At 31.9% G+C, this 72,089-nt stretch overlaps 1 protein-coding gene, 1 long non-coding RNA gene and 2 other non-coding genes across 4 annotated transcripts; all 4 read right to left on the bottom strand.

Moving 5' to 3' along the window:
• Positions 1-11,737: 11,737 nt before the first annotated feature.
• LOC107902915 (uncharacterized) lies at positions 11,738-12,784 on the bottom strand. Its single transcript, XR_001685627.2, has 2 exons — positions 12,448-12,784; positions 11,738-12,214 (listed from the first exon to the last, which is right to left on the bottom strand). It is a non-coding gene; the product is annotated as an uncharacterized lncRNA (long non-coding RNA).
• A 25,448-nt stretch (positions 12,785-38,232) lies between these two features.
• Positions 38,233-38,339, bottom strand: LOC121218030 (small nucleolar RNA R71). The gene has a single exon (XR_005914302.1). It is a non-coding gene; the product is annotated as a small nucleolar RNA R71 (small nucleolar RNA).
• A 6,608-nt stretch (positions 38,340-44,947) lies between these two features.
• Positions 44,948-46,289, bottom strand: LOC107903546 (NAC transcription factor 56-like). Its single transcript, NM_001326926.1, is given in 3 exon segments — positions 44,948-45,578; positions 45,656-45,963; positions 46,048-46,289. Coding segments are annotated over 3 exon segments (1,038 nt in total). The 5' UTR covers positions 46,232-46,289; the 3' UTR covers positions 44,948-45,032.
• Positions 46,290-52,153: 5,864 nt separating this feature from the next.
• Positions 52,154-52,227, bottom strand: TRNAR-ACG (transfer RNA arginine (anticodon ACG)). The gene has a single exon. It is a non-coding gene; the product is annotated as a tRNA-Arg (tRNA).
• Between the last annotated feature and the right edge of the window lie 19,862 nt (positions 52,228-72,089).

The raw sequence follows: 72,089 nt of genomic DNA, 5'->3' as shown, positions 1-72,089 counted from the left end.
TCAGATTTTATAGTTTATCAAATAAGTATAGTAAAATCTTCTAATCTATCCCGATTCTGCTGTTTGACAGCTTCAACCTTTCCTTACAAAAAATTATTTATCTCTTAGTACGGAATTTGGATGATGTTTCTGTTTGTTTCTCTTGGAAATAAACTCGTTAAGGATTTAAACATATAAATTTAAGCCCCTGATTATTTTTTTTTACAATTTTTGATGATTTTTCCAAAGTCAGAATAGGGGAACCTGAACCCATTCTGACATTGTCTCACAAAATTCATTATATCTCATAACTTACAATTTCATTACTTACACTGTTTCTTCCATGATAAACTAGACTCAATAAAATATAGTTTCATATTTTATTCAACCTCTAACTCAATTTCCACTATTTTTGATGATTTTTCAAAGTTAGACTACTTTTGCTGTCCATAACTATTTTAGTGCAGAATGTTGATTTCCAAGTTTATAACACTCTTATTTTCTTTCTCTACAATTTCGCATCATTTTCTATTATTTCTCTTATTTCTCGATAGCAAGGAATTTTAACTTTTTGCCAAATCTCATTTTCTGCGTTTCGGGTACACACCTAGTGTCGTTTCTGATGCGTAAGCACTCCTAAGCCTCTAGAACCTAAAAATCAACCAAAAAATCTCCAGATTAATCACTTAATTCATTTTTAATCAACCAATTTTGGAAGGAACTCGACTAAAAACCTAACAAAACCCTTACCTTGCTTGATTAACCACGACTTCGTATAATCACAACGTCAATTCAAAACCACCTGCCCCTTGATTAACTTTTAAACACTAAAAAGGAATCTCTCTTTCAGAGATTAACCAAGAACGATTAACAATAGACAAAACCGTTACTTACCTAACATACGCAACCAATGATGAGCAACCAAATCAATTGGAAAATAAAGAAAGAAATACAATGAGGAAAAATAATGGAAATTTCGGTAGCAACTAGGGGAAAGAATCGATAGAGGAGGGAAAAAAGAAGAAAAAAATGTCAGAAAAAGTTTGGGTAATTGGAGAGAAAACCGAAACTCTATTTTTTTCTGCAACAAAAAGATAATCAAAATATTTCTTAATAAGCTCTCCCCCATTATCTACTAAAATCACTCCCTATTAACCCACTAAAACACAACTATTCAAAAATTTTCCCCAACACAACTCTTAGCTGAAATTGGAGCAAAAATACTGCCTCCATGCCATCACAAAGAATTGAACACATGACCTCCTTCACACCAACACTCCACTTGTCCACCAAACCAGCTGTCCCATTCTGTTAATTATTTGTCAACTTTTACTTAAAAGCCTACTGACTAAAGATAGTTATTCATAAAAATACCAAAATTTTCCCAAGTCCTAGCTTGAACTTGGGACCTCTCACACACCTAGAACATTTAACCACTGAAACAGATACACAGTTGTGTCACACCTTCGCAAGAACAAAAATAAAAATTCTGGGGCGTTACACATTAGGTTTCTAGAAAACTCATTTGTTTAATAAGTTTCAAGTAATCTTCCACTACAGCAAAATAGGTTTTTAGCGATTTTTTGGGCCTATAGCGGCGCTTATAAAATTAAAGCGCCGCAAAAAGCGCCGCTATAGATAACACCGCTAAATTTTGTAGCATTTATGTGAAAAAATGCCGCTATAGAATATGACATTTAGCGGCATTTCTCACAAAAAAACACTGCTATAGAACATGAACTTTAGCGGCACTTTTCCCATAAATGCCACTAAAGAACATGACCTTTAGCGGCGCTTTCCCCACAAACGCCGCTATAGAATATGACCTTTTTTGGTGCTTTTCCCACAAACGCCTCTAAAGAACATGACCTTTAGCGGTGCTTTACCCATAAACGCTACTAAAGAACATGACCTTTAGTGGCGCTTTTCCCACAAATGCCGCTAAAAGATATGACCTTTAGCGGCGCTTCCCCACAAACGTCGTTAAATGTCATGTTCTTTAGCGGCGTTTTTAGTAAAAGCGCCGCATAAAAAGTCTTATGCGGCGTTTGTGGACAGGGGCACTAACTTTAACAGATTTTTACCAACCCATTTTCATTCATATGGAACCCGAATTGTTAACATAATTTCCTATAACATCAAATCCAACCAAAAACTACAAATCTAAATGATACTTCAAATCCAATGAAAGAAATATGTATATGATCTAAATTAATAAATGAAATAACAAAATATATTATATTCAAAGGTTATATTGTTAAAATATTCTCACAATAAGAAGACAAACGTCTAAGATGGCAGATTTTGCGGTTGCTGAAACATCTTCATCATATTCTGAAGCTGTAGCTGGACTTTGTCATATTTTCTGCTTGCCACCGCTTCCCTTGCTGCTGCCTCTTCTTTAAGTTGTAGCTGGAGTTCTTCATATTTTCTTTGAGCCTCTGCTTCTCTCGATGCTGCCTCCGCTTTAAGTTGCTTAACTGTGCTCACTTGTATCTTAAACATTTGGTCTCTTAACCTTTAAACTTCAGCTTGAACCTAATTCCCCGAAGACATGTATTACTGCGAGCTGGATGCAAAATATTGGGTTGGGTTAATAAAAGATCCTTGAAATGGAACCCGACCATACCTTTCAGGACCTAAAACTTCAGTAATAATTCGGTTATCAATGTCGTCAAGATTAACAGAACTATCACTTGAAGTGATCGCTTCATACTCCACCCTTTTATCCTTTATCTTCTCCTAATAAATCAATCAAAGAGTTAGAAACGAAATATATAATCAAAACAAATGAAACATAACTTAACATTATTTGCATGAAAAATGACAAATTAAACCATTATAATTAAGCATGATAAATATTTAAAATACTTCAAATTTTATTAAGTAAAGATACCATAATTTCTGCAACTTCAGTAGTCATAGGAGATCTATCTTTCTTTCTATGTGTAATGTCAAAATGCTGAAGGCGTCCAACTTTTTGACCAGACAACAGTTCTTACAATATAGTGGGAAAAATATTATTTAGTAGAAAGTAATTAATATTTGAAAAAATTAATAAATTCAAAATACCTTGTCAACAGCTATACAAGCAAAACTTTTCGACCCAGTTGTGTGTGTGAATTTTTGTTTTTGCCTACTTGTAGTTTCAACTCACTCACAATCCTACATTATGAAATTATTATTACATATATAGTAAATACTATAAACTGAAATAATTATAAGAGTTTGAAAGTACGTAATACCTCTCATTCCTTTGAATTCCAAAATTTAACTGCATCTTCCCATTGGTACCTTAGCATTCGTGGTGGGACATTTTGCAATTTCTTTTTGAGGCTTATATTTTTCTTAAAATATTCCTTCTTCAAAGCACTTTTATGGTCTCCCCATTTTTTTCCTAATGCATTCTTCACATAATTATCCGAGACCTCTAAAGCAAATCTCTCTTGCAAATAACACAAGTTTAGAAAGTAAATATAAGTGAAACTTAAACCAAAGTATTATAAAATACATTCACGTTATTACCTTAATATTATCAAGAGCTTGATTTTTGTTACTCTCAGGCATATGATGCCATGACTCGTAGTTGATAGGCAACAGATTGGCATTTCGTGCTATAATGCCCAAGTATCCTACTAAAAGTTGAGCTTCTGATCCAATAGGCTGACCATGACTATTTTTATCTACTTTGACACACTCGACAGAATTTAACTCGTATAAATATTTTAATAGCATACGTCCTTGAGTTTTGCGCCTCTCACCACTTTCAACTAAAAAAATTGTATATTATAATATAAGAATTTGAAGCAAAAATCAATAATAAAAGTCAACATGCATGTAAATTAAAGTTAACATTACTTTGAATTTCTGCAGATTCGTCAGCTGTATTCGGAACATTCGAAGATCCAATAGTAGTATATTGTTCACTATTTGTTTCTTCCAAATTTGGAGGATTTTGAATAATATTTAGATCTCGCAATCTTCTTCTAGGCATTTTATCTACAATACACATAAAATAGTTGAAATATTAGTAACTAATTACAACAATTATAGTACATATAAAGTTGTTGAGTTGAAATAGTTAACAAGATCAAGATTTAAATTATAATATTACATATAATTAAAAAATCGTAAATCTTACTACATCATGATTCGTAAATATCTTCATCCACTTCTTGGCGAACTCATTGAAATTGTGTACTAGTACTAGGGATAGTTTCATTTAAGTTTTGTTCTGGAAAAGGCAAATTTCTGATCTTTTGTGTATGTCATCTCTACTTCCATTGCCCATGTCAAACAAGTCTCTAGGGTTGTTACGGAGTACAACGTACTAACTCTTATCAGTTGGATCTTTTGAGTAAAAAACTTGTTTGACTTGAGAAGAAAATACATATGACTTGTTTATCAATTGTTGTCCAGTGTGAATTAATCGAGAGAAGTTCACCATTGTAAAACCAAATTGATTTTTTTAATTCCGCAAGCAATATTAACATCAGCCCAATCACATCAAAATAAGACAACCTTCCGTTTGCCATAGTAATCCAACTCAATAATGACAATAAGAAGTCTGTAATACTCCACATTTCCCTCAACAAGATTACCGTCCCTAGCAATAGCATAACTTGTAATTGAAGAATTAACAACTATTCCACAATTTTGAGTCCTCCTCAATCTTTCGCGAGATTTTGTATGAAACCTGAATCCATTAAAGAGGAAGGCAATATATTTTTTTACTGCTCTATTCGGACCTTGGGAAAGCCATTTAACTTCGTCATTGACGTCTTTTCCACTCCAAACCTATTGAATCGAAAGTAAATTGATTAATTATAAATGTTATATGAAAACATTATTATTTGTCAATGAAAGCTTGAATTGCATACTGTTTGCCTTAACCATTCATAAAAAGATTCTATGAATAACATATGAATCTCTCAGTGTTGTAATCTTCGGAAGCGTGAATGAGATCTCAAGACTTGTTTGTATTCACACGTTAAAAAGTAAATTACTTGGTTAGAAGATAAACAGATTAAAAAGATGAATATTTATCAAATTCTAAAACTTAATTACGTAATGGTTCAATTGAATCGTGGTGAAAAAGAACATATCAATGTTCTTGTACCCAATATCTATCATCTAAGTGTGCAATTTCAACTTTACCGATTGGTTCTCCATAACTTCAAAATAGTTAAGTTTCGGCTAAGTTATGATTAATGAGCCCAACATTTCTACTTGGTCTATTCAGTCTTGTTTCAACATCTTCTAAATATCTAGAGTAGAAAGTTATAAACTCATCTGCCAAGTAACCTTCAGCAATTGATCCTTCTGGATAACGCTTATTACGACAATAAGAATTTAATTTGCATAGGAACCTAAACACGATATACAACATTATCAAAAGTTATAACTAAAGGTATATTCATAAATGAATGAAAACTTTACAAATTAATTAACACCTCTCTATAGGATACATCCACCGATAGAAAACTGGTCCACCAAGTTTTGCTTCATGAGGGAGACGGATTAGCAAGTGCACCATAATAGTGAAGAACGAAGGTGGAAAGATCTTCTCCAAATTGCATAATGTCAAGGTGATTGATCTTGTACTTTCTTAAGTTCTTCAACAATCAAAAATTTTCCATAAATAGCTTTTATTATATTGGATAGTTCAATTATACAAGATGTCACCTTTTTTGACATACAACACCGTAAAGTAACTGGCAGTAAATCTTGCATCAAGATGTGATAATCATGTGATTTTAGGGAATATAGCCTTCGATCTTTAAGACTTACACATCGAGATATATTTGATGCATACACATCTGGGACCTTTATATCCTTCAACACCGTACAGAACACTTCTTTTTCTTTCTTCGACATTGCAAAAATAGAAGGCGACAACTGAGATTTTCTATTTGGAAGTAATTGGGGATGAAGATCACGTCGAATTCCCATGTCAACTAGATCAAGTTGACTTTGAATATTATCTTTCAATTTTCTATCGACATTCAGAATTGTCCCGGTGATATTCTCGCAAACATTCTTTTCAGTATGCATGACATCACGATTGTGTTGCAAAATGTGATGCTCCCACTAAGGCAACTAAAAAAATACTTCTTTTTTTTCCACAAGTCCGCCTTATTAGGATCATCCTCATCATCAGATTCATTATCAATCTGCCGTTCAACATCGCCAACATATGCCTCCCTCGGTCTTCTTTTTGTTTGCGTGTTGGGTGGTTGATTCATCTTTCCATAACTGAAATTGAAATCTTTTAACATGAACAAGATTTTAGATCCAATGGTCTGCTCAGGAGCTTTTCTGAACTCTTTAGTACCATCAAATAGAGTCCTTTGAAATCTAAATCTATGATTTCTATCTAACCACCGACGATGCCCCATATAAGAGAACTTTTTCCCATTACATAACCACTTCAAACATGTTTGCGTCGCACAACAAGGACAAGCATAACGTCCTTTGGTACTCTAACTAGATAAATTAGCATAAGCCAGGAAATCATTAATAGTGCACAACAAAGCTGTACGTAAATAAAAGTTCTCCTTTCTCAAGACATCATATGTTTCAACACTCGACCATAAATGTTTCAACTCTTTAATAAGCAATTGCATATAAATGTCAATATCATTCCCGAGATCTTTCTCTCTAAGGATAATCATAGATAAGATAAAAGAAGATTGCTTCATGCAAATCCACGGAGGCAAATTATAAGAAACAAACACTACAGACCAAGTACTGTACGAAGTACTCATGATTTAAAAAGAATTAAATCCATCAAATGCTAGCCCAAGCCTCACATTCCGAGGATTGCTTGCAAGGCTTGGAATTTTATTGTCAAATGATCTCCAAGCTAAAGAATCTGCAGGATGCCTTAATAATTCATTATAGGTTCGTTGAGCATGATGCCACCTCATAGACTCGGCTGTCTTTGACGACATGAAAAGCCTTTGAAGCCTTGGTATTGGTGTAAAATATCGTAAAATCTTTATTGGCTTCTTTCTTGACTGTGCCTCACCTTCATCCTCATTCACATATTTTATATTCCTATTCATCCAATGAGATTTATCGAAAACATCACAAGACTGTTGGTTTTTCCGATCGCCCAATACAACATGCAGTCATTGGGGCAACTATTAATTTTGTCATACCCAAGGCCTAAATCTTTTATCAGTTTCTTCATATCTTTGCATGAATGAGGGATTTTTGCGAACGGAAACATATCTCTCAAAAAATTTAACAGTAGTGTCAGAGTTTTCGGTCCACCCTCCCAAACATTTTAAGTGAAAAAGACAAATGCAGAAGGATAGTTTTGAAAATTTCAATCCCTCATAAAGTTCTTCATTCATTTCATTAAGTAACTTGTAGAACTTTGTCGCTTCTCCATTTAGCTGTTAATTAGGTACACTTCTTCCCGTTTCGGTAAAAGCATTTCCATCAATATCACAATCATCGAATGCAATAATTTCAGGTGGAAACGATTGCAAACCATGACTGCGCATATTAAATCCATCCCGCAACATACCTTCCATGTCATCTTCCCTAACAGACTGATGGTGAGCATTATAAGGATAAGTTGGATTAATCATTGAAGGTTTTCTACGAGGTGTACACTCTCCATGGAAAATCCATTTTTATACCCCTGAGTAAAGCCATCAACAATTAGATGTTTGTAGACAACTTCACGAATATGCCAATTGATGTTGCCACACTTCTTACACGGGTAAAGAATCATATTCTCTTGGCTTGCATTTTGAAATGCAAAATTTAGAAAAGTTTGTACTCCATTTTGATAGTCGTTGCTTACCCTTGACAAATACATCCAACTCTTATCCATTTCGTAGTTCTTGAAGTCTAAAGTTGACAATAAATTACGATTACTTAAGTGTTCTAGATTGATTTAAATCATGTCATTGTACTAAAATAGATAATACACATCAAGTATCAAGTATCTACTGGGTGTAAACTAATTCAGGTAAATTGTTTATTTATAAGTATAATTAAGAGTATGGAAAAACAATAGTGTTGCCCAAATTTCTGTGATTTTTATATATTTTGATCCAAAGTTTTATATAAGTTATGATATGATATATATTTATGTAAGTTATGTAAGTTATGGTATGATATATATATTTATGTATTATGTAAATTATGATCCAAAGTTTTTTTTATTCTTTAAATGTTTATGAAAGTTATGATAATCATAAACTTTAAATGTTTATGTAAGTTATGGTTATCATCTTTAAATTTTAACCCTTTAATTATATTTTTTTAATTAATAATTATATGTTAATAAAGTTAATAATTGTTAATATTTAATCTATTTTGAGTTAATATTTAAATTAAATTTCCATGAACTTTTTAACTTTATACTACACATTAAAATCGATCAACTTATTTTTATGATAATATTTATGAAAAATATTAAAATAATTTTAACATTAAGATAAATATTATTTTCCTTGTAAAAAATTTTTTAATTAAATAATATTTATTTCTATGATAAATATTATATTTTATTTTTGAAATTTGAACTTTAAACTATATACTTTTAAGGATAAATAAAAAATATTATTTCAATTAAATTTTCTATGAAAATTTTAACTTTAAAACTAAATATAAAAATTAATGAATTTAAATTTAGAATTTAAAATAATAAATTAATAACACAATTAAAATCCAAAAGTTAGAACTCAAGTTATCTTAAATTTTAAAAGAAAATAAAAAATTTAGAATCAAAACTAAAATAAATAATAAAAATTGGAATAAATATAAAGATATCAATAAAATAAGATATTATAATGAAGTTATTTAAATGAAATAAGTACTTAAATCATAACCATGTAAAATATAAGATTTGAATATCAATTCTCATGTGAAATATCAACATTGATTATTTAAATTGATTATTCTGTTTTTTTATTAAAGATATTAAAGATTTGTCATTTCTTTTGTTTACTTCTTTTCATTTTGTTTATTTTGCGAATACTAAAATTAACCATATTTAAATGATACGTGATAAGTGCAAAATAAATTATAATGTTTCTGAAATACATATATAATAAAAAATTAAAGAAATAAAAAGACATAATTAAGCAAGCGGTTTTACTTTGTATAACAGAATAAATGGTTCCACTTAATATTAAAACTCAATAAGTTGATCCAAATTAACATTTTTAAAAATTCATAATTGAACAAACATTTTTACTTGATATCAAATTTCAATAAATCAAACTAAATTAAGCTTCTGAAAATGTATAACTAAATAAACAGTTTCACTTAATATCAAAACTTAATAAATTGAACTAAATTAACCTTTTTAAAAACACATAATTAAATAAACAGTTTTACTTGATAATTAATCGAACTAAACTAACCAAATTTATTCAATTACAATCAAGTTTTAGTGCAACTAATGCTAAACCCTAATTATTGAGTTAAATTAATCATTAAAATATAAGAATTAATTTGAATATCACAAAATATGTACAGTAATAAACTTGAAAATTTATAGACTGAAATGGAAACAAAAAAAAAACCCTTTCAAATTGATTGCAAAAAAGGAATGAATATTCAACCAAACTTTCCTAATAATCAACACCATGGAACGTTATGAAACCAAAACCGATTTAATACCTAAGGAGCAAAAGAGATGACATAATACTCCACGAGCATACAGGTTAAACATTCAGGCAAACAGTTTGCAAACAACATATGAGAATGAAGGCTTTAAATATAGGACAATGAAGGCTTTAATAGTTTGCAAGTAGCATATCTAGAGAAAGACAATAGCATGCTCCATTCTCAACTCCATTTAAAACTAAACAACCTATTGAAATTCAACTCCCTTCTCAAAGTATCTACAATATAAAATGTGGGGTATTTAGCATATCGTAATATTTCCAAGCATCAAATATCAAGCAAAGAGAAAGCAATAATTTTAAATATAAGGGTGAAATTCACTGCCATTACTTTTACAAACTTTGGCCTGCTTAATTCGGTCTGACCAAAAAAGAGAAGAAATAGATAATTTGGAGCTTAGTAACTGCCCTGCAAAACTGTGCTCTATATTAAGAACTTGCTGATGTAAAAACTCAATTATACTAGCCTTAATCAACAAGGGAAAATGATTGTCTACACTGATATGGACTAAACATAATTGTAAAGCACATATTTATACATGGGAATCCCCTAATAACTTAAAAGCATATCCAAGTTTCGGTACGTAAAAATGAAAGTGTAAAATGAAAGACTTGGTCAATAGTAGCACTTATAATTAAGGCCACAACTCAATAAAAATAGATTCAACATAACAATGTAATAAATTATAGAGATAGTATTGCATAAAACAATTACATCACATTAGCATAGGCCTTTTTCAATCAAATCATGCCACCTCATTGTATTTCTAAAAAAAAGCTAATTATTTATTAATTTAATCATTAATGAATAGTTGAATTAATTTGTTATCATTTAATTGTCACATGTAATGTATAATATGATATTTTTTTTTAGTTTTTCAATATATTTATTGAAGCGAGCCAATAAAATGATAGATTAATTTATTTCACAACATCTTACATTTTCTATATGCATAAGAAAGACTTTAAGATTTTGATCTATTAAAAGGAAACTACTACAATTTTCTTTTAACGTAAATTTGAGATAACTTTTATTTTAATTTTGGAATGCATAATTTTAATAGAAAAAAGAAAAGATAAGAAAGATGAAATTATACCTGTGAACTTATTATTGGTAAGAGAAAATGTTTGGAGAGAAAATTTTTCAATAATGGATGGAATTTAACTTGAAACATATAATTAAATTAATCAAAATTTACAAATAAATAATCCAAAAATTGTAAACAACAGCACAAACTTAAAAAAGGTGAGGAAGCTAGTTTTTTTTCCATAAAGTTGGGTTAATATTTTGATTGTAAGGAAAGGGTATAAGACAAATCATGTTTAAGCCATAAAGTTGGGATAATACATCCATTGGCAAGATAATGATCTATGGTTGTTTAAGTCAAAAGCATTATATTAAGAAATTAAAAAAATTGTACACTAATTAAAAATGCATAGCAATTGAAAGAAGAAAATCATATTTATATGTTAAGTTGTTATTAAAAAAATCAATGAATTTAAGAGAAGTTATGTTTGTAATATTTATTGGAATTTCACATGAAATATATAATTAAATTCATAGCTTACTGGTACAATTCATGTACTGTGTTTATCTCTTATTCAATAATAGGAACTATGGCTGAGCAAAAATTAATTAAACAAATAAATAATAAGGCAAAGATTCATAGTTTCAGATTTTTTTCTCTCAAATCTTAGATTTGTGATCTTTTGACTTATCTTTAGTTTGTTTATTGTTCAACACCTTCTTCACTAATACTAATCATCATCTTTCTTGTTAACTCAATTCTAAGTTTTGAAATATATAAAACAAACAAGATATATGGATACTATTAGTGCTACAATTTTGTATATATAGACATATCTTCATTTTAAATTAGTTCCTAAACTTTAAATCATTCTAGTTACATCTTCAAACTATCGATGTTATATCAATTAGGTCATTTTGTTACTAAATTTGTTTATTTAACTATTAAATGACACATTAGATTTTATATAGCATAGTTTAACTGTATAAAATTTGAGAGAAAGACTTATCCTCTATTAATTACTTAGAAGTAAAACAAATTGACACAAAATTAAAAGAAAAAAAGGAGGGCTTAAAGTAACAAATGCAAGAAGGCTAGTATAAATTAAATTTACTGTAAAAAAAGAACTTGTATGAATGTAATTTGCACTACAGTCAATCACAGTAAACCCCTGAAACCTGTAATTTTACATGGCTGATGATGAAGATACACAGTGAACAAAAAAAAAAAAAAGACAACCGTGAAAATAACCTACCAATTGTTTTGCACATTGAGCAGCCGGCGATAAGCTAGCCGAAGTAAGAGAGTCATGGTTCTTCGGATTACCGCAGATCGGTGAGAAAATACGTAATGGAAGCAAAGAGTGTGAAGTCCGGAATCCTTACAGGATATGCTACAAGAACAGTAGACCGGTAAGCATGATTATAGGTAGAAGTAAAGCTAGCATGCCCCGTATTTGATCCCGCGATGAACCATCATTGCTCATCTGCCCCGCGTTGACAAATTCAGTTCTTCCTGTGTTGATATTTGTTGAGACATTGACCGACATTGAACCTGATCTCAATACACAATGGAGCAGATTCAGAGTTGACATAAACTCGATGAGATAAAAATGGAAACGAGCATTGGTATACCGAATTTTAACATCTTCCGCACCTATTGAATATGTCCTTTTAACAACGTGACGGTGGAAAAGTCGTTTTACAGGATTTAGGAGGTTGTTGAACCGGAGATTATTGGATATATCTATTCTAATGTATAATACGAAAGTTCATTTTGACACTTACAGTCATAGTTGGTCCATCCGATCCGTTGATTCAACAAATCATATACAAAGATTTTGTCTTTTAGAACAAGATCTGCAAAAGAAAAGGAGGAATATTTATGGCTTACTACATCATGCAGGCAAAAAGCATCCAGCTAAGTGACATATAAAGCATTAAAATTTCAAGCACAAAGCTAAGCTTAGGCCTACAAGTAACAAATTGTCTCCATCGTAACTTTCGGAAAATTAAACACGTTATAGAAAGCCCAGAATTCATGAAGTCTCGAAACAAGTATAACGTAATCGATCCGAACATTCTGTGTAGTGAAAATACCTCCTAAAATTGTTATCCTTTGACCCTGAATTTTTTGAAAGCCTAATATACAAAATCATCAAACACAGAAAATTATTACTTCAATAAAATAACTACTTGACCATTTTTTTAAAGGTATGATTATGTAACATAATATATCCGAGTTCCGGTAGGGACAACATTTTGTTAAATGAAATAATAAAAATAATTGTTAAATGAAATAATAAAAATTGAGCTAATAGAGACAAAATCAGAAAATTAAGGACTTCTAAATGCAAGAACAAACGAGATGAGAAATGAAATAAAACCTGCTTATCATTCCTTTTTCCCATCAAAATAAGAAATGAAATAAAACGCTCGACTTTTTTTTTTAATTTTAATTTCTCGAGAAACAAACGGAAAAAACTTACCGATTGGTTGTGGCAGAGGAGTGTTGACGGTGATGCAGTAGAAGGGACAACCGATGGTGATGTAGTAGATGGTCGGGGAAAGATTTGGGGATTTTGATTTGGGGAAAATTTTTAGGGGAAAAAAATAAGGGATTTCAGGGATATGAGTTGGGATAAAACTGAGCAGAGCAAAACGGAGTCGTTTTCGTTTCGCTTAAAATAAAATGATACTTTGCGGCGCTTTTCTCATAGCGTCGCTAATGCTTGACCTTTTGTGGTGTTTTTCTCATAGCGCCACTAATGCTTGACCTTTTGCGGCATTTTTCTCATAAACGTCGTTAATGCTAGACCTTTTGCAGCGTTTTTCTCATAAACGCCGCTACCGCTTTACCTATTATGGCGTTTTTCTGTTAGCGCCACTAATGTATAATATTTGCGGCGTTTTCCGTCCAAATGCCAGTAAAAACTTAAATTCTTGTAGTGTTCAGGCTTAGGATTGGACGACATGCGGGAGCTCGAATTGGTTTCTCGGCTAATTAAATATGGTGATTTACATTAGTACTTTTTTTCTGGACTTTTGGGGACTATAATCCATTTTTGGGCTTTGATTTGATTTTTGTTTTGTTTTGATCGTTAGTATTTGATATTTTCAAACGTAAAAATTGAAAAAAATATTGCATGGGTTAACAAAATAAAATCTGAATTTCAAAACTGAAACTTTGGAAGTTTTCCACTGTATAATTAAGTAATCACCTAAGTGTTTTTCTGTAAATAAATAGTTTTTAACAAATGTAAGCATTAACTAAAAATTTTTTTGCCAAAATTTAAACCTTCAAAGCGAACGATTTTGAAATTAAATTCTGGGTTTGAAACAAGTGTTTCTGGACTTAAGTTTTTGAGAGTTCTGCCAAATTTTATATTTTCAAAATGCACAACTAAGTTGGACTAAATAAGAAGTTTTTAAACGAGTTAATGTAATTTCTTAAGATCTGGTTATAACGTCTAGGCTGAGTTTGGGTATTACAATTTAATAAAATTGAACAAGCAAATTCAAATGTTTAGAAATTGAGATGCTTTGATAATTTGACTCGATATTCAACTAAGTCGTTTTCCAAACTTCATGATAGGCTTGTGGATATCCCAATGGGCCGATTTCAAGAACTTGGTCTTGTGATCTGTTCGCTCCCAAAATTGACTTGTTTAAGATTTACATGTAATCCATCACGCACCAACTTCAAGATTCGATTTCTTGACCAAGAATTTCAATATTTGAAGTCTTGATTTTCTTGAGTCTTGAAATCACTCGAAATAGCAAAATTGAACCAAGATTTGGTTTGTTAATTTTCTTAAAAACAAGAAAGTGAATCTTGATTCTTTTATCTCCTCGTATGCGCTTCTAAGAATTTTGTAATAAAGTCTTAAATGGTCCTATTCAATCTTTCCTTGACTTGCTTTGCTTTTGATCTTGTTATTGGACCTTGAATTAAAGAAAACCCATCACATTTATGGGATTGAGATTGGATCCTGAAACTCCCATAATGTGTTAATTACTTATTAGAAAATATATTGCATGATAATCAAAAAAATATTGCATTCATTTATAAAATTAATATGTAAATGTAATAATAAATCATAAAATTCACATAAAACAGATACACGAAACCACCTTGCATATTAAAAAATCGAAATAAATGAAATAAAATAATAATATCAAGAATACCAAACTAATATAGTAATAAGAACTTTTTTGAAAGGTTCAATTTTTCGTTTTTCTTTTTTTTTCACTCAGCCCATTCCTATCTTATCTCTAAATCTAATACATCCATTAAAAAAACAACCAATCATCTATGCTTCTCGAACAAATGTCACAAAACTGATCTATAATTTGCAGGAAAAAAACTATATAGGAGTTTTTATGAGTATAAGGTGGTAAATTGTGAAGAGCTCATCCATCCTTATTGACGCACTTGCTTCTGACCTTGAAATCGAGTAAGGTGAGGGCAACATAGGTCGGAAATGATCAATTTGTGGTGCTTTCTTCCTTCTTTCCCTTCTCACTTGGTCCGCCTTGTGAACACCATTCCTTGGTCCATCCCTTAACAATGCATAATTTGTAAAATAGACTGGACACTTTCTTCTCATCATGTCCAGTTGTATTGGGTGGACAGGTAGCAGATGTTAAAGTAAAAAATAGATGAACTAAGAATCTGTAAAATAGAAATAACAGTTTTAAATATTTAATGCTTCTGACTTTATGAGTAATAAAACATAAGTGTTTCAAAGTTGATTGGGTTTGATGCAAACGGGAGAAACTATGTGAGGAAATCTGTAATTTTTAATTATAAATTATTGACTCTACTTTTCTTTTTATTATCTAAATTTCATTTCCTTCACTTGTTTTTAGCACGGTTGATACAATGATACAGAAGAAAAAAATATGGAGAAGAGAGTGGTGGTTCCTGTACAAGTCGGTTCATCCAATCGGAGTAGAGAATTGAAGGTTATATAGAGTGAAGATGAGGAGAGTATAAAGTTGAAGTTGAAGGTCAATTAGCCGAGTGTAGGCTTGGTATCTTGGAGAGTCGGTCCCTTCTTCCTCGTTCTTGGAGGTTTTTATAGGTGAGGGTTCTGTGTAAGGTCATGTTAATGTGTTGGATTTGCCATTAAATTATCATTATGGAACATGTGGGCTAAATGTCTTCGATGGGGCGAGAATATTTGTTATAGGACATATCCTATAATTTATTCTATTTGGATGGTATGGAGTAGTTGAGCCCACATGGTATTTGGTGACCAACAACTTCATGTTCCCGAGAAGACTTTGAGACCCGAACAACGGATGGTCTATACTTATCCGAATGATCATTCCGGAAGGAAAAATTCGTTAGTGTAAGCTTACTATTTGAGTGCCTTTCTAACTTATCACGTATCTTGACGCGAATAGGGTATAACAACGGCCTGTCACCAGCGAACATCTCTTTCTATTGCAGTAACAAACATCTTTTATAGGTGTGAAATCTTAATTTATGCTATAAAATTTAACATCAAGACAAATTTATGTTGATTATTTTAACATCTGAGTAAACGTATACGTATAATACACGCATTTGTATATACATTGCATGTAGATGTATGTATTTACGTGTCTATACACGAACCCGAAAATCAAGTTCCATTTAGCATGTGAAAAGAGATGTTAATGGTAGAAATAAAAATTATATTTATGGAGATTTCTAGGGTTTGAATTGTTTGATAGCATTGTCCACAAATTAAGATGATGGCTCATTTCATCGGTTTTCAATATCTATTCCAAAATTAATCACTAATGGATATGAAATTTAATAAAGTTGTTTTGTTTACTTACCTTAGAAAGGAATGTAATTAAAGGGCTTTTAATTTGTGTGGTTTTAAGATAATGATTCCTTTTGATGATAGTGAAATGGTCCCATATTCTCGAAGAGCCAAAAGTCATTTAATTGTGAGGTAGCCTCTTGTTGTCAAATTTTGTGACCTATAACTATGACATGGAATATACTTAGTTATGCCTTATCAATCCAATGAAAGGAAAATGACATCCACATTCAAATATCTTTGACCATTTTATAAGAGATAAACAATTAAAATAAATATCAATTAATAGAGAATAAGAAAGAATGATAACATCGATATTTGATAATAAATTAAACTCTAATTCATTAAAAGTTGGTTTATTCATATGAAAATTTCACCCGAGATTTGATCTTGTTTAAATAATAAAAAGGAAAATCTAACTTTTAATTATTGAGTTTAAAATATTGGAGTAACCATTAAAATATGTGTATTTAAATTATTCTTAATCTAATTAAACATCTGGAAATTAGGTAAAAAATTGTTCAAGCATCTAGTCATGGGAGAGAGATCTTTTAGCAATTGGTTAATGCATTCAAATTCGTTTTCATGTTACTCCCAAGTCTTACCTCTCTCAAAACTTTAACGCTAAGTTATTATATCTTAATTAAACCCTATTTCACCTTGTTTGAAAAAGGAAAGTAATAAAATAAATAATTTCTTTCTTAGTGAAAGCATTATTAAAATTGTTAGCTTTCGATGTCTAAAAGATCAGCCATCTTTGTCAAGTGAAAAGGGAAACAAAAATTAAGGATTGATATAATTTGGCTAAAATATTAGAAGAGTCCTTGAACTATACTCTTTAGTTTAGATAAACCCTTGTACTTTTATATACTTAAATAAACCTTTATCTTTTGATTTCTACCTTATAAGCCCTCTTTTTCAAATGAGGGTTAATTTATAGTTTTAGTTAATGGAGTAAATTGATAAAATAATTTAAAATTTTATGGAATTTGTGTAATTTTTGAATAATTATGGACTGCCCAAGCATAAGAATAAATTTGGCTAACTTGGGAAATTCTAAAATTTTGTTAAATTTGGAATATCGGGTTTAGGGACAAATTTGTGAGAAATTTAAAAGTTTAGGGAAAATGTGTAAATAATGAAAATTTAAGGGTCTCATGCATTTAATTGAGTTTGAAATGTTTGTGAATTTAATAAATTGAATTCAATTACTATATAGATCAAGAAACGAGTCAAAAAGACAATAACCGAGGAAAATAGAAAATTACGGAGTAGTCACTGTGTTTTAACTAGAAGTGTTCGTAGGTAAGTTCATAGTGTTTCGATATGTAAATGTAAATTTCTTGTTATTATGTCATTGTTATCTAGTTAGTTATATATATATGCATGTGAAATTTTATTTGTTACCTAAATGATAATGATTATTGCTATTGAGTACATATGAAAATGAATAGTTGATGGTAGCAAATCTTGTGATCGCACATTATTGACATTAATACATTGAATTTATTGTATGTGTACGGGAATGATGAAGTGCCTCTAAATGATGAATATGTATAAAGGTAACGAATTTACGTATAATGCCCAGTTGAATGTAGTAATCGCTTAGGATACGATTGGCATGCCATTAGGGTTAGTATGAGCACTTGTATGGGATCGCACTTCGGTGCCTCTGTTTACAATAAGGTGCCTTTGATTGCACATTTGTGCCTTTGTCTACACTTCAGTGCCTTTATTACGCATCTATGATGCCTCTGGTATGGTGTAGTTACCCGAATATCCGAGTCGAGTTACTTAGTTCATCGAGCTAGGTGTTAATTGAATTACAATTTATTTATGTGCTTAAATATTAATGCATATTCATGGTATTAGTGAAAAATGTTACAACGCACCACTTGCTTTCATGTTTGGATAATTACATTGATGAAATGTGGTTTATGGTAATGGCAAGTTATTTGAGAAAGGGCTATTATGATATATTTAGATATGTGAGCAGAAACTAACGTGGTTTGTGAACTTGTACTTGGTTATCAGGAATTTGTAAATTGTCTCTTTGAATATTTATTTCAATTAAGGTAAGTTAATTTGATGTTTAAACTATGAGCTTACTAAGCTTCTTTAGCTTACTTGTTTCATTTATGTTCTTTTGTGGTTGCCAAATTTGCGGACTAGAAGCTCACACTATCCAACTATTTTGGTAGATGTTGTTTTCTATTTTTGGGATGTGGCATGTATATGTTATGTTATGTTATGATGATATGCCTAGTTAAATGGTTGATTTTGGATGTGTATTTGTTTTTGGTTAGGTTAATCCTTAAGGTTAAGAAATTGGTGATAATACTTTGGAATGGTAAACTTTTGAGCATGTTTATATTTTGACCAATTTGGTTGATGGTTTGAACATGAATAGATATGATCAATTCTATGTGCTTTCTTAGCTAGGGTATTTGAATGGATGATCTTTAATTGTGGTGCCTTTGAATGACATATTGGTTAGACATAGGGTGGATGAAATTTGGCATGAAATTGGTGTATGAAATGTGCTTTTGAACTATGGAAATTGGATGAAAAATTGGCTTGGATTAGGGGTTAAAAATAGAGCACATAACCTGGGACACGGGCTTTCATACGGTTGTGTGCCACAAACGTTCAACTCACATGGCCATGTGCATTTATTGTTTTTAGGTGCAGTATCCACATGGCCGAGCACACGACCTGTGACACGGTTATGTGACCCAAAATAGTTTGTTACACGGTCTAGCACATGGCATGCGACACAATCGTGTGACCCAACTTCGAATACACACATAGTCAGGCACACAGCCTGCGACACAGTTGTGTGGCCCTATTTCAAATACTCAAATAGATTAGATTTTGAATGTTGACATAGTCTGGGCTTTATCACACAACCATGTGACCCCTGTTATCCAAATTTTCAAGTTTTTTTTGAAATTTTCTGATTTGTTCCAATTTGATCCTAGATTGTTCATCAGCTTAACGAGTTTTGGTGCACTAATGACTAAGTTTTTCTATTTTTGTGACTTTTTCTTTTTAGATCACTTTGTCTTTTTCATTCTTTTCTCACTCATAATGCTTTTCCTTGAATTGATACTTTTTCATCTCATTTTGACTTTTTCTGAATTTTTCTTTATTTGCACACGTTTGCTTAACCTATAACTAGTATATCAGACTGTATATTCCTATTTCACTCTAATTTTTCAAGACCACCATTATGTCTCTACCTATCCCTCAAGAAGGATAGATACTAAATGATAAGCACAATTTATAGTTTGGCTTTAGGTTTTGTATGAAGATTCATCAAGAATTGATTTCTGGCTAAGTATAGGTACTAAAGGTCAAGGAATAGGGTTAGCTTTTTGGCTATATGTTTCCACTAAACAATGTCTTAGGTCATCAATAGGTATTTCAATATTCATGAATTTAATCGACTAAACAATCACAACTCTAGTGACCTATTATCCATACTAACATGCTTGTTTCCCTATATTTTCTCTATCACTTGCTACACTCAATTACTTAATGCCTATTCATAGTGTAATAAATATAACTAATTAGTCTAATAATTGATAATTTAAAATCTTTCAATATCATGCCAAATTTACAACAAATACTATCAACCTATATACATGCTCCTAACCAATAACTTGTATTTCTACAAGCTCAAGCACATATTAGACAAAAAAAATTACGAAAAATAAAAACAAAAACATAACTTTACTAAAAATAAAGACATAAATTTCCTATGTTACGCCCTACACATTAGATAAAACATTCTCCCTAATGTGCAACCCTTTAATATATAAGAAAGAAGTTACATAATTGATTGTGTAGTGGTCATAACCTTATGTTAGGTTTCTCCTTTCTTGTTCGTTAAAGCTTTTAATTGTAGTGCTTTCTTCGTGTAAGGTTCCTGCATAGAAAAATTATGAAAAAAAATAAAAAATATATATAGTAATGTTAACCTATTCCTAATCTAAAAAAAAATAAAAATCATCCAAATTAATTGTTTACAGTCTCCCAAAATAAAAATAAAGTTTAGTCATTAAACTAGGGTAGTTGCCACCCCTCCATCGAATCTTTCTCATGGCCCAAAACATGGGCTCCTGACGAGCCTCCGCCTGATGAGTAGGCTTGTCGTGTTGGGCTTCAGATTACTGGCTCTTTGTGCAAAGGTATTTGTGGTTGGAATGTTGCCTCATAATCTTCATCCTCTAGGAAATCTTGCTCTAAATCCTACTCTCCTTCCTCCACTTCATTTTCATTCTTGTCATCTTCCTTGGACCATCGGTGGAACTGCATCGGGCCGTATTTGTTAGGGGGCAAATATGGTATTGTCATATCATTTTTCCATGCGAATTCTTGTCCAACCAGCCCCATTTCCTGTATCCATCGTATTACTCACTCTAGGTCTGGGATATCACTTCCCTCGGGTCCTTCCTTAGGTGTTGATTCCATTTTTCTCTTCAGAGATGCTGGGACATCCACCTTTTGTTTCCTACACTAGTTCCAATCTTTTATTTGCATCTGATGGAGCTCAATGTATTGAGTATAAATTGAATCTTCGATTAAGCTCTTTTTCAACCTCATGAACTATTCGATTAAGCTTTTTGCATAACGTCGTCACTAGGTGGGGAAAGAAAACCCTGACCTTTTGGTCGTTTATGCATCACTGCATACTGTGGTAGATCCACATTTCAGTGCATACCTGTTTCTTCTGCAAAATAGCATATAAAAAAAATAGCTCCAAAGGTATTAACTATGATACATTTAAAGTAGGTGTAATCCGAGTGCATAAAAATTGCATCAACACTTTTTCAATTGGGAACATAATTGCTTGGTTAAAGGAGGTTGGGACATTATTGCCTGGTCGATGCTTCTATACACCTCTACCTTCGGTTAAGTAGTTCACAATTTTGTTCATATATATGTCTTTGAAATACGTTAAATCAGTATTCTTAATAAAATTAGACTGATAGTATGGCATATTATAATATTCACATATTTTCCAAGGGTGACGCGCATCTCTTGACCCCTAACTATTACTTCTTCCCATATATCCCCGTATAGTCTCCTAGCTTCTTAGTCTTTAAACGAAGCATAAAATTCTTGTACTATAGGTATAACGACAGGTTCTTTTGGGTTACGCAAAAGTTCTCCCACCAATGGTACTAGGCCAATGCCCAAATTTCCTTACAAAAGTGCATCGATGGTTCGAAATCCTTCTTTTATATGAACGTCTTCCCTTGTAATTCTAGAAAATAATTTTTAACATTCGGGTTCAAAAATTAGAGGGATTTATATTCACTGTTTCTTCTTTCCCTTTAGTTCTTCTATATTTCCTAAGAGGCATGGTTTTTATTGTTTTCAACTATGAACTATGTAACACCCTATACCTGGCCTGGTCGCCAGGCCCAAATACAGGATGCAACACCACCATCTCATATTATTTATATTAAACAGGAAGCTAGATTTAAGTAAATCAATCATCTTTTGTTAACCGAGTAAGTTTTTAAGTCGTCCAAATGGTTAATTATCATTATTACATGCAAATCATTCGTTAAAAAATCATACATTCAGTTAGAATTAAGCTCTGGGGCTAACTAGAAAAATTCCATAAAAATGTCCGTAGGTATCGATACTAATATCCAGGTATCGATATTTCCCTTGAGTGGTATGGATACCACTTGGAAAAACAATACCAAATGAGCATTCTATTCCTCGAATAAAAACCCATCTATCAGAAAATATCGGTACCACAGGATAAAATATCGATATTTATCCCTTGAGTATTGATACTCGAGCAATGGTATCGATAACAAATCTCTGCTACTGGAGCTAAAAATACAGAGGTATTGATTTTTAAAGCCCAATATCGATACATTTGCTATTGGAGCTAAAAATACAATAAGGAGAAACAAATAATTCATCTCAAATAGTTCCTAAACAACATGTATCAAGTACTAAGTTAAATAATCGTTCAAACGACTCAATCTTTAGCACGAAATACTAGAATCGAGTTCGAACAATCATCATCATGCCAATATCAATAACTAAGTATTCCAACACAAAAATAACATGAAAATCATATAAGTTGATTTAAATATCCGAAGGCCAACAACTCAAAAGGTTCTATCACATTACCTAACTCCCCAAAACAAATAAGAATAAATAAGCACCTATGAAGAATAGCTAGACCTCCTAGGATCACTCCCTTAGAAACCACACCGCCCACGTCGTGGCGACACTAATCTGTAAATGTTGAAATAAGTGGATGAGCTTTTGCAAGCTAAGTGAATACAAGAATGTCCACAACATAAACACATCATCATGCAACACAACCAAACATTTATTCACAAGTAGTACATTCTTAAGTCTTGCATCATATAGTACTAAATCATACATAGTTTAAAGGTAATTCTTATAGCAAATATACATAATCATTTAGTGAGCTTTATCATCACACATCGGATACACGAATCTCCTTAAGCCACATAGACTCATAGAGTCAAACATGTCCCAAAAGTGAAGCTTATAGCTAACACTCTCCTTATTTCCCCTCATATGTCTCGTTGAATGGAGCTTAGCTCACATTCTCTTATCCCTCCAACATGTCCTAGAGCCTCAACGCTTAAAACCTCTATACATATAAGTGAGTGCTCACAATCCTATGGCATGCCAACTATATCCAATGGTTCCAAGATCACGAGGCCAAAATATATGAAAAGCATCACATATTACTTACCGATTAATCTTGCATTACCACTACATATTAGCATCTTTTGAAAAACATATATATTGCATATTTTTTGCATGTATATATATTTGCACCTAACAAAATAAGCACCATATCCACATATTATTCATATTATATAACCACATAACCATAAGACAAGTATAGTTCAAGACAACATACACTCAGAATTTAGAGTCGGGGTTTAGGCTACATCTAAATTCCCAATAACACATGACTCATGTTTACGAGTAACAATTCCATACACTCACCACTTTATGCTTTTAACAAAAATTAAAAGCTCAACTAACATTTCTCTAACTCGTAGCAAGTTCTAATGAATCTGAAGCTTTACACACATAAATCATACAATAACCATAGTCAAATATCAACCAAATTTCACTCAAACCAACTAAAACACAAGCTTTAAGCTAAGTTCCCACGTAACTTAAGCTATTAACATGAAAAATTTTATATACTAATATCTCGATCTATACTCAATCTTTTTGCTTAAAATCAGTTCTGTAACACCCCAAACTCGGCCTAGACGTTATGGCCGAATTTGGAAATGTTACGATGAAAGGTTTTGAAACAATACTTTCATGTTAAAACTTTTCGTATTAATTGTTCTAAAAGAGTCCACATTTTTGGAAAAACTTATTATTATTCTCTTAAATGAAACTGCCATTAATTGTCCTTTTAAGTAAAACATAAATTTTTAGCTAAAGTGTATAAGTTTTTATAGTTGAAAATCGAGCTTGATAGAAAAGAATATTTGTTTGTGTAAAACTATTATTTTCGTAAATCGTTTTGTTAAAAGATGTTGAATAATAATCTAAATCGTTTGAAAATCTCGAAACTTAAAACCAACAGTCCAAAGAGTCCTAAAAATTAAAAACTCTCAAAATAATCCAGAATTTAAATAAAACTATTAATTAACCCAGTTCGTGAACTTGTGGTCACCGCTGAGACTCCGTCGCACCGACCCGCCTATGTTTGAGGGTTACTTGAGTAGAACAGACAAATAGATGTGAGTTTTTATAAACTCAGTGGGTAACTATATAGAGTCAGACATGCACATAAACTTAGATTTTTCGTATACAAAATAGATTCAAATACAAACATAAGTCCCTAATAGAATCAGATTAACAAAATCATACAAATATGCAAAATCCTACCCCCATGCACTACAAACCATCTCCGTCCATCTTAACACACCACATAGGGTATTAAACGCCCACCGAGCCCTACACACCACATAATGTTTGTACAACACTAATCAGAATAAACGTAGTCATGCTGCCAAAATAATGGCGAAATATTGCCTATTAGAACACTTCCTCCACATATACAAATCCCACCCTACATAGAGATATATAGATGTAATAGAGTTAACATGACCCGCATGCTCGTATAAAAATATTATACATGTTTATACAAAACAGTCAAACATACATAACGATTTTCCTAACTCAAATCAGTCGATCAGGATAGTAGATCTCATGCATCAGGGTTCGTTTTGCCCTTACCGACCCTACGGATGGCCCACAGTCGAATGGAATAATGTATGTGACCCTAGAGAAAATTTTAAAATTTTAGGCTCACATGCCCGTGTGGGCCCACAAGCCCAAATTGGCCTTGTTCGTGTAGCCCAACGACCTCACCCACACCCCACACACCAGTGTAAGACCACACACCTAAATCGGCCTAGCCCGTGTGACCCACAATGCCACACACTCCCGTCACATGACTGTGTGTGACACACGCTCAGGCACACGCCCTCGACAGACCAATTTTTTTACTTTCACCAAACCTCATTTTCTCGTGTTTTCATTATACACTTAGTTTATTTTTGACGTGAAAGCAATCTCGAGACCTTCAAAACCTAAAAATAGTATACCAAACACCGTTTTAGCAATTAATTTAACAATCTAAACTAAAATTTGATCTCAACTTAAGGCCTCTCAAAACCTAACTACTCGCAAAACACTTACAACTAACGAGCAAAAACCACTCAATACTTAAATATCTAGAGGAATAATAGCCGCTACATCTCTTTCCCTTAATCGAGAAATACGAACATTATCAATCGATTTTGTTAAACATAATCAAATTCCCCCACAGTGCAAAACAGAAAAAGAAAACCACTCGATAGCTTACCTATTTGGAACAAATCGAAGAACCCTAAAAGTATGATACGATAGCACATACGACACCAATATTAAGGAAGAAAAAGAAGAGAAAGAAGAACAAAAAGAAATAACGTCAGAGAAAAGAAAAAAATTTTGGGAAAATAAAAGAATTAAAATTAAAATTAATTCTACCAAAATCCCAACTCCCCACAATCCCACTAACTACCAATCCCACTAAATCCGACCCCTAACCTCATCCAACTACCTCAAAATTCCAACTCCACGAAAACACTATTACACAATTAAGCAAAAATTATCATCCATGCTCACATGAGGATTCAAACACAAAACCACAAAGCAAACTAACACCTTACCACTCGAACCAGTAGGCTCATTCTGATATGAGTTTACCAAGAATATAACATAAGCCCACCAAAAAGGGATAAGACTAAGACCAAAAATAACCAAAAGTGGGACTTGAACCCAAGACCTCAAACACACACTCAAATCACTTAACAACTGAAGCTGATGTTTATTGATATCAAAATTCTTAAAATCAAAATTAAATAATTTAGGGTTGTACAAGTTCCTTTTATCTACTTAATAATTTACACCTAATTCGCAACCTTCAAACTAGACATATTTACTCAATTCATGGTATCGACATTTTTTGACATCTTTTAGGAAATTTTCATAAAATTCCTTAAAACATAAGAAATCATTAACGAAACTTCTAGATAAGTTTAAAAACCTTTTAATCATGCTAAAACGAGTTGAAAAACACTTTGAAATGAAGTTTTTATGCAAAATCTCGACATCCACCATCAATGGCTTAATTTTTAGCTTTTATTTAAAACATGCAATTTGAGGGCTAATAATTCGAGTTTAGAGTCTAAATAACATTAGAAACTTATGGATTCATGAATGATTACCTTTGGTGGAAGAATGAACGAGTTTTGATGAAAATCATAGAACCCTATGTTTAAAGAAGATGATGAAATTTATGGAGTTTTGGGTGTTTTACTTGAAGGTTTATGGTAATAAATGACTTAGGAATGATACGAAATTAGTGTATTGTGATTTGGTTACAAAAATCTATTGAGAAAGTAGGGGGAACAGCAAGGGGTGACAACTACAAGTTTAAAGAACAACTATCATGAGTTTAGGTTGAAAGCAGGGGTTTTTAAGTTCAATTTTAAGAACTAGTTTTAGGTTCAATTTTAAGAATTGGTTTAATTTCCACCTAAATGCTCATATTTTTGACTCTGTTACAAATCAGTCCTTTTTCAAAATTAAGGGTTTGTAGAACATTTTTTTCAAAAATTGATTTAACAGTTAAGATGCCATAGCCGTAAACACTATCGAGTACCAAGCTTACAAAATTCCAAGCTCATATAGGCCAAAATTCCTAAAATACCCCTAAAACTCCTAGGGCCTATTTTAGGGTGTTCCAAACTAAATTTTAAGCAATATATTTCTTAATGTAAGCAATGTAACCGTAACAAGGATAGGAACCTTAACCTTGTCACTCTGGCTACTTCTTGTTTTATTTGCTCCTATTTGTGAATGTTTGTTGCTTTGAAGTTTTGACTTGTAATGTACCTACAAAAGAGAAATAAAAGAAAGGTTTTGAAAAGAAAAGAGAAAGATTAGGTTTTAAAATTGGTGGGAGAATAGAAAAAAGTTAGGTTTTTGATGTTTAGAACTTAAACTAAAGCCTAATAGGATGGTTTAACTTATATAGGGGGTGGGAAATTAGGGTTAAAATCGGGCAGAAATAGGTTTAAGCTTGACGGGTTACGCACTAGGTTGGATAAAAAATTGTTGATTTTTACAGCAATGTCGCGACACAGGGGTTCCATGTTGTGATACCCTTGGCATGTCTCTTTGTCTTAACATTAGGATTTGATTTCATGGCACACCTTGAAATTTTTGAGTTTGAGGCCACTGTCCTCGGTGTTGTGACATAGGGTATCTTTGTCGCGACACCATGCCTGAATTCTCAATTTTTAGCTTCTATAGTTAGTGTTGCAACACCGACTCTATTTTTGGCCTCTTTTCTTATTTTTCAAAGTGCTTGGCACATGCATATCCCTCTCTTAATTAACCTAATACAATTAAGTCCTAATCTAAACCTATTATGGAAGGAAAAAAGCTAAACACAAATAAGATTAATACTAAAAGTAAAAATAAAATAAACAAACACTAGAAATTAAAATGGAAAGAAAAAATAAATAAAATTATAGAAGTTTTTAAGAAAAACTGGGATGATCCGTTTCACCAACATAAAAGAACTTTCAGTTGGTTCCGAACACTTTGATTCGACGTTTGTTCTTCTATCGATATATATAAACCAACCCCTTCAGTCGATTCCGATGATGTTGCCTTATTTTTGACCGACGTGACATCCACATTACAAGCCATTTATTACCAAATTCGAGCCAACCCTAAATCATTTTTTAGGGTATTATTCTCTCAACCTTTCTCACCTCCATGTCACGTGAAACTTTGGTTATTCTAGTTTTGTCACTATTATTGAGTGAGAACAAAACGAACTCTTCGAGGTTGGTACCTTCCTAACCATAGCTAGAAAGTGTAATGGCTTTTTCACACTATCATTCAAAATCATTTGAAGCTTTATGTTAGTTGTTAAATCATCTTCCACTTTTACATTTACAGTTAAATCAGATACTGCTTCAACTATATTCAACTTATCCCCATGATATTTTATTCCAAGCTCTTGTTTAATTTCACCATTAATTTTATCATGGTTGATGGTTGTACAGGGGTCTTTATGATCAAAGTTGTCAACGTCAAGCACGACCTCTTCCCTTAAAGACAGTGCTTCGGATATTTCTTGAATGTGCCATCATGTCTAACATGTTCGATAATACCTCAGAATTGGATGCCTTAGTGGTTTCACTTGAAGGAATCTCATACGAATCATAAGGAGGCTTGTTTGAATGTTTGAGCATATAATAACCTTCTTCAAATGCCTCATGCAACTTACCAGTGAACTCGTGTGGATGTTTGACTGTATCAATGCCTTGGTCATTACTCTACAGTTCGTTAAGGCTTTGTTTCCTTGTTGGCTTAGCCTTATCATGAATAATTTTTGGTTTTTCATAATTTTACACTCTTCGTATACTCCTCCCTCATATACTTCGTCTTCAAAGATCATCTTACCATTAAACCACATGTAATCAGATTCATCCATGATTAAATGATTTTGTTGAATTAGTCTCTATGGATCAATGATTTGTTAGATAGGTATTCCTCTCCTCTGAGGCGTACACTGAGATCTATAGAAAAATAAATTAATAAGTTAAATAAGTTAATAAAAATTAAAATTGTATCTATAATGTGAAAATTTCCTAACCATCCTATTAAGCGTAAAAATTAAAATTAATCTAATGGCGAAGCTTCTCCGGCAAAGGAGCCAACAACTTGATCTTCTCCCGACGTACATCATCAGAAGTGAAAATATTGCTATAAAAGATAAGGATTTAGGTGGTGTCGCAAGTATACGGGTCAAGTTGTAATACATATTGTAGAACAAAGCACCGAAAGTACTCCGAGGATCATACCTAAAGGAGGCTTGATTAAACTAAAAATAATTCCTACTATAACAAGTCTAATTAGTACTTTATTAAATTATATTACGACTATTCATAAATTGATAATAATAAAAGGTTTTGCAAAGGAATAAAATAATGGTTGAAACAGATTGTAGAATTTATCAAATTTAATGACATAAAACTAACTCGCTTTAGTTTTCATAGTTAACTCATACCTCAAGTTTTGTTGAGTCAGCTAGTCATAAACCTAGTAGGGCCTCTCGGCCTTCCACTAACCTAATTAGTTGGCAAACACTACTTATCTCTTGATGTCATAGGTCAGATTAGATCAGGGTAAGGTTTTCACGATAAGCTATACCGATTTTGGGTTCATTCCTACCTTAATGACTTCCTAAGATTTCAGGTTCTTCCATTCCAAACCAATTGATCCACTAAGAAACCCTACATATGTGTTAACTAATCCTACATGCACTCATTAACCTCCATAACAGATTAATTCCTCATGGATCTAACGAATAAAATAGAACTGGATTGGAGAAGAGACATTTGCAAAATCAAAAGCAAAGTTGAGGAAGATCCAAATATAGTTATAAATATTGCAGGGCGAACAATAATCTATGCCGAGTTTGATAAATCTACAATCCAAATCCTGTGAAGAATGAAATAAAAACGTAAAAAAAAATTATTTCCTACGAGTTCATTAAGTGCAAGAAGTCGTTTAATTTGCTACAACAAATTGCGGCAGATTACATTCTATAGCTCAGACCCAGTGATCGGTTTGGGAAAAGGGTGTTTCAATTCAATAGTTTTTTCAAAAACAAAATTAATAGTCAAAAGTCCCAAGTGTATTTTCGAGGAATGTGACTAATGAACTAGCCTCGAAGATAAACTCAAGATTAAGTTTCATTACAGTTGTTAATTTAGGCACGAATCTTAGCATTCTTCTCTTCACAAAGAGAGTTATAGTTGAGACTTGCAAATTTTTGGTGGAAAAAGTTTATTTCAGACTTAATGGGTGGGAAGAAAGTTATTTTTCTCTTGCTTGTAGGATCACCCTTGCCAAGTTCATTCTTTTAGCGATTTTCAACCATTTCATGCACTCAACCCTTATTCCAACAAGCTTTTGTAATGGGATAGGAAGTATTGTTAGAAAATTATTTGGGGTTTGAATCATTGTATGAGGAAATCAACCCTTGTTTGTTAGGATAATTTATGTCAACCATTGGAGAATGATGGTTTGGGATTAAGGAGATTGAAAGATCAATATTGTTCTTATTGAAGACCTGATTCAAAAGACTTAATAAGAGAATTTCTTTATGGATTCAAGTACAAAGTAATAAAGGGTTTTTCCAGTGAATATTTGGAGATAAAAATGCTCTTTGATTTGGAGATCATTGATGAGAATTTAAGAAGACCTAGGTGACAACATCGTTTGGTCTATTCATGATGGAAGATCTATTAGATTTTGGAAAGATCCATGGTTAGCATATTTAAGACCATTAATTAAACTTACAATAATGTTAGCCATATATATGGGAAAGATTGTGTTAGAGATTAAATGACAATCCTAGAAATTAGCAATGGGTGAAGTTTTTGAGTTGCTTATTGCAAGCTACAATCTTAAGCATAGTAGGTACTCAACCCCCTCACCAGTGGTAGAGCTAAGGGAGGGTTGGCAGGGGCCCTGCCCCCCTAAAATGGAAAAAATTTCATTTAGGCCCTTTATAGTTTATCAAATTTTAAATTAGTAATTGTAAAATTGTACTTTGACCCCCCCAAATAAAAACAATTTGTTTGAATCCTTTAAAAATTATAAAGACTATTAAAATGATAAAATTGTATTTTTTTACTATCCTAAAAATATACAATTTAATTTTGGCCACCAAAAAACTTTTTTTTGGCTCCGCCATTGGCCCTCACGATGGTATCTATTCGAATAAATGCTTGTGGAAATGACCCTTAATTGTAGTTTCTGCATTTTTATAGCGCACAAAGCCTTATTCAAAGATTAATGGTTATAGAAATAAGGAAGTTGGTCAACTATATGAAAGTTAAAAGTCTCACAATAAGTTAGAAGTTTTCTTTCGTTATTGGTACAAACTAAGCTACTCACCAACAACTAAAGATACAAAATTAAAATATTGGACATAAAAGCCTGTGATATTTGTGGTCATGCTTTTAAAACAAACTCCATACAGTGGAGGCTGTGCTACCGTGAAGCATGTGCGGGCAGACAGGGTATAGATTGGTTTGATAATTAATTTCTTCTTCTTATCATCGCATGAATGGTTACACTAAAATTTGATTCGTTATAGTTGATTTGTCGGGATACTGAATAGGGTATTCATTTTGGCATAATGTGCTAGAAAATATGGAAATACGGAAACTGTGTAATTTTTAATGCATGTACCTTCAACTCTATTGATGTTGTGATGCAATTTTTCGTATGGGCTAATAGTCTCAATTTAGCTCACAACAAGAGGATAAAATCCGACAAAGGTGAGTAGAACATATTTGATAGGAACCTGATGAGTCCTCATCATATAGATATATTTGTACTCTTTTCACTTACATTTATATCAGTTCTTAAGTAAAATATTGTGTTTAGTTTTATAATTAGAGTAGATTTCATGCATTGGATCATATTTATGTTTTATATTATTTTTACTTGTTTTAAGTTAATTTTTAGTTATTTTAAGTAATAGATATTTGAATAAGACTTGAATTAGGTCCAATTTTGCATGATAAGCTAATTCGAATACGAGTGGAAGCAAGATGGAAGCTGGAAAATGAAGAAAAAACCGTAGATTTATCGAAGCAACGTGCACGCCTCGGCATGCTATACCGCATCCCGTGGCATGTTGTTCCACCACACAAGGTCACCACGTCGTTTTGTCATTTTTTCGCACTCGACTTCATTTCTTCGTACCCAATTCAAATGAAGCTCTAAGAGGTTAATATAATGCTATAAATAGTCAGCTTTTGGTCTTAGCTTTGAGAGAAAAAACTTATTTAACTAGGTTTTAAGTTTTCTTTGCTTTTATTGATTTTTCTCCTTTAGTTTTCTTTCAAATTAATTGTAGTGGTTGTGCTAACATTTTTCGAAACAATGCTTGGATTGAGATTGTAGTTGCATTTATTCAATAAGAATTTCTTTTCTTTCAATCTCTTTGCAATTATTATTCAGAATTTTTTCATTATTCTTGTTTATTGTTTCAAGGTTTATTATGAATTAACTGTTCAAGTAGTGGTGAAGTAAATCGAAAACTAAGGGTTAAAGATCAACATAGGTTAGAGATTAGTTTAAATTAGTGGTAAGATTAGTTGTTAAATTCACTTTTTATAATTGACCTAAATCTAGTAAGATATACATGATGGACCTACCTGTAAGATATAAACCAACTTAGGTAGTGGGGTTGATAAGAGTAATGATTTCAGATTTAGTTAATTCCTATAAGATATACACTAAGGTAGGATTCTCTAAATGCATGTAAACTATACACCAATATAGGTACCAACATCTTTATGGTCTTCTTAGTCATGAACCTTATACTTAATAATAATTGAATTAGATGATTAAATCCCATTAATTGAAGATAAACTTCATCACTACGACTTCTTTTGCATTGCAAACTTAATTACTAAATTAGTTATTTTATTTTATTTAGTTAATTGTTTTTTTTACTTATTTTGTATGGCAGACTTAATTACTAAATTAGATATTTTATTTTATTTAGTTAATTTTTTTATTTTTTACTTTGTTAATAATTATTTTATTTTTTCTTAGCTAATTATTATATTTATATTAATTTAATTATATTCTTGTGTTGAATATTTTATTTTATTATTTTGGAATTGCAAATCTCTTTATGGGTTTGAAATTCAAATACTTCCTTGAACGGAATTATTTTGTTGTAATTTATAACTTGACAACAATCTCATACACTTGCAAGTAGTAGTAGAAAAGGTGACAATATCTTTTGAGCTTAAAATTATTTATTTTGTTATTATTTATATATAAACTTTTCTTGCATTAGAAACACCTGTTGAAGGATGGATTAAATTTAACCCAGAAGAGCAATTATATCTGAAAGTTTCAGTGCACTTTTAGGACTCTTCCGACATCCACAAGGTATCTGGTTACAAGGTTATTGTCGCAAGATTGGAGTATGCTTAGTTACTCGAGCTAAGTTATGGGGGATTTTTTTATGGACTTAAAATTGAAAGGAGTTGTGGTTTCAGAAGACTACTGGTGGAATCTAATAACCCGTCCATAGTAAAATTGCTCAAAGGAGTGATAGATGATGGAGCAGGCTTAGAGTCAGTGAGGAGTATCCTGGAGCTTAAAAGCAGACCATGGAATCTACTAGCTAAGAACACATAGAAAGGCAAATGAAGTTGCAAATTTCATGACTAATTACCTAATAAATAATTCCTTAGGCTTGGTTCATCTTAATGTATCACCACAAGGCATCAATAGGATCCTTAATGCTAACATTCATGGAGAATTTAGAGAAAAAATTGTTAATCAAAATAATTGAGGACTAGCTATTAACATTCTTTCTTGTAAACAAAAAGTACTTTATTTTTATAAGTTTTTTTTTAAATTCTCTTTAAAATATACTTAATTTTATCAAATATTATTAGTTAAAAAAAATCCTTGTTTGGGATTTTTTAAATTTTGGATCATTTTTCGGCTTTGGTACTTCTACCATCCTTCTTCCTCAATAGGGATGTCATTTCCTAAACAAGATGAAAAGAAGTTGTATGATGCTATTTGTTTGTAACCAACCAGAGAGATTGAACTTGCGATGGATAAAGCAAAGATTTAGCTACCATGGGAATCTTTGGATGCATTCGTACCAAAAAAAAAAAGGAATAAAGTGGGCAAGAGATTTGAGTTCACTAGATATGTTTGTATAGAGGATGTGAGGAGAGCTATTGAGAGATTGAAAAGATTTGCATGTTTCATCATCGATTGGTTGTAAATTTAGTGAAATTCAAAGGGCGTTTGACATTTTGGAGAAAGAAAGTCAAGGTTCCAGAGAAGACGAGAGGCAGGGTTGTGTTTGTGGGAGATAGATAAATTAGGCGAAATCTTAGAAATAGATGACAATTCCAAGGATGTTTGTTCCAGCTGAAATGGAAATTTGTATTACTAGAGAGATAGATGTGGAGGAACTACATACATTGTAGAGAAGTGTGGTGGGGTAGTGTAGAAGATTCTTTAAAATTGAATAGCTATCTCTTTAAAGTGCATAAGAGGTGCAATGATCATGAGACTATCTAGATACATGATTCTACTCATATTTGAGAGTTAGAAAGGATAAAACACATCTTAGCAAACCAATGGGAGATCCTAGAAACTTGGTTTCTGCAAAAACAACATTGGTTAGAAAAAATTAAAGTTGGCAACCAAAGAGTGTAGCTCGCATGTAAAGGGATTCCAATTCATGTATGGAATTCGCTCACATTCCAAAATATCATCGAGAGATAAGGGAATTTGTATAAATGATAGTGGGACGTCCTATCCTAATTCTTTTGTGAGGGATAATTTTCAAATTATTACTAATTGTTCTCATCATATTAACGAGGACAATAAACTACAAGTTGGCAATAAGTGAATCACAATATATACGAATGAGTTCGATCCTAATGTGATTAGCCACTGTTGTGCGAGTGATTTGGAGTTGCTTTCTTCTGTGGGAATGAGTGGTGAAGGGAAGGAAGTTGATAACAGAGAGATGAATGATAACGCAAAAAGAATGGAAGATTCGTTACTAAACTCTCTAGCAAATAAGGAAGATGAGTTTGGCGATGGGATACAAAGAAATTTGAGGATGAAGGTATTGGAAAGGGAGGGTGATGTAACAAGTGGAGTTAGTGAGAGCCGCAACAATGATGATGGATGCTAGGGGATTTCCAGGCATTCGATACAAATGAATAGGCTATTGACTCAAGAAATAGAATGCATAGTATTAACAATGAGCTTGAAAAGTTAGTTAAGGATCCAGTGCTAAGTGATGGTGCCATAGGACTTGTGGGGGACATGCCTACGTATAACACTGCTCACCCAGTCTGGTCGTCAGACTCAAGCTATAGGATGCTAGAACAATTAACAATGCTTGCCACATATAATTTCAGCTTTTAACATTCAATTAAACAATAAAACATTCCATAATCAAAGTATAACATGATTTACAAACAAAATCGAGTCTCAAATGAGTTTTCGAAAGCTCTTAATCCAACCTAGAATCAAATAGGGACTTAATTGAAAAATTAACAAAAAGTAGGAAAATTTTAACAAAATGGGTCACACGAAGCCATGTGAAATGCTGAAACCGTGTGAAAGGGAGTCATATGGCCGTGTCGCCAGGCCGTGTAACTAACTGAAGTCGTGTGGACCTAAATGCAAAAATTTTCAACTTAAAGGCATAAGGTTGTGTTCTTAGACTATGTAACAAACTGAGACTGTGTGTTAAATTAATGACCATATGAACAATACCTGTAACATCTAGCCTAACGAAGTCCCAATGATCGAACGATGTTATTGGAAGTGATGCACAAAGAGTAAGAATCGGGTGAGTAAGACATAAGGATTTGGCTAAGCATAAGAAATTCCTCAAAAATGCCTGTATACCCTAGCTCGATGGATTCTGAAAGACAAGCTCCATATGAAGAGTATGTGGAAACCAAAAAATATTTTATCTGTAAAGCCCTTTGTAAGAGTTAATGGAAAGTCATAAATGGAAAAAATGAAGAAATGAGAACCAAGTATTAGAGATGGAAAAACAAGGTAAATTATGAAAAGGGCATGGTAGGATAAAGCAAGGAATAATGCTATGAAAGTACAAATATATGGATTTGGCGCATATTTGATCTGTCACGAATCGATGTGGTAAATTAGACTTTTCTGACACACTTAAAAAGCTTTTTCTCGAGCAAAATAGAGTTTTTAACTTTGTTTTTCATTATTTTTGTATTTTTATATTTTTAGGTAATAAGTGAAAATATTTCGTTTTTGTCTATTTTTTTACACAAATTGGCCGATTTTGTCGTTGGGAGGTCTAACGTGTGTTTGAGTGATGTAGGGACATCCCAGAGTTTAAAAGTGAGAGAGAACAACATCAAGGGCAGCAGTATCGTGACATCCAACCCTTGGAATCACGACCTCCCAGACAATATAGAAGACCAAGGATACCCTTTAGTGGTATCGCAACATCCTCTTTGGGTATCACAATATCCACCTCTCAAGGAAGACCTCCAAGTTTGATACTGTCTAAGATATCGCGATATCCTCCTCTGGGTATCGCAATATCGCCTTCATCGGAGGGATAAACTTGGACAAAAAGGAAAACAATTGTCTACCCGACCCACCAATCACACAAGGCCTTTGTAGGGGCAACTTTGGCATCAAAAAGTCATCAGAACATCCTTCAAAGTAGCCAGAAATTGTCGAGGTGGAGAGACACACATTTAGTTTAGTTTTGGATTTAGTTTTCTCTAGATTTTTTTTCTAGTTTTTCTCTACGCTTTTCTAGGATTCTTATTTTTTCTCTTCTTCTATCTTATATTAGAGTTTATTTTCCTGCATTTACTTCTTTTTCTTGATGTTCTTTATGTTAGTTAAGTTAGTTAGCACTGTAGCTAAGGTTTATTTACATTTCTAGTCCTTGTACTTTATTTTCACGACTCTTTAAGGTTTAGTTTAATGTATTTCAGTTTATTTCACTTCAAATCTATTAAAGCTTGTTCCTTTTATGTTTATTGCTTTAGATTTCTTTGTTATTTGGTTTCATGCTATTTAAGTTTTCTTACATAAAAATCTCAACTTTCACATTTTTCTTAAGTTTTACGTTTATGGATGCTTTGTTTTCTATTGTTATGTTTATTTTCTTGACTTTGAACATGTTTAGTTAAATCCATAAGGAGGTTGGTTGATGGAGATGTGGATAAACTAAAATATTTAGTCAAAGGACTAAATCGTAACAAATTGGACTAATTTGAATAGAATTAAGAACTTAGGTAGTGATGCCCCTAAGAGAATATTTAGATAAAGTGAGATTGAAAGGTAATCTTGTCACGCAACCGTTCATTAGTCTCGGATTAATTGATGAGATCGGAAGATAAGCAAGGCCTAACACGTCTAAATTGGTAAAAATAAGATCGGAAGATAAAATGAAGTCACTTGGTAATTTATGCGATTTATGTCCCTAGTCTGAGATTTGGTGAACCACATCGAAGTCAACCAATCCCCATTGGTCATTTTCTAGATAGTCCCTCTAATTTACATTTCTTGCAATTTAGTCCCTAGAGTGGAATATTTTATTTTCTTGCAAACTTATCTTTTATGAATTACCACAATATAAAATCGTATTAGTAGCTATTTAGCCTCTATCGTGTATGCCAGTTATTGCTTAATCGCCTCTTCCTTTGGGTTCGATCATTGGAATACTTCAATGTTTCATTGTAACACTATAAATATTACAACTGAGTTGTATGCTTGCAGTAAAACTGGACTTTAAAAATTATTTCATAAATTAGTTGTTTTAATGCACATGCGCAGAGCCGGTCAAGTTTTAGGCACCATTTTTGGGGAAGACGGTTTAAGATTGAGTGATTATTAGTGTAAAATTTTAGGTAGAGATAAGTAGCCAAAGTAGGATTTATAGATACAACATTATTTTCTATTTATTTTTGTGTTATTCAAATTTTAGTTAACTTTGTTCAATCTCTCGTACTTGTAGGAACATTATATGACTCGAATCGATAATGGTGTCTTACCATTTGAGCCAGAATCAAAATGTATTATCACACACGCAAAAAGGACACAACTTATGAGGGACATTCCATTTCCACCATGAGAGCAACCTATTAAAGATCCTCAAGGAAAAATTTGATAACCACCACTACTACCCATGGAGCAAAGAACTTTACGCGACTATACAATGCCCAATTTAGATGTTGTTCAAGGTAACATTAATCGCCCACCGATTAATGCTAACAACTTTGAAATTAAACCGGTAAGGACCCAAATGATACAATCCATCATTCAATTTCAAGGGTTAATGAATGAGGATCCCAATGAACACCTCTAGCGGTTTCTAACCATTTGTGATACTTTCAAGTATAATGAGGTATTCGATGATGCTATTCGTCTTCAGCAATTCCCTTTCTCTCTTACTGGCAATGTTTTTATGTGGTTAGATTCATAGCCAGTTGATTCATTCAACACTTGGGATAAGCTAGCGAGCAAATTTTTGGCAAAATATTTTCCACCAAGCAAGACGATGAAACTTTAGATGGACATTACAATTTTTTTACAATTAGAAGGGGAGTCATTATACGAGGCTTGGGAGTGCTTCAAATTGATGTTGCACAAGTGTCCGTACCATGGTTTACAAGATTGGCTGCAACTTCAAGTCTTCTAAATGGATTTGATGGGAATTTATGCTCTAGTCTTGATGGCGCATACGCTGGAGCATTCATGTCAAAGAATTACGCCGAGGCTTCCTAACTCATCGAGGATATAGTGATGAAGTCTTACATGTGGTTGTTTGAGCAGTTCACATATTGAGCCAAACAAGCGGCAGCAAATGCTGTCACTAGTGAGGATACGTATCAACACGTCCTCAAGAGAATTAACCGATTAGAGATAAACGTGACCAAGGCTCAAGTCCAAAATAAATCTAATCTAACCAAATTTAAAATAAGGCACGATGATGAGAGAAACCATATGGTGGTTAATTATGTAGGGAATAGAGGATATAATCCTTACTCCGACACTTATAACCCCAGGTGGCGTGATCATCTTAACCTTAGGTGGGGAGAGAACCAAACTGGACCTTCAGATCAAGGAAACCAAAACGCTAACCTCTAAAACCCAACGCACCATAGCAGCCTCCATTACCTTTTAGAGCACCTCAAGAGCAAGAAAGGAAGCCAGCTTACAGTAGTGACCCTTCATTGTCGATTAGGGTGAGTAAATTTCAGGAAGGCTTGCACTTGTGTGGCATATTTAGAGTCAATCGGACCAAGTTTTGCAATTGTTGTAAAACAACTTGGCCTCTAGCATACCTAGTAGTATCGAACATAATCCGAAGAGAGAAGAAAATGAGCACGGGAAGGTAATCACCGTTAGATCTGGGTTATGGTTAACAAACCTATCCGACCAAATTATGGGGAGAAAGAAGTAGGTGATAAAGAGGAGAGAACTCACACTCATAGTGTTGGATAAGGGTTGCTGAGAAGGAAAAAACCAAAAATGAATCCACACAAGTCGAAACTGAGGATAGACATTTTCCACCACTACCACCTAGCCCAAAACCCGTACTCTTTCTAAGCTACTTGGAGGAAAAATAAGAAGAGAGATGCTGAGGAGATTATAGATTTCCTCATAGATTTGTTGGAACTTTTTGAGAGGATGCCGAAATATGCTAAGTTCCTTAGAGAAGTAATGTCTCGTCGGAGGAGAATAGAGAGAAGAGAGCAATTTGCACTTAACGAAGAATTTAGCGCAATAGTGTCTAAAAGAGTTCCTTCTAAACTAAAGGATCTATTTTAGCTTTACCATCCCCATTGAGATAGGGGGAGTAAGTTTCAAGAAGGCCCTGTGTGACCTAGGAGCCATTATCAACCTCATTCCATTGTCAATTTATAGGAAGTTAGGTTTGTAGAACTTAAGGAAACGAAAATCACCTTGCAATTAGCTGATCGATCTTTAGTACATCCTAAAGGATTCCTTAAATATGTGTTAGTGAGGGTTAGGCAATTCATTTTTCCATTTGACCTTATCGTGCTTGACTTCGAGAAGGATCTAGAAATTATGATACTCCTTGGGAGACCTTTTTTAGTCACGTCTAAGGCCACCATAGACGTAAGACAGGGAGAATTGGTTATAGACATTGAGTGAGAAACCAAAGTTTCAAAATGTGTCAAGATAAAGTCTAGGTTTAAGGAAAGGCAACCATCACAAAAGTATAAGTTCCAAGTGATTGAGATGAGAGATTATCATGCTAACAGGTTTGCAAATTTCATGGAATGGTGTAATCTTTCAAGTGTTTGCGGGCCATGCAACATTTCGATGGTGAAAAAAAGACATGTTTGAGTGTCAAGAACACCTATGAAACACCATTTTAGTGGTGTTACTGACTGCCTGAAGTTTAATTTTTAATTCGCCACTTGTGGCGATTGAACAAAAATTGTAAATAATTAGATGTTTTAAGTATGTACTCCATTGTAAATAATTAAAATTAGTTTAGTTTTGCCTCCCTTGGGTATGATCCTCGAAGTACTTACCTACTTCATTTTAACGTATTACAATCTAACCTATATACTTGCAAAAACCACCTAACTCTTGTATTTGATTGCAGTATTCACACTCTAGACGTTAGCATGTCTGGAGGTGGTCAACTAGTAAGAGCGGTGGCCTCTTACGATTGAGATGTACAAGAGAGCAATACAGTTCGAGTGAGATGATGGTGGAGTGGTGGAGACATAAGCTAAGTCAAATGATTCGAGGGGAGAAACTACCCAACAAAGAGAATGGTTGGGAATCGGCCGAGGCATTGAGACAATTTCGAGACGAGTTGAACCAGTGTCATTCCGAGTACGCGATGAGGGCATCGCAAGAATGGGTGGGGGAGAATTTCACGGGACGTGGATCAAAGCCCGTGATCACTGCACACAGAGCGTCCCATGGAGGTCAATTGATTAAATGGGGCTTATTTGACGCACTTGAACTGACTCGATTCATGGAACACAAGGAGAAGTACATCTACTTGAAGCCTTAATTGCCCAGTGAAACATTCCAATAAAATTAGAGTTACCAGGATGATTATTGTAAAACTTAAGGGATAAAGTCTTGGAAAAAATTGGTTTAAAAAAAGTAGCGGAAAATAAATTTAGGGAAGAAATTATTTTAAATTTTTTTACAAAAGAAGATTTTGGTTGTGATATCTAAAATAATAAACACTTAATCAAAATTGAACATTTTTTATTCGTCTAGTATGAGCATTTCGACTGAGTAGTCTTTTCTGCTATTCTCAAGCTCACGTCTGTCGAGTGTGGGCTCGTTTTGAATCAGAAAATTTTTCACAAAAATTACTAGTGGGGTAATTTTGAAATTTCTCTAAACTTTTGGGTCAAATTGTAAATCAAAAAAATATCTCTAGAAATTTTCTGAAATAATCTCTTCATAGAATTTTCTCTCTACAACTTTCTCTTGAATTCAAGTGTGTGTAAAATAATGACCCAAGTCTCTCTTTATATAGAGACAGATTAGAGAGTTCAACTATGATTAAACTTAATCACGGTAATATTAAATTAATATAATATTTATCAAAATAAATATTAAATTAAATTAAATATTAAACCTTATTAAAATAATATAATGTTTATTTACAAGATAGTTAATCTAAAATCAAATTCTCTAGTAGTATCTGGTGATATAGGTGCGACACCTTTACGACACTCGAGCTGGTTCGGTTGCTATCGATTTGGTCCGGGTCAGTGACAATCTGGCCGATCCAGTCTAGTCACCGGTTGGACCTTTGGCTCGATTTCACATGCCAATTCTGGTTAGACCAATTTTTGGGTCTTGGTCTTTGTTTTGGGCTCTCAGACCCAATTTACGATCTCAGGTCCAAATTTTAAGTTCAATTATCCATTGGACCAATTGTTTGACTTGAAAATTAATTTTCAAAAATATCATATTAATTTTAATTAATTTAATTTTACTTTATCAAAATTAATTTTCCCAAAAATCACTTAGATTTTCCAAATTATTTTTTTAAGAAAATTCTTTATTCAAGTTCTCTAGTTGAAAAATTCTCACAACCACCTAATTTAATTTCACATAGAATAAATCGATTCAATTAAATTATTTCCAATGCCGTAGAATTTTCTTCTGATTCAAACGCAGTCTGATCGAGCTTTTGTTGAGTTAGAGAAGAGACCAATCGGACATACACAATTAGGTTCTAGTAATTGTAATTATGTTTAGAAGCATCATTTCGATAATTCACAGATACTTAAACATGGAGTCAGTCCACAAGAAATACCATGATTGAAAACTCCTTATTGTATACTCTTTACAAAAGCAATTCATCCAACTACTTTATCCAATGACCTCGTTATGTGTATGACACCCTCATATGATATCATTAATTCCTTTGAGTTAAATCCGTTCACTCAATACAATCATATTTCATCTCATTGTCACCATTGTGTCTTCTTAATGATTAATATAACCACTATTAACAAATGACTGTGATAAATTGCTCATTCAAGAACAAGCAACCTGTGACCACGTTCCATATTTATCAATCCACACAATGTCAATGAAGGATATCATTAACTCTTTAATTGAGCTATGAATTCCATTGTTGCTAATAAAGCCATGCCATACACAAGTCATGGACCCAACATACCGACTATGGGTCCGATCATCTTTAGAGTATAAGCCTTCACTTATATCAAAGTACATGAGTTGCATACGGATGGTCAATGACCAACTCAGAATTTAGGTAAATCACACCATGAACGTCACAAATGAATTAATTCACAGACGGATTCAGAATTAATTCATCTTAAGTCCAATCCAATGTATCATTCTACCAATGAATACATCTATGTCTCTACACGTGGAGTCAACTGCTCCGATAGCCAAGACTAGTCATCTTCCCAATTAGAATTGTAGGCGACATAATAATCCTTATTGGTATTTGAATCAAATGTTCACTTTGATTCTTTTACAGGACTACAGACTTATTTATATTATCTACCGAAGTAAGTTGTCTCTCTCGCAATGTAAATTTTCTTACAATGCCACTTATCTTTAGATTGAATTTAGATAATCAATGAGCTAATATTTGCTTGTCACAATTTCGCTATGCATGCAAAATATGAAAGACAAAAAAATACAAAAGACATAATAGTGAAATGTGAAATTAACTTTATTTATTTATTCATCTTTCAAATAAATAGAAAACAATTACATGTTTACTACAATATTAGCACATTTCCCAACATAAATATGGATAAATTTTAAATCCCTTAGGACTCTCATTGTGTAGATAGGCACTAATCTCAATCATTGATGTAATTCAATTTGTACCATTAAATCTGGAGGAGCTCAACTATAAATAGAAGTCTTCCCCCTCATTTGTAATCATCTCACTGTATTTCATTCTTGAGTTAAAGAATACTTTTGAGAGCATTGACTCAAACACTTAGTGTGCTATTTCTTGCAGCTTTTTTATTCGAATTCAAGTCCCTTCGTCTTTTCGAGTTGTTTCCACTTTATTTCAGTGCATTGGAGAAATTCCGTTGTGAATTCTCATTTTCAAGAGTAAGGCTAACTAAGGCGGATTTGGAACAAAGAAATCATCTAAAACCATGTGGTTTACCAAACTAAAATTTTAGTTTCGTGACAATAGGTCATGGAGACTCTGAGAGGTCTTTAGAGATATTGATTGCTTCTAAGGTAGACTTTTAGGCATTACCTTTTCATTTGTATATAAAGAAGGTAACCATTTAGCTTATGCCCTTGCAAAAGGGGGCATTGATCGTCCTTCGTTGTTTTCTTTTTGGTAGCAAGAATCGTCGTTAGTTGGCTAATGGCAGATTTGTAGTTTTGTATTTGGACACCTATTAGATTAATATATAGATCTTTTCTAGTGAGAAAAAAAAAACCACTTGTACATGCAAGAGTGAGTGTGATGAATTCTAACTTTTATAAAAGAAAATATAATTATTTATAAATTATATTAATATATAAATATTTTTTGGTACAATCACATATATCATTATCTATTTTACGGTTTAAATGTAATTTTGTTCAGGCCAAAGGTGATATTTAATAAATAAATTATTCTTATTTTTTATATAAAAGTTGCAGCAATTTTAATATTATATATTAAGATATTTATTATAATGGACATTAATAATATAATAAATATCAGTAGAAACTACCTACAAACAAATTAATATATATTTATTACATTTTAAATTAACTAAATTATATTTTTCTCTACGTAAAATATCATTACTTATATGTAACTCCCCTTTTCACTTTGTTGTGAAACCTTTTTACGATTTTTTAATAGCATGTTCATAACAATATAAATTAGGTTTTTGATATATGACATGATGGAAATAAAAAAAAATAGTAATATGGCCCCCATATAGATAAGCTCTTATCAATCAATTATTGGGTGTTCATACCTAGTATTATTAAAGATTATAATTTTGTTTTCCATAAAGAATAATATATATTATTTTTGTTGAGATTCAAAACAAACAAAAAAATTGAATTAAAAATTAATATTAAATTGTATTAGTCAATATTATTATTTTAAAAATAGTAAAAGCTTGTGAAGTTGATATTGGCTCAGATTACGCATGTGCTAGTATTATATCCTCTTCAAAATATGAATTTTAAATTAATATCCCCTCCTTTATACCTTTTGAAAGATAGCATCAAGAAAGCACACTAGCCTCTATATATAGGGTTGAAAAAGTTTGAATCCTAAACCTAGCTAATGGAGACAAAATGAAATGTAAAATCTTTTGCCCTCTAGGGTTTATGGAGATTAACCATAAAAAAGAGCTATATCTTCAAATTCAAATGCAAAGATGATAAAAGATTAAACAGAGTTTCATACATACAAGCCTTAACTAATATATATTCTTAAAAATGTGCATCATCAACGTTCTAATAAAGTTCTACAATAAGGACTTCTATACAAGATTTCAATATGTTGTATCCTAGAAAGCACCCCTACGTAACATACAAAAACTATATGTATACAATATATGTATGTTATAAATTAGAGTTCACCTATATCTGTGGCCCTTCAAGAGATGAAATTGAAGCCTGGTTCACCTAATGAAGCGTTTTCTATCTCTTCCCTAATACTCAAAATTTCAATCTTTACCCCCAATCCAAATGCTTCATCACTATTTGGCAACTTATTAGCACTAGGTTTCAAGCTACTATATGAAAATTTTGATTTTGAACAACTTATTTTAAGGGTATAAATTTAGATATATAGATGGAATAACTATGGAATACCCACTACCTGGATTTGAATTAAGAGTACCAATGGAGTCCTGGAAGTTGAAATGGAGGCCTATAAATCCCATCTCCCATTGACCCCATCATTGTTTCTTCTTGTTGTTGTTGTAATGAAGGACTTTCTGGTAGCTGGCTAAGCAGAGTGGTAACAGAACCATTCCCATCCATCTTTTCCATGCTTCCATCATTGCTATCCCCATGAAATTTCTTGTTTGCTTGTGGCTCTATTGAGGTTTCATCGGTCCAAAACAGTGATGGGAGATTCCTTGTGAGTGGATTAACCATAGATTGAGACATTGAACCATTGTTGATCCCTTCATCACTATTATTCCCCATCATTCCATCAAACAAGCTATGTTCATGGTTTTCAAGCAGTGTGCCAAAACTTGTAGCAGTACCCTTTGATGCAAATTGAAATTTGGGGTTATTATGTTGGTTACCAATTGATATTGAAGGTTGTATTGAACCAAGCATGTCATCTATGGAGTCATCTTTATCCTGATCCAAAGGTCTATGTGTGTTGTTTTTCTTGTAGATTCGACATAACACCCAATCATCAAGCTATAAAAAAGAAAAAATCTCATTTAGCAAACAAATAGCTTGAAAAAAACCAAAAAGAAAGTGATTACTATGATTACCCTTAATGAGTTTTTCTTGCTGCTAAAGTCATATCCAGGAGGCTTGTTGTTATTCTTATTATCAGCGAGCCTATATTCGTGCATAATCCAACTAGTTTTAATCCCTTTAGGTGGCTTCCCTCCATAGAAAACCAGTGCTTTCTTCACACCAACCTTTTGAGTCCCACCGGATGTTAATACCGGCTTATCGGTTCCGGTAGCTTTCCAATAACCCGAAGTCGCCGCCCTGTTTGGCCGAACTCCGTTCGGATACTTTCGGTCTCTGGGACTAAAAAAATACCATTCTTGCTCACCAAATGTCGCCTTTGCTGCAAAACCCTCAAAATCACTCAAATTCAAACATCATAATTATATTTTGAACAAATTTTTGCATACAAAGATTGGGTTTTTACCTGGTAACTCCCATGGATCAAACTTGTATAAATCAACCTCAGCAATGATCGCAACAGGCAAAGGAGCTGAGCTAGCCTTTTTCTTGAGATAGTGAACCACTAGTTCCTCATCTGTAGGGTGGAACCTGAACCCTGGTGGTAGGTTAGGCTGCTGCGAGCCAATCGAAGAGTCCGTGCTCTCCATTGATGAACCTTCAAATCTCTATATATGTATATGTATACGTATAATTCAGTGATGAAAATGAGAAGTTTTGGCTGGAAATACAGAAAGCTTTTGAGAGGAGAAGAAGAACATGATATGATAGGAAGCTTTTGTATTGAGAGGCTGCTAATTTAAATGGGGGGCAATAGGGAAGAAGACAAGACTAGGAATGGTGGGCCAGAGTTTATTACATCAATGTTTGGCTTCTAATTTATCCACCTAATACCGACAAAAACACGTGACGGTTTCAAGGGTAGGTTAGTCATTTAAATTTTATTGCTAAAACCAATGTTTAATTTAGGCTCAATCCCATGCACAGCAAGCAGGTTGACAAAAGACATGCAGTGGTTGGCAAGTACATTTATGTGAATTATCAGAGGTTGAACCATGAAATGGTTGAGATGTTTTCATCTTCAATTAAGTTTTTTACTTCAATTCTTTTCTTATTTTTAAATTAATAATTTAATATTTGGTGTACAATCAAATATATCAATGAAGTAGATTATCATAAGTTATAAATTTGAACACAAATTTCATCTACATAATTGGAATGTCTAAATCATTTTTCTTCTTTTCTGGTTTTTTCATCCATTTTTTTTGTCTAAAATTGGTTAAAATTTGTTTTTCCCGCTCTATTAAGCTTAAATTTGATATTTAATTACTACACTTTAATTTATAATGTAATTTTTTTCTTGTAATTTTATAATGTTATTAATTAATCTAAATAGTTAATATCATTAAATTTTTTATTAAAATATTACGTGATATATATAATTTTAATGACCTAAGAGTCTCAAAGACGAATACGTGGCTTTTTATTTTTATTTTTTAAGTTTGTCTTGCTTCTTGTGCTTTTATTTTATATTATAAGACAATGATCAAACTTCAGTTTTAACCCTTATACTATTTCAATCAAAATGGTGATGTTAGTTGTTTTGAGGTACACTATTCCAATATATATATATATATATATTTCATCATGAGGAGTTTAAATGAATGTCTTTAAGAAAAAATCTATATAAACATTTTCAATGTTATTTTTATTGTTACATGACTACCAAGTGACTTTTAAAAAAAATTTTAAAACATCATACCAGTGAATTTAATAGAAAAATTTAAATAATGGTAACAATTGAACCTAAATTTTTAAAGCCAAAAAGTAGAGGCCTAAATTTCTAACAATAAAACGAGGATTAGAGTATGTACTCCATAATTTGACACAAACAAATGATCAACTGAACCCGTAACATGAAAATTATACTGATTATTTGTATTTATTTTTAAAGGTTTTAAGAATATGTTAGCATATAGTTCATCTTTTGGTGTATAAACTTATACACTAAAGATTTATTTTTAATCTTGAATGCTTTATTATAGTCAATTATTATAAATAAGGGTTAATATTTGGTACATGTACTTTTTTTTATTTTATCCGCAGCTTTAAAAATTATTTTTTTATTATTTTAATATCTTACTATATCCCAATATGAAACTTATGAACCCCTGATCCTGTTTGTAGAGTCTACACACTCTCTTAGCAGTGTACCAAATACTATTCCTATAAATAATATATATAAATTTATATTTGATACATTGGCGACGGTGTATAATTCTACACATTATTTGTGAATCAAACTTTGATACATTGTTATAAATTAAATTATTTTAATACCAATAAGTGTTAGGTACAATGGTAAGACACATTTGCCAACAACATATTAGCGTGGTAGAAAGAATATAATATTGTAGGCATGAGAACTTAAATTTAATTCCAAGCAATCCCATTTCCTACTCCAAATTATTAAAAATAAGGGGTAAGGCACCTTTAGACTTGTCCAAGAGTCAGGTAGCCCGTTGGGCTCGATAGGCAGGTCGGGCCTAGACTTTTTGAGCAAGTCAGGCTACCCAAAATGGGCTTTGATTTGAAATTTTTTTGGAACCAAGCTTCAACCCAACTCAACCTGACCCATGTACACATTTAGGCACATTGCACATTCAGAATGAGAATGTATATTTAAACTTTGAAAACGGCATTATTAATAGAGGTAGTCATGAAACTTGATATGAATCGTAAAACAAATATAAAGATTTAAAAAATCATTTTAATTTATTTTTAATAGTTAATAATATGTATGGAATCATATAATTACCACAACTGAGGAGATTTGAGCCGAATGGAGGATGGAAACGTGTAATTCCCAAAAGAGGAAGGGAGTAACACGTGTGAGGTATGGAGTGGAGGGTGGGAACCACAACCCATACAAGGCAACAAAAAGATATTTCTCATGGTGGGGTTTGGGTACAAAGCTATTTAATTTTACGCTTAAGATACCATGCATTCCTTTTTGTTTCTGCAAAGAAAATCCCATCACCCTCCAAAATAATAATAATAAATAAATAAAAACCCATTTTGTTTGGTCACTATAGGTACCATTTGCACCACTAATACAAACGTGAAGGAGACCATGGCCCTTTGCTTCGAAATCTTTGACTATCCTCTTTGTTTCGAAACGTTTTAATGGTCATATAAGAACAATTCCTTCATTTTTCATATATGGTAACAATGGAGGAGCTAACCAAACATGTATGTTTTAATCGCTTTTTTTACCACTTCTAAAATGGGGAATGTACTCGAGAGGTTCTTCATTATAGGAATTTTAGTTTTACCATTATATAAGACTAATTTGGGACATAGTTGACAATTATTACTTAAAAATATTATTTACCATTTAATAGAATTAATATTTTTTAAATTTTTATAGTTCTGTAAGTGAAATTTTTTATTTGATATTAAATTGTAATTAATTTAAATTTATTTATTTTTAATAATATAATTTGTATAATAAGGAGACCATTTTTTAAAACCCTATGATACTAGTGGGAATCATATTTTTTTCACTAATTCTAACTGTCCCAAAAATCGTTGAGGAACGGCCAAAAAATATCAAAGACAGGATATGGAATTATGGGTAGATGGGGTCAAAATGTTGGTTTAATGATGAACAAAAGGGTCTCATCAGGTGCCATTTCTTGTAGTCCCATTTCTTTCTCATCAAGTGACAAAATCCCCCACATTAATCCCCCCACAATCACAATCTCAAACCATTAACTCTGTTTTCCTACTAACCTCTTCTTCACATTAGGAGCTATTTAGAAATTAATAGGGACAAACAAGGGGAAATTGTGGAATAATTGAATAAAAAATGGGTTCACTCCTTTTACATATTTGATTTTTTTTTCTTTTTCTTTTGAGAAAGAGCAAAAGGAACTAAAAGAGAGAGGATATTATTACATTAAGATCATGCTCCATTAAGTTCACGTCATAGCAAACTTTTATCTTGCACGAGTAAAAATCAATGCTTAAGCTTACGATTTATACCCACATGTTTTATCTCACTATATTACTTGTTGACTAGGATCAAAAGCAAGGAATTTGTGATTGTGGATACGTTTTCATTTGTATCTATTAGAGAGAAAGTTAAACATGATGGTCAAGTTTGGTAGATCAGGTTATTGCAGATGTTGTTTGTGGTGTTGTTATTTCATTATAATATCATGTTATATTTTACATACGTGGGATCTTATTTAAAAAATCCATTAATAAATAAATTGTTAGAAGTTGTGTGATCCAAATTCCTGTTAAAATAAAATACATGTGACAAGATAGGGGGATCTACGAGGGCGAAGGCTAAGGGTACGATACAAGCTGCACAAATGAAATTCGTATATAAATTTACTTCCTCTATTTGATGTTGATTAGAAAAAAGATGTTTTAACCTTACTGTATTACTTGTATTTGACTTTGATTAGAATATGGTTTTACAAACCTATAAATAGACGTAGTCTATACTCCTTTTGTATCATTCAAATTCGACATAGTGAATTTTCTTCTTCTCTGCCCGTGATATTTTCCCGAAAAGGTTTTCATGTAAAATTCTGTGTTCTATTTTCTCTCTTTCTTTGCGATTCATTGTCATTATCGAAGTTCAATTTTCACATAAACAATACAACAAATAATTAAAATCCAATTAATTCTAAGATTATAACAACTATGACATTGTGCAATTCTAGGTGAATTCTACAAGATTACTTGCCTTCAAACTCGTTCATACTAAAAGCTGCAAATAACTCGCACAAAGAAGTAAAACGATCTCACAACACACTAATAGAATTGTTCCTTAGTGAACTGATTTTGTGCTCTCAAGTCATGTTTTCTGTGAGCATGAAGGTCCTTTAAATAGGCTCTCGTCTAGTTTATAAATTCCACCAAGATATTCATCCAAATCTTCAGGACACAGATGATAGAAAGATAGTCCATTTAATCTAGCCATCATCTCTAGTTAAACCCAATCATTATCTATAAATCAAAATAAATAATAAGAATAAAAATAATTACAAGTCAAAATGCTAGTCTTACCAGGATACGTATAATGTTACTCAAGGTTTACTCAATGTGTTATAATACTAGGTGCAAAACTTGGTGTAACATAACAGTTCTATAACAATCTCCTCCTTTTCCATTTTTTTTACAAAAAAACCCTTTTAGCAAATAGTTACATAATCCCTGCATTTAGAAAATAATTAGGGAAACTAGATGATCACATCATTTCATCCAAAGAGTACAAACAAGCAACCACAAATAAACTCCCTTTAAGAGTATTGTATCATCAAATCACTAACCAATAATTGAAATAACAAGTTCCAGTACAGTAAACAATCAATATTATAGTTGTTCATTTAAATCGTCACAAAACCAAAATAAGCCAAAGAATAAATTGTCCCAAAAACATAGTAACCAGATAGGCATGAAACCATAAACACCAAGCAGAAAAATCATTATCTCTACCAACAAGTACTAAGTGTAACGGTAAGGCAAACTGCACCCCCCAAGGATAGAATGTTGGTTCTAACCTTAGAGATGACATTGTTGAGAGGAGTAGTTATGACCTTCGAATATAGACCATATAATAGACATGAATAATACGAAACAAAAATCTTTATCTCTTTCTTTTTTATTTAAAAACAAAACAGACTAAAGCTCCTGCGATATTTGAGAATCACCGTCAATACCTCGGTGTAGGTGTCTGGGATAATCCTTTGTTCCATAGTCTCGGGGCTATTTACAACCAACCAATTAAGAATTCTCAAATGGACTAGTACTAGCAAATGCCTCAAAGATGCAGTCATCGATTCTCCCGAGAGGCCACAATACCACGAGCAAATACATTAATTTAATGACGAGGAGCGCATTTTTTCTATGTTACTAATACTTATACTTGCTCTGCTATTCTGCCCAAGCCTGGCTAAGAAAGAGTTATGGGGCGTAAAACAAAAAAAATGCTTATTTTATTTTGTTTTGGCCGATAATACTATATATAAATAGAAAATAGAAAATTAAATATACGACAAATAATAAATAAAAGGCCACTCCATTTCGGCAAAAGACCCACACCCAAGTTCCATAGCTTTGGGTCCGCTATCTCGATCATGATTTTCCTATCCCCAGAGGGAAAGGTCCTTCCCTTTTGGGCCGGTTGAGGGCGAGGAGGGATTCGAACCCCCGACACCATGGTTCATAGCCACATGCTTTAATCCTTTGAACTACAGGCCCCACCTCGTCTCCACTGGATATGTTCGCTCCCCCTTAGTAGGTACACCTCTTGCGATTTGAAATTAATGAAACCACATTGCATTTTGATTGAAAAAAGTTTTACTGATCCTTCAAATCAGCCAAAATAATATATAAATAGAAAATAAAAAATTAAATATACGACAAATAATAAATAAAAGGCCACTACATTTCGGCAAAAGACCCACACCCAAGTTCCATAGCTTTGGGTCCGCTATCTTGATCATGCTTTTCCTACCCCCAGAGGGAAAGGTCCTTCCCTTTTGGGCCGGTTGTGGGCGAGGAGGGATTCGAACCCTCGACATCGTGGTTCGTAGCCACATGCTCTAATCCTTTGAGCTACAGGCCCCACCTCGTCTCCACTGGATTTGTTCACTCCCCCTTAGTAGGTACACCTCTTGCAATTTGAAATTAATGAAACCACATTGCATTTTGATTGAACAAAGTTTTATTGATCCTTCAAGTCAGCCAAAATGCGTGCTTTGTGTGCTCCAAAAACTTGAACCCTAAAAATACCTTCTAATGCAACTCTAGACTCAACATTAGGTATACCACCTTGAATGTCAACTTTATCAAATTCAACTCTTATAATATCATCCATGTTCTTCCCATATTTCAATTTTTTGGAGACTTTTAGTGAGGTAAAAGTGGCTCTAAGTGATCAGAACTCTTCTTGATATTGCGTTGCTCTATCAAAATCTCGTATATAAGTAAAGGGAATGGAAGATAACCATAGGTAGTCTTATTAGCTTCCACTTCGGCATCAATTTAGTAAAAAATTAATGAACCAAGATTAAAAGAAATAATGTTACCTATCTTGCAAAGGAAATCTGCCAAGCTTTTTTTCACCTAGTGACATGAAAAGAAGTTATCTAATTTCTTATAGTCATCTTTTGCAAAGTAAAGTACTTCAGGTATAGAAAAATGATTTATCACTTGGCCACTATGACCTGATACTAGTAATGAATTCTTTAATAATTTCATTGTAATGTCTTACACTCAACCCACACGAAGATTAGATATAGGACGCCACGTTGGTTGCCAAAGCAACTCAATAAACAAAACAAACCTTCATATTAAGCATAATAAAACAATATATGTAACGCTTATAGGTGTTACTAAGGTTCCACAGATGAAATCAAGCTTAAACGAGATTTGAATGACATTTGGGGCCCAAAATACACAAACAGTGACCCAGGTACCAATACCTAGAACCAATGCAAAGATACAAATGTAAAAAATTCAAATAGTGAGCTCCAATACTCAATGTTCCAATATAATGAAAAGCATGTTTCGATACATCAGGACGTATATTGAAATCTTGAGACTTGTACTGATACATGCCTCCTCTATTTCAAAATTTTGGTTACTGACTTCAATGCCTCGCAATATTGAGGATAAGGAATTGATACATATCATATGAGGAATTGATACTTGGGCATGAGGTTTCAATACCTCATCCTAGAAACCTAGATTTTTGGCATATTTGGTCATTCTAATATGCCTTAAACACACATCTAAGAAAATTGAAATGTAACATAAACTTTACCAGCAAAATAAACATACTAATACAAGATTAAAACATGTAATTCCATAGTAAAAAAAAAACCCAGTAAACCAAAATTCAACCATGTAAGTGAACTGAAAACTATAACATATAATCACATGCCGTGGAATTTATCAACATAAGATCTATGTAAAGGTATTTCATGTTACCAAAAGTGTCCAACCTATGCCAAAGGAACCAAATGGCTAAAAACAAAATCAATCACTTAACAAAATGTCCAAAAACCAAAATTAAAGCCTAGTACATGACATACTCTACTAATTACACATAAAAGGGTTTACAAAATCCAAAGTGCAATTAAGACCCCCTCAAAACTATTGATTGGAGCTCCAAATACTCTCAAAAAACCCAAATACCTACATACAAAGCCAAAGATCAATACGCTAAGCTTCCATTAAGCTCAATGGTGCTAAATTAAACCAAATCCACAATATATTCATTAACAAAATAAGTATACAAGTAACAATATTTCATAACAAGAATGTAAAAAAAATAAGCATACTAATAGTAACAACATCACAAAATCTTTACATGCATAGCTCTTCGAAAATACATTTCAATAGTCAAATATATCATAAAGCACATTAAGCACTCTTGCATATATTTGAGATACCAATTTCTAAATGTCATGTTCCCCATTATTCCATTTAAACAAAACATTTTTCCACTAAATTATACATGGAACGAAGAATGGATACAAGAATATTCCTCAGACATTCCAAATATTGTGCACAACCACCAAAAGTGATATCAATACTTTAATGCGTGTATAGACATGACTTTCACAGACACCTTAAATATGTACACAAATGCCGATTACAATGCATACAAGAATCAAGTAAAAACATGTCAACTTATCCTTGGTACTATATCAACTTAAGGTTTTTGTTATTTCTAATCTTATTTCACACTTTAAGATATTGACCTTTCTAATTTTACTTCTCTTACAATAAGGTCCATATCTCAAACTACAATTCTTACATGCCAACTAATTAATGTAGCTTAATAACAACAACTAACTAATTAGAGAATTGTGAATATGACACCATACTCATTCCCGAAAACCTCTCAATATAACTTCCTACAATGGCTTAGCTTCCAAAACCCAACATTCATCATAATTTTTAATAAATCTACTCTCAACATCAAGGCACTTCATGAAATTTATTTATCACAATTAAAGAGAATTGAAAGTGTGAATCGAGGGTTGAGTTGAATAAGTAGAGAATCTAGTAAGGTGGTAAGGTTCTAAGTCCTTCAATGTACATAAGATTTAGAAAACAAAGTTAAGGGTTTTCAAAACCATTCTAGGGGTTCCACATATTTCTGGAAAACTGAGTTTTAAGCTGAAAGTACTGAGTCTAATTCATGATTTTATTTGTTATACTTAGCTACCAGGAGAAGGGAAGCTCTGGCATTTGGAAAAGCTAAGGTGATAATGCAAAAAGGCATCAAGTGAGTTTCTACTTACCATGTCTTAAATGTTGAGTGGTTGTCATGACTCTGTATTAAGTTCTAAAATGATGAATGATCTCTGTTGATTGTGTATGTTATGCATGGGTAGGACTGTATGGTATATGGGTGTTTGCCAAAGTATTTAAATGTGTATGAAATAGTTATGATTTCATGTTTTAATAGATAGTGTACTTTATGCTGGCATGTAAGTGAAATGCGTGTATCATATGATTGTAATGGTGGGAAATATCAATGGGTTACATGAAGTTAGGACTGGGAAAGGGTGACTATGTTAGATTCCGTCATACGATGTTGTTGTGGGCAAATCGTGATTTGCGAAGCTTCGGGCTTTGCGGAGGAGACACTACGATTTTCAAGCATCAATGTTAGGCAAGGTGTAATGGAGGAATGGGTGGAGGAAGAGGAGAAAACGAAATTTAGTTAAGATTCTGCCATTCGGGATTATTGGTGATGAGCAAAGCTCCGGGCCTTGTAGAGGGGACACTTCGATGTTCGAGAATCAAGGTGATATGTAAAAAAGGTCATTTAGAACGACACTGTGACAATGATATTTAGGTTCAATAAAGCATCACCGTGATGACGATCAATAAGATCAATGGGGCAACACTACGACAATAGTATGATTCTTCAAGACGACACCTCTAAGAGGTTTAAGGTGTAAGACCACAGCTTGAATATGGCAACCCATGTAGTCTGCTAGGACAGTAAAAGGGGTAGTCCGTCGGGACAGTAAACACATGGTGGCCTATTGGGACAATAAATATGGGGTAGTCTGCCTGGACAGCAAACACAGGAATAAAGAAACAAGTAGAATGAAGAACAAGTAAACTGAAATACTTGAATAATATAAATAAACTCTTGGATCAAAACTGATTCCAATAGGAAAAACAAAAGAGTTATCAAAAGCTAAAAGAAAAATAATCTAATCCTACTCCTAAACTACTAGGGTTTTTAAAGGCGTCTAAGACGATGTAGTTACGTCAAACCCCTAATGTCTTATTCATAAAAGTGTTGGAAGCCCAAACTAGGTCTTCGACACATCCTAGGTCTTCGAATAAAGTTAATTGTTGGACAAAAATAGCATCGATATACTTGGGCAGCATGTCGACCTGTGTCGTGCCACATCGTGTCTATGAAGTGATACGACACACAATATCTACATTGTGTTGTTTATGTTGTGCTTTGATAGCTCGAAAAGCTTGTACATCACTCGTCCCTTACTTCCACATCAATTGAGCCTTAATATCTTAATCCTACACACTCAATTGAGCATATTAGTACTACTTAAGGCCTGTTTCGGCCTATTGGGTCACAACACTTATAAAATATGTTAAAAACACTTATTTTATTAATATTTAATCTTAAGGTCTTATTACTGAAAACATAATATTAAATACTAAATTGTATAGAAAACAAGCACCTTAGGTGCAAAATCAACCCAAATTAACTACCATATTTGATTGTAGGTCATCAACGTACCAACTTTCATTACCAAGTGAACTCAGGCTATCAATACATCAAAGCTTATGAGTCATGCAGACGTAGTTCATCACTTACTCAAGATTGAGGCAAGCCACACTATAAACGTCGCAAGTAAATAAATTCATAAATGGATCTAGTATTTATTTTAATTAGGTTCTCTCCCATGTGTTGTTAGACCAGCCAGTAACATCTATGTCTCTATCTTCTATGAGTCATCTACTCTAATACCCAAGACAAGACATCCCCCTATTTGGACTTGATTTAAAACATGTTATTCTTTCAATCGAATTGCTTAATTTTGATTAGACTAAGGACTTGTTTAGATTATCTACTAATACATGTTGTCTTTTCACATTACGATCCGTCCATATAATGCAACTTAATATTAGTTAAATGTTATATTATCAATAAACTAATACTTACTTTTATTTTTCTTTGCATGGAAAAACCATTGATGCAATATAAAAAAGATATTAATGATATTGATGGAATTTTGGTAAACCATTTTGTTCAAAAAAGTTACAATTACATAGACATAATCAGTACATTAAGGGCATTAGATCCTAACAAACATGCATAATAGAAATACATAAGTTTTGAGCCTTAAACAATGTAAACAAATCCAAATCTTGGAAGTTTGTAAGATGGATTCTTCTTTCCTCAATGAAACCAAATCCTTACTCTTCATAAGATGAAATCGATAAGGATTATTTCTTTTAAGAAGGTGAATCAACTTGATTTTGAACCTATCAGGTCTTGTTTGTTTCAACTTCTGAAGTAAAGCTCTGGTCACTAGTGCCTTTGCTGGTCATTTTCTCCATCTCTTTATCAACTACTTTTGTAGGCTTGTCAAAGTTTAAATGTCTTCCTCATCAACTATATTAGCAGTAGGAGTAAGTTTCTGAACATGTAATGCAACTCATTCAACTTCAAGGGTCTCTTCAATCATAGTAGGTTGATCTTATGTTGCAAATTTAAAAGCAAAATGATTAGTTTTTTTTTATCTTATTGTCTTGTTTATTTTCACAATTAGGCTCAACTAATTCAACAATAATCTTATAGAGGGTAGCAATTTTTAGACCATTAATAAGATATCCTAACACATCAAAAGTAGTTTCCTTAGGGTTTATCTTCCCTTATTTTCTCAACTTCTTTAGACAATTTTCTCATATGAAATAGATTTTTGATTAGGAATGTCAATAAATTTAACAATATCTTTGCTAGGTTTAAAAATTGAATTAATTTTCACTAAGGAAAGCCTTGTCATTTAAGGGAAAGTAGCAACCCAGACACATTAGGGTTTCCTCTTGTAGGTTCAACAAAAGGTGCTTCATTGATAAAATTATTAACCAAGTCATTATCAACCTTAGGTTCATTAATAGGGAAGGAGATACTGACCTATTTTTATCATCAAAACTATCCATGTTCATCAATTTGTTTCCTCAAGCCTTGAATTTTTTCATGAAAATGATTGAGCAATTTTTGAAGTTCTTTTTGCCCTAACTGTTATAGATGTTCCTAAAACATCAATTCTACCTTCTCTAGTGTGAGACATTGTGAAGATTCAAATGGAGCAAGTAAAACAATAATAACAATGACAAGAAACTGGAAAATAATTAACAACTATAAATTAATTGTAGTGAAGAGAGAATAGGAGTCTATAATACTTAAAAAAACAAAAATTCTTGGGATTGAAATAAATAATAAATCAAAACTCAAGCATAGAGAAAAAAATAGATAAAATTTACCTTAATGATGATTTCTTCAAGTTTTTCTTCCCAAATCTACAAGCCTCTCAGAATAGCTTCTTCATCACATAAGGTAAAGATTCTCAAACATTTCCCCATTTTCCACGTCTCTAGTGCTTCTATAACCAAAATACTTTTTCCTATTTTGAAAGTCTTCATCAAAAAGTGACTTATTAGCCACCTTTTTGTTATCCTTTCCTCTCACTAACATTAGTATAACACTCTTGGTCCTTTTAGCTCTCTTTGATTACTATTCACTTTTTTCTTGTACTTTAACTCCTTACAGCACTCTATTTCAATTGCAAAGATAGATCTAAAATACTTTCTTTCTTTCTTTCTTTTTTTACTTTTTCCAAGATGCACCATTTTCATTAGGTTCCTCTGATGCCTTCTTAATACTCAATCCATTTGAATCAATTAGCACATCAACCATACGACTACCAACCTTTATTCTATACATATATACTTCAATTTGTACATTATATTTAACTCTAATGGCCCTATTTCAGCTACAAAGTCTAATTCTTCATTAGGACTCAACATATCAATCCTCGTAGGCTCAAACTATTTAAATCTAGTAATAAGTATTTCACTAATAAGATCAATCTCTTCGCATGTTCAAAATTAGATCCATGAACCAACCCACCCGACTTATGTGCTAATTATTAACCCAATGAGTGACTCTCTATTCTAGTTAATTTTCCTCTAGCATGAATAACTTGTGAGCCCTCATAAAGAATCTCATCTCCCAATGCATTCCCATGCACACTCATCAGAAAATTCCTTCCATCAACTATATTTGAAGCATCCAATAATGCATTATCAAAGTCAATATTTTCCTTCCATTTGTAAATCCATCATTCTACCTTTATCTTATTCTATAGGCTTCATCCTAACTAAACCTTTTGTCTTCCTCAACTAAATCAATCAACAACAATGTCCTTATTTGATCACCATTGTAAAAAATTGTATATTCTAAAATCCATCCCTCTTTCTTAATCATGCAAATCTATTTAAACCTTTCAAACACCTATACTAACACTTTGAGGTTCTCACATCTTTCCTCTATTTTCTCATCAATGGTGTCCAACTATGTGTTGTAGTAAAAAAGAAACCATTATCTACATCATAAAGAGAATCAACATTGCACTCAAACAGACACCACAATGCCCCATAGCAGTGATATCCTCACAAAGGTGTTATTGTTCCACAAGGGAAATGACACTCCTATACATTGTATGATAACTGTCCTCTCATTTACTTGAAACTCGAACAAACATGGTTTAATGTTCGTGAGCCACTAGTTGAGCCATCACTAGCTTTCCTCCTCCATCAACTTCCTAGTCTCATTATAATCAAATTCAATCAAACACATTGAAGATAAAAATACCCTTAGATTTGAAATTTACTATAAGCCAATTGACGTTAAAAAAAACCTCTAGCTTTTCTGCCCATACAATTCCTTAAGTAAAATAGTCTCTTTTCATCAACATCTAGTTCATAGCATATTCACTTTTAATTCTTTAAATCTTTTAAACATAAGGGTTCCTAAAAAAAATTGAGATTTTTGGCATTAACAATTAGTTTTATTCTCCATTTAACATTTGCATTCTTTCTCAAAAGCCTAACTTTACTACCATGTCTCGCAACATTGAAACCAAACCTATGTGTTCAAATATTTGAAGTTGTTGTAATGTTCATGAGGAAGTGTGCACTCCCTTCATCACTGCAACAAACAACTTTTCATATTTAGAAGATTGGCAATTTATTGAACCATATCTTTGGGTTGAGCTGAGATCATAGAATGAATCAAGCTCATGAATGAAGTTCATATTACTTGGAGAAACTTATTTAGCATATTGGATCAGATTGGATCACTTATATTGAATCCCTTGGATAAAGGAAGTTGGATTACATCAAAATGTTGAAGTATTATCTGCAAAACAATCCATTTTACCTTGGTTGTTAGTATTATATTGTTTTTAGCTATTTTGTTTATTGTTTAGTCGGGATCGTGATTGATCTTCATTATGTTAGCAAGTCTTGAAAACTCTATATAATTGAGAGACTTGTATAGTTTGATGTACTAACTATTGAGAGCACATTTTTCTTTTCTAAATAACTATTGAGAGCACTTATATGTTTGAGCAAGGAACATTATTTGTAAGAGGTGCATTTATGATTGTAAAATCTTTGTGTTGTGATTTTATAGATTGAGTTCTTAGAGGGAGAATTTAGTGGTGAGATATCTAATCTTCAAAGGTTCAAGAGCGAGGAATTGTCACTAGGGTGTGATAGATATTTACTTATTTTAATTGTTTGAAGATAGTACATTCTTCTCACTAAGCTAGGCTTCGTAGACGTAGGAAAACTGAACTACATAAACAAACTTTATTGTCCCCTATTTTCTTATGTGCTATCGTAATGCTGGTAGAAATGCCCACTTCCACAATCATTTCTACTCATACTTTGCTTGCTAACAACTGTTTCAGGTCAACACCATGTCTTGAGATCATCAGTCGGTTAAGAACCTTCACTGCGCTCCACTTCATTCCTAAAATCTTATCTCACAGAATAATTTTTTAACCCCTATTACATGTATTTGGTATGCAACCACCTCCAATTCATTCTCTCTAAGATATTCACAAAATTAGAGATAACATGTTCATTTATTACTTTAGGTTTCTACTATCCATTGTCTATTCAATTGTTAATGAAAATTAAAGTTAAAGAATTTATCTTCATTTTGATTTTTCTCCTTATCATAACTTTTGTATGTTAGTTGAAAAAAATTCTTAATGAAGGGAAAGAAAGGATTTAATTTAATTTCATTATAGTCTTTTTGAGAAAGGTAAAGATGGATTAGTATGAGTTTAAATTGTTTAAATTAAGCAAAATGGGAAATATATAGCCATGTCCTTATATTATTTGAAACAACTTGAATTTGAGTGAAAATAGGGTATTATCCTACCTCCTTAGATAATGGGTTGAAAATGATTTCATATTGAAATCGGACCTTTCCTCTTAATACAACTTTAAATAAGTGCATGTAAGGAGATAATCTTGTAATAAAACATTCAATAGTTGAGAGTTTGTCAAGATTTTATCTTTAGACACTAGACTAAAAATCTAGTATGAATTATACCAACGGACCACATGGTTGTTGTCATGAATTTTTTTTTTTTTTAGAACATGAGTGGTCAATATTTTGCTAGATTTCCCATGTAAGTTGCATAAACCTTAAGTTAATGGCCATAGATGATATGTTACCAAATTATGTTAGCAGTCATCTTCTTTCTCTCTCAAATGGTAAACCTAACATCTCCTTTATTTGTTCTACGTGAAAAAAAGGAGTGGGCCTTCATGTGTTTATATATGTAAATTTTTTATCAAAGAAGGTGGCACATGTCTCAAGTTTTAAATTTGTTGGATGTTAGTTTTATTGAGTCAAGTGTGTACACAAATTTTTTTTAATTTAAATTCGATTTTAATCCACTTTTTATTAGATCATCTTAACAAGCCATGTTTTCTTTTTTATTTTTTGTTTTTCCCAACATTTTTGTACCTTATTGAGTTAAAGTGATTAAGCAAGAAAGCATGATATATAGCACAAACTCGTACGTCTTAAACTCAATTCCTTATCCCAAAACAAACATTCAAATTGTATTGGATGCATGAATATGCTTTAATGAAGTTCTAAAGATTTCTTGTAATTGAGGCGAAAAAGAAAGAAAAGTGTCCTTTTTTAACTAAAGAAGTAATTAATTTAATTGTATATCTTTCCTAGGCTTAGGCTAGAGGAGAAGTTAAAGAAATTTTTTTGAAGGGACCAAATTAAACTTTTTTATGAGAGATAAAATACATTTTTTTATCATTATAAGCTTATAACTTTATAATTTTTAGGATTTAATCACAAAATTATCATTTAAGAGAATCAAAATACAATTTTACTATGTATTAATTTATAATTTCCTAAATTTTAAAGTAGTTAAAATACAAAAATTTCATTTTAAAGGGCTATTGCCCTCATTGCCCCTTTAACTTCGCCCATGGCTTAGGCTATCATCTAAACCCAAAAAATCATCTAATGTTTGAGACAGTTGGATAAAAATATTGGATGAAAAAAAATACACTGAGACTCATTAGACATGTCAACTTTTTGCCTATGTCTGACAGTTATTGGGGTTCGTTTGCTTCATAGAAAATGACTTATAGAAAATGTTTTATACATTTTTTTACGTTTCTTTCATAGAAAAAAAATTAGTCAACGAAAAATGAATTATAAGTTAACGAAAAATGAACTTTTTTTTCTTGTAAATTAATTTATCTTTTTGAAAAGCGTAAAATATTTTCTAAAAAAAACTCACTTATGAATATTTTTATTTTTATATAAAAATTAACAATAAAAAGTTTCATTTTAATTTTTAAGTATATTTAAAATATTAATATCAAATATTATAGTGTTGAATATTATTAGACATACAAATTTAATTATTTACATTTAATAATATAATAAGTTGTTAATATAATTAATACAATTTATTATTACAATTTTATTTTAGTACTAAATTTTAACAATAATAATTTTAAATTTTAAATAATATTCTTAATATATTATTGAAAAATATTTATATTAATAATAAATATATTAAAACTTATAAATATTTAATAATGAATGTTTTATTGTATAAAATATAAATATTTGAATTATATAAATATGAGTATGTTTAAATCATGATTAACTTCATTTTTCCCTTTCAACTCTAACGTGTTACTATTCACTCTCATACGCGTAATTTAAATTGAGCTTTAATTAGGCATTGTTTATTATTAAGTTTATATATTATATTGATTATTATAAAATAATTTTCAGTTGTCAAAAAGAAATGTTACTATAATATTTTGTAACATATATTTTTTATGTAAATTTTTTTGAAAATAATTTAGGAAAATTTACTAGACAATGAAAAATATTTTACACAAAATCATTAAAATACCAAAAAATATCAATTCTTCCAAAAACTAATCTATTTTTCAAAAATAATTTTTCATAAGTTGTTCAATGAAACAAACACAGCCTTTCTACACTCGTTTTAAAAAATAATCAATTCATCTTTGTATAAATTTAACATATTTTTCCAATTTTGTTACATAATCAAATCAAAACCTAGGTAGACAAAATGTTTACAAATACTAGTCTAATTATCTCCATTCATTCTTGTTTTCTTTTTGATAATGATAATGGATAAAGATTGTTTAAATACTAACTTCGAGACTGATATCAACTGAATATTTGATGCAAATTTTTTATCACTTCACTTTTGGTTTAGCCGATCTTGATTCAAAATTTTTGTGAATAAAATTAAACTTTATCACCATCTAAGAAAACTAAGCACGAAGAGGATAACCTAAGATAAGGTTTTAATATTATTCAGTAATGAAAAAAAGATAAGGTTTTATTAAGGTTATATTATTTGGATTTTTTTTTTCAATTCTCCATATTCTTAGATGTAGCTATCACTTCCTTGCTTTTCATAATAGCCCCCCTTTGCCTTAGAACAGAATGATATCTTTGTCAAAAGTCGTCCCTTACTTGTTAGGCACTTGAACACATTATCTTTCTCAATTTGGATAAATATTTTCGTCCAACGATTTTGGCATATCTTTATTTATTTATTTACTTTTCCCTTATATCATCCTTTCCCATGGGGGGATTTGGTGCCAACAGATTAAGCTCATATCGACACCATCACCGAGCATTACGCCTCAAGGAAGGCCTAATTTCCTCTATTCCTTTCAACAGATTTCGGCAATGTCACTATTGCATGACCCTATCACATGTGACAGATTCGACAATCAGTTACTTGGCAGCTTATATAACCCATAAAGCTACCCAAACATAAATCTAAAAACATCTTCAAATTATTGTTTAGATTTTCAATTAATCACTAAACTTTGATACGTTCTAATTTAATACTCAAAGTAACAATATTTTATCAATATGGTTATTTCATCAAAGTAACAATAAACTTCAGGATACTATAAAATCTTAAATCAGAATTGTAAAAATTGTTAGACAAAAAAAGTCTTTTATATAGATAATGTAAAGTTACTTCTAATTTTTCACTAAATATCATGAGTCTACATAATACAATTATTGAAAGCATATTCCGAAATATATAAATTAAATATTTTAAAATATATAATGTATGAAAAGCAGTAAATGAGTTTAGTGACTTGGGTTATTCATTTATTCATAAAAAACATTATATTTTCTAATTTTCTTTTAAACAAAAAAGGTTTTGTGATAGAAAACCCATACTACAAATTTAGTTCCTTAATGTCATGTATGAAGTAATGGAGATTGGCTTTTAATATCCATCGCTATCAAAAAAATATAAAAGATGAAAGCATAAGAGCTTGCGTTTCTAAGATGAAAGAGAAAATGAGGCTAGGGTTGTTTTGATTTCTATGAAAGATTCCATGAATCTCAAAAAAATAGAAATACACCCAAGTTTTGGATGACTTGAACCATCAAATTTCAACACCCTTTTACAAAAGCTAATTGATCATGATATATATGAATGATCATCAGGCAATTTTCTTTTTTAAAGGTTGCAATAAGTAGTTTGAGAGAAATGCAATTTGTATCCTTTTTAACAAAGGAGATAGTAATATCTGAGATAAAAAAAATTCGTAAATCTTAAAATTCGAACACTAAATTTATTAGATATCATCTTTTAAGGAAGTTACAATAGGTTAAGTAATAAGTTTAATGCAATTAGTTCTTAATATGACTTATGTTGCACATGATATTACGTGTGTATCTATTAAATCATTGATAATTCTTAGTTTTATATTATTAAAATTATAGTAAAAGTGTAACTGAAAAAGGAATAAATTTATTAAAATAATGAGATTTTTTTTAGTTGAGTAAAAAGTGCATACTTGAAATCAACCAATAAAAAAAATCTCCTTTAGAATGAAATGGTCACCAATTTTTCAATCAATAAAAACAAATACCTAATACCTAAATTGATGAATTTTAATAACCCTAATCTCTTGCTTTTCATTCCAATTTTTTTTCTCAAAAGGAATTAATTCTTAAAGTAAAGATTATCCGAGTTTTGTTTTTAGACTAAGTCTTCAATTATATGGTGAAAAGAAAAAAAAATGATCGAGCGTTCCTAATTTTATTTTAATAAAGTAAAATAAATATAAAATGTTATATTACTCGGTTTAAAAGTTTCTTCAAACTCGAGTTTTTATATATACTAGCTTCTAATGTTACATGTAATTTTACGCATTCAATATTTAATTGTTTTTCTAAATATTACATTTTTAATTATAGTAATTATTATAAAATTATATTTCTTATTTGAATTATTGAATATAATTAAAATATACTAAATTATCAATCTAAATATTACAATAGAATATTTTCAAATAATATTTAAGGTACCTTTAACATATTCAACATACAATATGATTTTACTTAATGTAATTAATGCAAAGTAACATTATTAAAAAATATATAATTAACATAATTAACTCTAATATTAATTAAGTGATAATTAGAAAGTTTAGAATTCTATTCAAGTAATAATTTTATTCTACGTAAATAAAATTAACACAATTTTTGTTTACATAATTTTAAATTATAACTATCACAACTTTTTTAACTAATAATTGTAATCTAAATTCTATTTTTTTAAATGTGTAATTATCAGAACTTCTATTAAATTATAATTATAGTTATTTTTAAATGTAGAATTATAAATTCTATTTTATTTCAATTTTTTAAATAATAATTATAAATTAAATACTATAATAAATTTAAATATAAATTTAGTAATATAATGAAAAATAAAATATATCTCATCAATTTAAAGGTTTCTTCAAACACGTGTTTTGCATATATTATAAATTGTAGATATAGATATGTTGTTCAACTTATAACACACATGCAAACTTAGGTGTCTTGGTTTCTCCAAATGTATTTTCACTTTTAATTACAAAAGAAATCAAGAACTTTCATGATTAAAAATCTAATAATAAGAATATATTCTATTAAAAAAAGAGCATAAGGGCCTCCTTGATCAAAGAGTACTAATTTAAGGACATTTTTAGCATATGAGCCTCATAAAATTGATCTTGACTTTGTTATTGAGGTCCAAGGTCGAAAATTGATGCTTACACGTTAGACTAGGTGTGATAAAGAGGTTATGAATCCAAAAATGTTGGATAATGTCGTGTAACAAGTTCTTGGTTTGATTAAATCTTAAACACGACAAATGTTTAATTTAAATTTGTTGAAGTATTAAATGAACATTTTGTTAATTTTGTTGAATTACTGCACAATCTAAACATATGCAAACTCTTACTTAATTAGCATGGACAGGGTATTAGGGCTTTTGTTCAAATCTCAGTTCCATGCAAAATCAAAGTCTATATTAAGCTTTGAATATATACAAAATTCAATTAATTGAAAACCTAAAGAAAGTGGAAAGAATATTTTGTGTGCTTGTACTTTTGAGTATATTATAATAAAAAGCATCAATGCCCAATGTTTAATTGCTTTTTTGTTGTACCTATAAGAAAAATCTACGGAAATATTAAAAAGAAAAGTGATCATAAATATTAGAATTTGATCCCAAATCTGTATATTATCACCAATAATCCCATTGTCTTGATTTTCTAGGGTCATGAAATTAGATATATATATATATATATATATATAAGGTTATGTATTAAAAATCGATTTGTATTCTTAAAAGAAAATTGATGAAATTCGTATAGGAATATTGCTGCTGCTGTTTTTTTTTTTTTAAGTTTCTTGTTATAATTCCAAATACAAAAATTTTATTAATAGAAAAGAAATCATAAACATTGGAAAAGCAACCAGTAAGAAAATCAAAGAAAACACAAGAAAATTTAAAGAAAAAGCAAATATTGGCAATAAGGAATAGCAGCACGACAATTTTCGTCATTGTCACTGTAGTTTCGGTAAGTTTGGATTCGTTGAAGGTTTTGCGTCGAAAATTTTGACATAGGCATTATGTGTGTAATCGGGAAATTCTGTTGGTTAAATGGTTGAATTGTGTATCTTAATGGTTGTTTTAGGCTTCGAGGACCCTTTGCGTTTTTGTTACTTCGAAATCTCTTCAGGTGCGTGCCAAAAACCCATTTTTTTGCTAATTTTGATTGCCGGAAAACATGGTTGTCGACGCCACATGGCCGTGTGCCAGGCCGTGTGGGTGGTCGTGTAACTCACTGTTCATCGATTTGGAGCCACACGGACAAGGCACACTGGAGTGTTTCTAGGCTGCGTGTGGCCATGTTAGTGTAAGGTTCACATGGGCAAGGATACGGGTGTGTGTCTAGGCCGTGTAACTCTCTGTTTGTGACTTAAGACCACACGGCCAAGGACATGGGCATGTACCCAGGCCGTATGAGTCACATGGGTAAGGACACGGGCGTGTGTCTAAGCCATGTAAATCACTTTTTATGCTTTAGAACTACACAGGCAGAAGACATGGGCATGTGCCCAGGCCGTGTGAGCCACATGGGCAAGGACATGGATGTGTGTCCAGGCCGTGTGGCATATAAATAGAGCCCAGAACATTTTTTTAAGGCCGCGAGTGTTGCCCCACACTGATATTGACTTCCCCAATGTATGAATGATTTGAATCTAATTATATGAGAACTCTCTAATACTCTGTGACTGAAGTATGAATAACATAATTGTATGTGTATTGTGATACTTATTCTGATATTGAATTGTATTATCTACTTGTGAAACAATTTAGAATGACTGAATACATATTGTGGATATTTGCACTCTGCATTTGCATGGGTTAGGATATTGTGAAGAAAGAAGTAATTTGTTTTGAATTAGTGGCTAAGCCATAATGCGTATAAATTTAATTCTGGCGCTTTGTCGTATTTTGATCTAGCAGCTAAGTTGTGTCTCTGTAAAAGTGTCAAACAGACACTTTAAGGTGTGTAAGGTTGGTTGGGCATTGAACACCCTTAACAGTGTGTTGGGATGGCCAAAGACGGTGTGTAGCGGATGGGGGGTAGGAATATTTGCATCTGAATTTGATTTGTTTTGTATATGAAACTAAAATTGCTTCTATATATGTAAATAATCTGTTCTAAATCTAAACTAAATTACTTCTATTACCAAATTCAATCTTTGAATTCGGAAACTATCTTATAAATGTGTTCTAATTGAACAAACGTCTTGTATGCACTGAGTTCACAACTCACTTTGTTATTGATTGGATTTCAGGTGGTTCTCATACTTAAACGGGTTGACGCTGAGGGAGCTCGGTCAAGCTTTTATTTTTCTTTTAAATACTACTAGTAGGAAATTCGGTATTCTATGATATTGTGATGTTTCCAGTATTCAACATAAAACAACACATTTCATATCAACAAAAAACCACTTGTATCCTATTAGAAATTGATCGCGCCCAAACCAAATAACCATACCTCGTGTTTTCCTCTAATTATTAACTTCTAAATCAAGTTTTGAACTACAATATCATCATTACAAAGAAGAGGAAATAACAATCAATTTCCCCAGCTCCCAAGTTTCCATAATCTCGACATTGGTACGTGTTAAGTTCAGACATTATTTTGCGAGATGCTTGAGGGAATCTAATTCCCATAATTTGATACAAGATGATATGGTCTTGAAATGACCAAAAAACCTGTTGATTTTAGGGTCAAATTTCTTTTTAAAGATATATGAGAAAAAACATAAGAAAATTAGAGCTAAAAAGACAAAGATGACATTATGTTTGAAGTATAAATGGTTAGGGCCTACTAAATGAGGTGTTCTATTTGTTGTAATCATGCTTAATGGTGATGGTGATTTCGAGACGATGGTATATGGGAACCGACAACCAATTAGCAATGTGTTAGTTCAGTTAAATGTATAGGTTGAAGATATTAACCATGGATACAAAGTTTTAAATTATTTGTTTACATTGATGTTCTTAATTTTACAATATTAGCCAAAGATTCCCCAAAATATTCATGATTTTCCTACTTAGGAATCAACAATGATAGAGATGCATGAGATATTTCAAATGTTTTTGAATTCATTATTTAGGTAAGATGTAACACTCCAATGGAATTAATCCCTCTATATTAACAAAAGATGTCTTCAGCCTCTTATAAGAGAAATTCAAAGGGTGGAAGAATAATCCAATATGAAGATAAGTCTCTGTTCAACACTTTTTCACATCCCATTAATTTTATTTATGATGTTAAACAAATTGGAGGATTTGAAGTTGAAGTATAAGGCTGACCATAAGTAAAAAATGATGATAATGTTTTCAAGGCTAAGGAAAATACAATCACTATTATTCACAAAGCTCCAATATTCTGCATATCAACCAACATATTTTATGTGAATCATCAATATTAATACAATTCAAGGCCATGAATTTCAAAAATATTTCATGAACACCCAAATTTGAGTATGCCTTTACTATCATACAAAAATGAAATTTACGTTAGCAAAAAAATTCTATAAAAAAGGTTGGTGCTTAAAGTAATCAAGAAGTACAACATCGAAACATTGGTAGATTGCAAATTGTCTAAATTTAACCAACCAAATATGTTGGCAAATGTGCAACATTTGGAGAAACATACAAGTGGCAAATATGGAAAACATTTATGAAGAAAAAAAAATGTTAACAAATCCATAAATATAATGTTTTGAATACATTTCATGTTCAAAAGATTTCTTTGGATCATTAGAAACTAGTCTTCAGCATGATATACGATGCTATCACTATGTTGGTGGAAGAAAATATAGAGATATACATTGCACTTTTGATCATTGAGATTTGTAGCAAGTATGAGTATTTCACCTTGTATAAGAAAGCATGGAAGGCAAAGCAAAAGGCAATTGCACAACAATTCAAACATTGGATAAATCATATAACAAGCTACCTATATGGTTAGATTTGATCCAAAAAAATCATCTTTGGTATAGTCACTGAAATGGAATTGCCTCTTGCATATTATTGAGATTATGATGTTGAGGGGAATAACATATTCCATAAACTATTCTAGACATTTAAGCCATGTATCGAAGGATTCGATGCTATAAACTAATGGTCCAAATAAGTGGTAACACCTTATTGTATGAAAAATTATTATTTGTCATAGTTTAAGATAGGAACCACGACTTAATATTCGTTGCTTTCTTCAGAGTTGAGAATAAGGCGATGAAGAGTTGGTCATTTTCTTGCCGAATTTGCAACAACATGTTGTCTAATATAGTATTGGGACACACTTGATATCTTATGAATACGTTGCTACCTAAGTTGTAGTGAGTCATCTAACTAGAGTGATGTGAAACTTAATATTTAGAAACTAAACAAAGAAGAAATTAGACTCAAGTAATAATAAAATAATTTAATTGAAAGAATAACAAAGATAAGATTGGGCCTATGAAGTTAAATTCGACCTAGATTGGAAAAGAGTATCGATTAGAATTATTTAAACTAAAATATTATTTTCAATTTAAAAATTAATATATGAATTTAGCTAAGTCAGATTAAAAAAATAAATAAAAATTAAAGAAAGTAAATATAAAATAAAAGAAGGATAGAATTAGCCTCATAAAACCCTTAAATGACTTGCCTAAAACTGCCAATGATGGGATTTGAACCCCGAACTCCTTGAAATACTAATGATTAACCTTGGAGAACTTAAAACTTGCAAATTTAAAAAGATTAAACAAATATTCCAAAAATAATAAAAGAAGAATCACTCTTACTCTCACAATATGTTTCACGCATACAAAAAAAAAAAATCTCAAATTTGTTTTATCATTTAAAAGGGCGGCCTAAGGGGCCTATTTATAAACCAAATTCCAATAGCTTAAAATAAATAAATACTCCTAATTAAAATCCATTAATTGTTTAAATAAACTCTAGTGGACAAATAAAAACTCTCTAACAATTTAATGTTGTGATCTAGCCAATCAAAAGAGAGCTCTGATGTAAATATTACATAATAATTAAGTGTTTAAATTCAATAAATTCTCCTTAGGACGGCCAACTATACAAGTCCTAATTCAATCACCTCTCTTTGTTTTATTTCCACCCAAACACTTGTTTTCTTCATGGCTAAGCAATCTTCATACGATTAGTTAGGCTTCAATTTATTGATTATTGAAATTGCATGTTATGTGGGCTTCTTGGGTGTCTCAATTTTTCATGGGTGGCTACACTCTATGGGCCCTCTTAGGTTGCATCACAATGAATTGATTAAACCATATGGTTATCATGTTTATAGTATTTTGCACATTATTGAAAATTTCATGAAGGAATTCAATAATAAAGAATTTTGCCAACAAGTTGTAATAATGGGTGCATAACATTATGTTTTAAAATTCAAAATGGTTTACTTTTGATTGTTGATGAACTTGTTAACTACTTTGCGTTGCATAGGGTACAAACTTAAGAGACCTCGGTTCAAATGAAGGTTGGCACAAGTTTAATGTAGTAAATAGAGATGCTGGAAAATGGCTTGACAATATCCTTAAAGGGAAATTGGCACAATCTTATGATGGAGGTATCATGTGACAATAAACCTTATAAAACATAATCAACATAGTGTGGAAGTTCACACATCATATGCTCGTTACTTCATCAGTCTAAGAGATATACTTTAGGTTGGTTAACCACTTTGTGAAATGGGTTGTGGAAGTAGCTAGAATGGTGGATGTCGGAGATGCTTACAGTTAAACCATTGTGTTGTGAAATACAATGGTACCAAAGCTAATTCCCACCTTGTTGAACATTTCATCCATTCTAATAGCACATGTCAGGTTAAGGAGTTAGTTTATACAATACGGAGTGTGCTACTTGGTGAGTTTAAAGTAGATCTAAGCAAGCAGTGGTACGGTTG

This window comes from Gossypium hirsutum, chromosome D05 (assembly GCF_007990345.1).
Source record: "Gossypium hirsutum isolate 1008001.06 chromosome D05, Gossypium_hirsutum_v2.1, whole genome shotgun sequence".
Lineage (NCBI taxonomy): Eukaryota > Viridiplantae > Streptophyta > Magnoliopsida > Malvales > Malvaceae > Gossypium > Gossypium hirsutum.
Note: the sequence above shows the minus strand (reverse complement) of the source record. Positions and strands in the feature narration are given on the sequence as shown.